This window comes from Lytechinus variegatus, chromosome 15 (assembly GCF_018143015.1).
Source record: "Lytechinus variegatus isolate NC3 chromosome 15, Lvar_3.0, whole genome shotgun sequence".
NCBI classification, from domain to species: Eukaryota; Metazoa; Echinodermata; class Echinoidea; order Temnopleuroida; family Toxopneustidae; genus Lytechinus; species Lytechinus variegatus.
Window position 1 is genome coordinate 13,577,574 of NC_054754.1, and position 53,388 is coordinate 13,630,961.

At 36.2% G+C, this 53,388-nt stretch overlaps 1 protein-coding gene across 1 annotated transcript; it reads left to right on the forward strand.

The window, feature by feature from the left end:
* The first annotated feature begins 650 nt into the window (after window positions 1-650).
* Window positions 651-48,712, forward strand: LOC121429216 (prokineticin receptor 2-like). The gene is made up of 3 exons (XM_041626175.1): window positions 651-1,243; window positions 15,602-16,108; window positions 43,669-48,712. The coding sequence occupies exons 2-3, from the start codon at window positions 15,657-15,659 to the stop codon at window positions 44,483-44,485; spliced, it is 1,269 nt and encodes a 422-aa protein (XP_041482109.1). The 5' UTR covers window positions 651-1,243; window positions 15,602-15,656; the 3' UTR covers window positions 44,486-48,712.
* Window positions 48,713-53,388: the final 4,676 nt, after the last annotated feature.

Consider the following 53,388-nt stretch of genomic DNA (forward strand, 5'->3'; position numbering starts at 1 on the left):
ATTCCATACACACGATAAAAGTGACATTCTGTAGTTGTATGCATTCATCCCAGCTTTCTTATTACCTTCGTTTATTTGGCATGCAAAACGACATTTTATCACGTTCGTCAATATCTCACATAGAATATGTGAATTCTAGTCACTTGATTGGAGAGAACGAAAACATTAAAAAATATAGTTTCATTTAGACAGTTTAAAACATGTATATATACTTGATTTAGAATGGTCATAAAACTTCAAATGGCTATATCAAAACGTGTTTAGGGGCCGCAGAATGGTTTGGAATTTGGGGTGGGGTTGGGGTCGAACATGTACCGTAAAATAATTATTATCAAAATTAATGTAAGTTTTACGGTTTTTTTTACATGGTAATAAAATAATGTGGGGACTGTTGCCCCTATTCCCCGGTTCTACGGACCATGCAACATCTTGTATCTATTCAGAATAACAAGATTCCGATCATAAATTTGATGACGCGAGTTGTGGGATTGTTAATGGTTTACACTTGAGGTCCAATCAGTGTGAAAAAGAAAGATGCGTCAAAGTATTCCCGCATAGAATGAACGACTTGACTGGAGGCTGTAACGATGAATTGTTGGTTTGAAACCCTAAAAGATCAGCCAACTCGACTATCCTAAATTTCTGCGCACCACAAGAGAGTCACTGACCCATCACTGTCTGATGGCGTACCGCTAGAGTATAAGAACCCTCCCCCAATGAGCGCATCTTCCATAATTGGCGTCCGACAAGCGAGTCACACGAAGCGCGGGAAGATAACTCCTACAAGTTGTCCGCATCACGGCACCAACAATCAAGCAAAAAAGTTCACCTGACTCTCGGGACGGTCATCTCCGTGGATTGGTCGAGGTATGATATTTCCCCAATTACATTTCTCCAACCAACACCACTCTTTGTTTGGAGAGAGAGAGAGGAGAGAGACAGAGGAGAGGGATTTTCTTTTCGCGGGTAAGCTTATAGTGAAATATTATGTGGAGTTGAGCCACTGCTAAGATTTTCGATTTGCTTGGGCGGCACACTTGAATAGCTGAAGGGTAATCCTCTGAATGTTGTGCACACGTCTTGGGAACCAGCTTCAGATCTTCAATAAACTGACCATCGTCTGATCACATGTGTGGCACAAGGAATAAGTGAGTAAATTGCAAAAGTCGGAGCGTTCGTCTTCTTACCGAATCCTGGGAGTATTTTGTCGTTAACGGGAAAAGATAATCGTCAACAGCCAAAGGTAATATCAACTAATTTATCCTTCTTTTCATTAAAACTCTTATACCAATTTTGTTTTGATACAAGATTGCGCTCTGATAAATTCCTTGACGGATATAATTGCCTCTAATACTTTGCTTTCAATCGCTTGGAACTGTATCGCTTTTTACTTCCTTTTAGTAATATGAATCATATTATAATGTTTGTGTTTCATTGTGGACGTTTGCTTTTATCTCTGATAAATTCACCCCGTCTAATCCACACCACATAATGTCCCCGTGGCGTTAAACGTGCAATTTAAATAAAGACCAACGCTTTTCTAAGTTCATTACTTAATATGATTTGAGTTACCTCGCCTCTATCAATGTATTGGCAAATATTAAGTTCTTTGCTTCTGAATAAGATGAGAATAAATCAGACTTAAGAAGTCACTGTCTTGAAAGCAGTCATTGTGACTCCGACATACTTTGCATCGTATCTGTTTTATCTCGAGGCTTATTACAATGTCGATACTTGATCAATTTAGCCACCTTCGCTCCTAATTAACGGGACACTTACCCGGTGCTTGGGGCTAAAACTCGCCTTGTCTTCACCGACTAACTGATCTCCCATTGATGGGAAGTCTTGTTTCATTTTTCATCTTACGAGAACAAAAGAGAGAGAGAGAAGATCAAAATATTACTGTATAATGAATCTCATCAAAATCCGAAGACAAGTCGGATCGTATTAGAAAATGTTTGTAAATTAGCTATTTCTTTCAGCTAGAAATAGGTCATCTGAAAAAAAGTATTTTTTGTCGTTTTGATCGAAATTAATAATAGTTAATTTTCAGTTTGCAAAGGATTGCCGATGGCCAAGTAGTTCAATATAATGAATGAGTTAGGACGTGTCTTTCTTGACTTGATATTTTATTTTGGGGGAAACAACGCACAGGGCATTTTCATTTTATATGTTACACGCTTTGTAAATCGAAAACGCATTTGAATTATTGAAACTGCTTTAAAGGGAATGTCTAAATCTGCTTACACAAAGTCATTGCAATGTAGACCGTTCCCCCTTCCCCAAAAATGTAGTGTATCAGGGATTCTAACGTCAACACAGTCCGTTATTTTTCACTCCAGGTCGATTTCATCTAATAAAAAGTTCTAAATATCTTATGATCACCCTCTTCTGTTTATTTGTTTCCCCAAGAGAAAAATAGTAATATAATCAATCACTAGTTTAATAGACACGAAATGCGTTGGTTTTAAAACGCCTATTGATGATTTTGTAATACTTAAAGCTGCAATAATCAAATACATTAAACGGTTGATTGTGATTGATATGTTGGTAACGAAGCAGGTGGTATACTAACACTGCCATATGTCGTCAAAACAGAATTTTAAATATGAATGTATTTCGTGTGTTTGTATGACAGTATGAAAAGATGGAGAATCTTAAAACAAAATTGCCCAAAACTCTATGTTGATAAATGATATATTATTAGTAATATTTTCAGCGTTCCACTTATTCTATATTTTAAAGTATTGCTTTTTTTCAGCTGTCCATAAAATTTCTTTTTGGAAATTGTCGCTAACGTGTGGTATTTTGTCGTAAAAGGAGATCAAGAAAGTGATTAATTGGGGGAAAGGGCATTCAAGTATCGATCGGTAATGAAGAAATAAAAGCTAACCCCTCAAATCCATTTATTTCATTGTTTATATTTCATTGGATAAGGTTAGCGCAATCTCAAATATATTTAACTTTTATATTTGATTATTAATGTTACTATCATTATTTTTTTGGGTGGGGGGGGGGGAACAATAGATATATAGTGGTGATAAAACTTAGTTATAACCCCACCAGAAAATAAACACATTAACAGGTGTTCATTTTCTGAAATTTTATAGATATCTACTTCGGAAGTCAGGTAAAGAAAAAATACATTCGGTAAAGTTTGTTTCTCTGGGATTGCCCTACATAGTAGTGGTAGTATTGACATTCAACACTCAGCATGGCAGTTTGTGGTGTGGTTCACAGTTCATTAACTTTCTATCACCAGTTTATATATATATATTTGGTGAGCTGATGATGTCACATCCCCACTTTCCTTTTTCTTAGGTTATTACGTGAAATCATAATTTATTCATTTTTTTGTAAATGTGTAAATGATATGTCTCCATTATGATGAAATAAGTTGCAGCAAGAAATATCTTATGCACTTAATCACTTGTCAATCCAATTGTTTTAGTTCTTGGTAGAAAAGTTTTGAATCAACCTAATTTCATGTAATTTCATATAACTAAATACAAAAGAACCATTGGGGATATGACAGCATCAGCCCATCTAATGAATATTAATGAAGACATGTTCAGAACTGTTTCACCAAAATTGTGCGAATAGTTGAATTTTAGTAACTTCGTTATTTGTTTATCCGATTTTGCTCTGTGAATTTTACTCTATCTATTGGGATATAGATATCTACAGCCTGGAGCATCCTACAAAGAACTTTATTAATGGTACATTTCATTTTAAAATGTGTACAGACCTTGTTTAAAACCGCCGACAATGCTTCTGACAGCCAGCCGCAAACCAGTATCTTTTTTAGGCAAAGTATATAATGTGCAACCTTATCGCTTATGATAATGGCCACGATGACGACGCTGATTCTTCTTCTGTTACCTTCTAAGCCCGTGAAGGTATACATCTTGGAAGTGGGACATTGCGATGGGAGAGGTTGAAATACGAAAAATCCATTTTACCAAATTAGATCCTCTGGAAAGGAGTCATATTTTTTTGTCCCCCGTTACATAAAATGGAATATAGACACCTTAGGGCTAGTCTACCACGAATCAATCTTAAAAGGAAACACAATCGCTGCCAAATTGCCCTCCTTAAATTACCGATTACCTTAATGAGAAAAACGACGAGTTCTGAACTTACTATATTTCTTTTGTTCAGGAGATGAGGTTTTTATTTCTGGTTAAAATCCAATGAGAATGGTAATATGCTTGGAGGGAAAAGGTTTGAGAATTTCATACCTTCAGAGAATTTCAGTTGTACTTTCTGACGTAGTTTGGCGAGTTACTATACTGCCAAACATTTTTAATGAAACTTTGCTGATATATTTATTTTATGCAAAAGATCATGGTGTTAAAAATGCACCACAGGTGTTAACAGAGGGCTGCGTGCAGCACTTTACACTATCGAAATTGGTGTGTTTGTATTACACCATTTAAAAAAATCTAAATCCTAACGCATTATTTCAGTCGTTACTTTGTTTTTCAAATACCCTACGAAATGATCCTCTTTCAAGTTTTGATATGACATGTGATTAAAGTATTATTTTCATTATTCGGATTGCAAGTGGTAATTTCTAAATAATTCAGATAGCCAATGTAACACTCTTGACACTTTCCACCATTGATAAATGATTGAACACCACATTTGAATTCCATTAAGTTTGCTTTTTGTAACAAAAGCGATCAAGGACAAATGCCTATCACAAACTCGACCCAAAATTGTATTTATGAAAACTTTGATATTAAATTTTATTTAACACGAGTAATGTCAATACCTTCTCATTATCATGTGCATCTTCATTTTATTTTCAAAATGATTTCACACTTTTACTGTACATAATAAAAAACGAAATAAAGTGTTATTTGAAAATCATAGTATATCTTTTTGATAAAGATGATTAATTGGCATAAGTTACACTGGTATGACAATCATCTTGTTACATTCGATCATTTTATTCTACCAGTAATTTGAAGAAATATACATGTAGAATAATATGTATTATGAATATGAAATGCTGCTCCACTTCTTACCCTTACCTAAACTTAAACTATTACGCTCATTATGATAGGTAATTTTCACCCAATATACCTAAGCAAGTTCTAAAAAAACGCTACTTCTTCAGGCTAATTAACAGTGATATTAAACCAAAATTTACAGATGCAAGATGCTACATGAACCCCATCTAAAAATATCTGCATTTTCTCCCCTCCATAGTCGAAAATAGAAAAGATCCGCTCCAGTAATTACTTCTTCTGTTCCACAGGCAATAATGGATAGCAGATAGCTAAAGTAACGGAGTGGCTCGAGGCCACAAAACATGGTTGAAAGTAAAAATGCATTCGAGGCCTCCGTCATCCATCATATTCAAACTTGTTCTTGAACCTTAAAACAAATCGTAATGTAATTTCGCAGAAAAACAAGTGACAAAATGCTCGTGTGGTATTGATGGGTGATGTGAAAATGGGATATACTCACCCAAACACACCCACCCTCGCACACACGCTTCCAACACAGTGGCGTAGCTAGGATTTTTTTTCCGGGGGGGGGTCCTCTCTTTTTCAGGAGGAGGGGGGATTTTTTTTTCTGTGTGTGTATGTGTCACCTATATTTTCCCCGATCAGTCACTTCTTAGCTTTATTCTTATAAAACAACATAAATATGAAATAATCTCATAAGCCCTATATAAAAAGTGCGAGCGCGAAGCGCCAGCGATTTTTTCATCTTTCATGTATTTTTGTCCTGAAAATTAAAAATTCTGGGCAATGTCTGTGATCCTGAACAAGATGTGTATATGTAACTAGATAATTACTGCGAACGCCAAGCTTGAGCAGAAATTTTTAATAAATGTTCTAACATGATCGGAAAGGTACATGTAAAGGACTGTTTACAGCTACCCACGAATACGGTACATATTTCAATAATGGGAGCACGAAACGCGAGCTAAAACCTTTTGACATTCCAACCTGAAAAATGGACATTCTAAGCACTTTTTGTTATCATAAATGGGATAGGTATGTAACTAAGCAATTGATGCAAGCGCGAAGCGTGAGCGGAGGAATGTTGAGATTTTAGACCTAAAAGCGAAACACTCTATTCATATTTTGTAAATCATGAATATGTGGTTAATGGGTATTATTAATGATGCGAGCGTGAAGCGCGAGCAGACAATTATTGATATTCTGATCTGAAACTGGGTAATTTAAGCATAATTATTTTGAATAAAGAACATACAGGCTATCTCAATAAACGTGCATGCGCATGTTTTAGATTTAGACCTAGAATATGGGCATTCTGAATACATTTTTGAAATCATGAAAATCAATAATGCAAGCGAGCTAAAAACATTTGATATCACGATCTGAAAAGGGTCAATTTAAACACTATTTCAAGTACTGTGTAGAAAATTTTTGAAGTGGATGTGGATCACACTTAATGAATGACGCGAGTGCGAAGCGCGAGCTGATATTTTTGGTTATTATTTTTACAAAGGACTGGGACATTATAAGGACATTAAGAGCTGGTCCCGTTGCCAAGTAACGCTTTTACACAAGGGCGGGGATACCAATGCACCAGAAAATTTCAGAATGATCTCGTTAACTTCTTGTGTAAGTACAGTTTTCCATCAATTACTAGCAAATCGTTTAGTTGACTACTTGACTACAAATGATTACATTGACTAAAACGTTTAGAAGGTATTTATTAATGGTATCGATGGTTGCGTGGAACACAAGTCCTACATGAAATAATGTCACATATTAAAGCTAGGAAACGTACTGCAGTCTATGCCACGTTCTTTGATTTAGCTGATGCTTTTGGAAGTGTATCTCACGAGCTAATTTTCCATTCCTTACCTCGATTTCATGTGCCTAATACTCTTTAAGTGTACATTTGTAATCTATGTGGTAGATTGCAAGGTAATGTCAAAGGCAATAAATGGCCATCTGAAACATTTATGTTAAAAAAAGTTGTGTTCCAGGGAGATCCCCTTTCACCTATCATCTTCTTGTCATGTTCTAACCCCCTCATTGAATACCTTGGTCAAATGAAAGATAGCCTGGGATTTCATTTAATTTCATTTATTTTCCATTTCCAACAATCATTTACCATAAGTTTTGTTACATACATCTTGATATAATTATAATCAATAAAACAAGGAAACTTAATATGTATAATAATCAAGATAACCATGTATCAGGTCGGAAACGGAAGGGCTGCTAAAAAGCGAAGCTTGTAGAATGCAGCCTCCGATTACATATTCATATGAACAATATAAACAAAACACAAATACAACATTTGAAATTTGAGCATGAATCCATTTGAATGTATAGTTTAAAAAAAGGAAAAAGGAAATAGAAAATGAAAATATAAAGCGCGATCAATAGTCTCCAGATTTTTGCCCTGGCACTCACAGCGAATATTACGGATCAACAGGAAAACAACAATATAATAAGTCACGGTTCGTAATGCTGAGTATATATGAACAAATATAATGTATGAGTGATGAAAGGTTAAATAAACTAAGGAGTATTTTAAAAATTAATTCAAAACTTAAATCTAAAATAATTTAGGCTTGGGGAATCTTTGATAGTATTATTAAGAGTGCCCAGAGTCGAGGGCATTCGAAAGTAAAGATTGATTTGGCAAGAATTTTCCGGGGTAGAGGTGAATGAAATTCATCGGATTGACGTGTAGGGTATTTATGGATAGCTTTGTTTTTGTTAAATTTAGAATCAAATATTGATGGTAGCATATTGTTCAATTGATACATGAATTGACCAAAGTTATATTGATATGATGTTTTTACTTTTAAAATTTTATTGTCAACAAACAGTTGGTCTGTCTGGGATCTTCAAGACATGTTTAAGTAACACGCAATGTCCTTTTCTGTAAAAGTAATATTCTTTCTAGATATGATGTATGTGTATTTCCCCAGACAATTATCCCGTAGTTTAGAAAGGGTAAAATTGATGATGAATAAAGCATATTTAGGGAGGAAGTTGGGAGAAAAAACTTGACCTTATTAATAAAACAAATATAGGTGAGATTGTACGGCATATAGAATCAATGTGTGTTTTCGAAGATAAATTGTTGTCTCATATGAGACCGAAATATTTTGTTGAAGCAACCTCTTCAATGGATACGGATATGACCTGAATGGAACCAGGATCATAACAACCCCGTACGCTGATGATTTTAATTTAATAACCAATAATAAAGTACAAAATCAAAAGATAATTGATTAGTTACATTCATACACATCGTCGATGGGACTCAAATTAAAACCTGCCAAATGTTGCACTCTGTCAATCTCTGGACGTACCCCGAAAGAAATCAAGTTCTCAATCGGCACAGAAAGTATTCGTTCAATCAGAGAAAAGCCGCATATATGTTGGGGATATCTGTTTCAGTGGCAAACCAGCTGAAGTATATGATTTTGTCCATAAGGAAATTGCTGACAGAATCCAAAGAGTAGACGAATTATCCGTACGTCCTGAGTTTAAAGTTGCCATTTACTCACGATACGTACTCAATTCTATCCGCGTTTTGCTCACAGTTCATACTTTACAAAAGACCCATTTATATAAACTCGACGTGCTAACCAATAAATACTTGAAAAAATGGTTAGGTATCCCTTCTCGATGTGCCAACATTGCTATGGTCCACTTACCATGCTTACCTCAAGGTCTCAATAGCCACCTTTCGCAATCCTCACGGACGCTAATATTAGGGTCCCCTAACACAAAAGTTAACGCTAAATCATACGCTTGATTTTAAGATTGATTGTGCATTGTAGTCAATAGAATCAAACGTAGAAAACTGCTCTACAATCAGTGCTAAGCTTTAATTACAGGGGGTTACAGGCCATACAGATCTGCTTTTTGTGTGCAAAATTATTTCCCGCGACATCCGCATGCATGCACATTACGACCGATGGCTGGAGATATTCGAAATGCAGGACCTATATAGATTATGCCATGGATAAGAAAGTGGTTTTCAAACAAATTGAGTACATGTTGAGTGAGGAAAAAGTTACTGAATTAAGGCGTAGATAAAGATCACTACAGTCCATCGAATCGATATTGCATTTAATGTGGATTATTGATGGCAATTGATTCCATGGGTCAAATCACCTCTCCAGCCGAAACAATTTCACATGTGTTGATCATGTACACAGCATGTATACGTCTTAACACGTACCAGCCGAATTTGTGGGTTTTTTCTTTTGTTTACTCCTACACAAACGATATGCCTCTAGCACACAATGTAATGGGCATTACGTTTTACTTTCCCCAGAAATGAGGGATTAGATTCGAATTCCCGGGGGGACCACTTCCATTGATGAGTGGATACCAGGCACGACCATACAGTTTCGAAAAGCACCCTAATCAGTGGAGGCAAGGCTTTTCCAGATTATGAAAATGCATCTCTTAACAAGTATTTAGCTTGTGAAACCCTTCAAGTAATGAAAAAATATCCTCCTTTTCAGTATTTTAAACATCGTTTTTGACACCCTTATAACGTTACATTGGCCTATGCGTAAGGTACTTGCCCATTCTTTCCCTTTTTATGCGTGGTCAAGCCTGGTATCCACTCTTCAATGGAAGTGGGCCCCCGAGCGGCCTCTAGAGATCTGGGAGGAACCAAATGTGGCTTTTGAAAGTCGTCCTAAATCGGATATATCGCTGTTTCCATAGTAGCAACCAGAATTTTGCACACGAAACGCAGATTGACACACAGTTTGCATTGCAGGACAGAGTTTTACGACCATGACGACGGGCCCAAAAGTCTCTTCCAAAATCAACTACCGTCGCAGATAAGCGTTCAGGTTCTCCAAGGTCGGGAATATCCCTAGACTCCCCGACATTTACCGCCAATCCACTTTTAGCAGATCACGTTTGCAGCCGTACGGCGAGTCGAAAACAGCCGTTTCAACATTTCTTTGTAACATCTACAAATAGGTGGTTTGAATCAAAACTAATAAAACGGCTGTTTTCGACTCGCTGTACGACCGCCGTAGAGCAAATGTGACCAAGGTATTAAAGCGGATTCAGTAGTTAATCAAGCGATTGACTTTGCTATTGAAAGAGAGTCACAATGGCCACGTAAACATCAAATGTCGTACAATGTAACGAAACCCATCGTAGAGTTGAAAATGCTATCAATGTTGAGACTAGTCCATTGCATACTGTGAAGAAAACTGTTAAGAAGATAACAGAGGAAGACACAGTTAGATATTGGTCTGATAGAGTGGAGCCACTCTTGGTCCAGGGAAAATTTGCCTCCTTGTTGTTACTGGAAAATGAAAACCTAACTTAGAAATCTATTAAATCTCCCAAAACGAGTTCTAAGTTTTGTTGTTAATGCATGTATTGACTCTGCCTTCTTATACAAACTTGCATACCTGGGGATAAAGGCCTAAATGATAAATGTATATTCTGCCCTGGGACCACAGGTACCCTCCATCATTTACTCTTAAATTGCCCAGTCTTCCTGGAGAGATATGAGTGGCGTCATAATAACGTTTTGAGATTCATGCACAAAACATTTCTTGAAAATTTGACTAACGGGAATATTTATATTGACTTCAAAGGGCATTCAATCGCCGGGGGCACCATAACTCCCCACATCCTCACAACCACTTTGTGCGCAGATTTAGTAATTTTATGGGAAGAACAGAGAGATAATTATCACCGAATTAACAATCACAATTTGAAACCAACATTGATGATGCACACCAAAGGGAAGTCACAGAGTATGACTCGATCATTATAGGGATATCAAGGAAAAGGAGTACACGGTGTCATTCTACGCTATAGAAGTCGGGACAAGGAGCCTAGTAGAGTGGAATAATAAACACCGCCTAAAAAAATCTCTTCAGAACAACAAGCTCAAGAGTCCGACCAACCGAATTTTTCCATACCCTTTGTAAACTCGCCATACTCTACTCTTTTTCAATATTTCACGCAAGAAAAGAGCGAACCTGGGGGGGGGGGGAGGGACGACACTTGGACCCGTAACCATTCCAAAGCTCCTAAGATAATTTGCTTAGTTATGTTTTTTTTAGCGTATTAAGAGCAAATGTACTTTACTAATATTACTTTCTTAACTTTGTGATGTCAACAGCTAATTAAGTTGATCTGAATACACAAAAACGTAAAATGATCACGTCCGTATACAATATTAATAACATTTTATAATTAAGACGATACCGTATAAAAACTGGATAGGTAACACCTCTCATAATATTATCTGTACATTTCAAATTATCTGCAATAATTGATTAATTCCATTTACACATCCAACTCTAAATCAGAAAATTGATTAAGTGGATTTTTTTTCAACGTGATATTAACAAAAGCTTTAACTGATTATTTTCCTGCATTTATGTTACTCTAAATAATTTTCTACATTGGTATACGTGTTACTTGTTTTGTAATGATAGATCACAGGTTGTCACGATTAGTGAAAATATGTCGTCTCCTGTTAAACTTCCTTTCGGAGTGCCCCAAGGTTCAGTCCTCGGGCCGTTGTTTTTTGCCATCTATTCCAGCCCTCTGGCAAAAATTGCGCATAAACATGGCATAAACATTCATATGTATGCCGATGATACACAGTTGTATGTGTCGTTTGATCCAACTGACCCTGCTATTGAGTTGTCTGCCAGGCTTCGTTTACAAAATATAATAGATGATATGAGGTCATGGATGCTAAACAAGTTGAAATTAAATGAAAGTAAAACAGAGTTGTTGATTATTAGTTCTAAATCACAAAGTCATTTGATTAAGGACCGGACTATACAGGTTTGGGACTCCTTGATTAAAGCCTTGTCATCAGTTCGAAATCTCGGTGTCGTATTTGACAAAAATATGTCTATGGATGTACATGTAAAGAAAATATATCAATCAGTATACTAAAGTGCGTCCCAGAAAAAACGAAACCGAGATTAAGCGATGATTTATCATAAGTTAATCACATATACAATAGACAAATGACCTACCAATGCAAAGCTTAGAATCTCCTCTTTCATTTGATATTACTTAGATTATTCCCCATTCACGCATGAGTGACCAAAAGCAATTTGAATAAAGGATACCAAAAACTCATTTGGCGGGGGGTATCTGAATTTCAAAGAGAAAATCACATGCCTAAAAAGTCAAATTTCTGCTCTTTTATTTAATACCTTAATCACCAAAAATGGTCATTAGTTAAACAAAATTATGTTCCCTCAAAACAAAGTTTTTTCCCATGTTTTCATAAACATGTTTTCACCGGTTTCCCACAGAAGTTATCGCATGGTTAACAAAAGACTTAATGAATGGCTGATCGTCAATAAACGGAGTGTCAAGTGAGTTTGAACGCTAGCCTGCAGAATCTCTTAATTTAGGAAAGTCCTTGACCATAAGTCGGCTGATATGCTTATACACTCATTTGTACTATCTCGATTAGATGTTGGAAATGTTCTTCTTTTTAATATAACCTCACGCAATGTTAATAAACTTCAGTATGCTCAGAATACAGCTGCCAGGGTTTTAACTGGTACGTCAAAATATCAACACATCTCACCAATTCTCCAAAAGTTACATTTGTTGCCACACCGGAAGCGTATGGAATTTAAAATACTTCTTCTCACTTGGAAAGTGTTAAATGCATGGTTTGGCACCAAAATATCTACAAGACCTTGTCACGCCTCATGCACCAGCTCGTAGCCTGGGATCATCACACCACCAACTTCTTAAGACTCCCAAGACACATGTAGCATATCGGGTGCACTAGCTTTCTCTGCCTCAGCACCTTTTCTCTGGAATAATTTGCCATTAAATTTAAGAATTATACAATCACTGGAGACCTTCAAATCGAAACTGAAATCTTATCTTTTCTAACAGTATTAGTTATTGGCACTTTGACACTCATCCAAATTTTCTCATTCTTTCTTTTCTTGTGCGCCTCGGAATAGAATATTTCTGGATAGATGGCGCTATATAAATGCCTATTCTTTTTATTATTATGATTATTATTGTTACTAGCAGCAATTACCCGTGGCAGCACAGGGGGTAGGAGTCATTTTTCTTTATCAAAGTGTGTGGGGGGAGGGGGTGACAATCTTGTATGTACAGCTAGACTGCCTATTCACACTGAAAGCCAAGCAGTCTATTGATGAAATATATTTAGACAACTGATTCATAGCAGACTTCGCTTTCAATATAGATAGGAGGTTCAATTAAGTTAAGCATCTTGGGTTGAACTGGAGGAAGAACTTCAATAATCCTTACAGATTGAAATCCAAATCTAACTATAAAATGGAAAAATGTATTAGAACACGGTGTATTCAGTAAGCAGTCAAGAGGCAATTATTGTGATATAGAAATGTTATGATTACATGTATTGGGTCAGAAATAAATATGTAAGTACATTGCACATGTACCTTACAATATACATTAGACTGTGGTTGTTTGTAATTTTTAAATTAAAGGTTGCTCCAGTCTGTAAAATCATTTTACCAATGCTTGTTTATTACGATCACACTACATTAGTATTTTGTTAATCACACAGAAATAAAGTTTAACATATGAATTGGCGAACATAATACTAAATATAGTTCATTTATATTTGTAAATGAATTTTAGAGACATTAATTTTGTTGAATGTGTGTAGCAAAGAAAGAAAATGCCAGTGTTACCAATGTTCTGAAGAAAATCTGATCAAATTTGCCCTTAAATAAAAGGGTTAATAGCAAATCTATTAAGACATTTTTAATTTTGGGTTTTGGAACTCAGCACTGAGTTGATTATCAGACTCAACCAAACAACTTCATCACATGTTGGAATTTAGATTTACTGCGGCATTAATCATTCAATATAAATATTATGTCTTACGTCAAAATACTAACCATGCACTGAACTGTGTGCAACAGAGCACTGGCACAGCTTGGCCTTGGAGTATTGAGTGGCAGGTAGCTGAATCTGTTAAAATACAGGATTAAATATAAAGGATGTTTTAATGAAAGTGGGCAGAAACATTAGATCTAGACCCCCCAGCATAAAGGCGCCGGAAGTGGGGGGGGGGTGGGCAGTCGCCCCCCAAAGCAAAAAAGTGGGGGGCAAAACATATTTTCGCCCGCCCCCCAAAAAAGTAGTAGTAAAGAAAGTTACGAATTGTAAAAAAAACTTTAAATAATGCGACCAAAATACCACAAACAACCCCCCTCATGACAATCTGTGAACAATTTAACCATGTTTAGAAAAAATCCAGCTCCATTGAGTGGAAAACCAAGGAGAAAAGCTGCTTCAAACAAACGGAAGGACACACAAGATTAGCCAAATTATAGTAAGGATTATTATTTATCCATGCATTGACCTGCCATTTGTTAGGTGGACCTAGTCTCTTCAAGTATATCAGTGTCTTTGAACTTGAATAAAGTCATGATGAAACAACAAACATTCATTCCTTCAAGTCTTTTTTTGTCATTCCGGCATGTTCATACCCATCGTACCCCTAAACTTTCTTTTCGGTTAACCCTCTTTCGTGTTACTTTGATATGTAGTAAATGAACAGTTTTAATCCAGTGTAGGGTCCTTAATTACCTTTTTATCGAAACGCAAAATGATATTATACCTCCTAGCTGGAATCATACGAATTGCACGTAGATGATATATATTATTACTGACTGTTATGATCGTTCGCCCATTACTGGAAGTTGACCTTATCAAGAATAAATCCCTTTATTAACTTTTGTCGATTATGGCGTATATGATTCGCAGTAACCAATAATCAGTGAGCCAAGGAGATGAAAATAAAAGCCTGGTGATTTTCCGGGATTCTTCTTAGCTCGCGCATTGGCCTGTCCAATTTCATAAAGAAAATAAATGAATTAATTAATCAATCATTAAATGAAACTTTGAATGTAGTCAAAGACTGTCTTCAGGATAAAACATAAATATTACTCACACCATGAAAAATGTTATCATGGTTATCAGGGGCACAATTTGAAACCTGAGAGTCTTCACCTTTTTGTCACTATAACCAGTGGCGGATCCAGGGGAACATCCGGTTCAAGAAAAACAATTCTGGACGTTCCTTTTTTTATAATTTCAAGTAATGTCATAGTTTTGGATCAAGTACACACGTTCGCGTACACCACTAACAGAATAAATACAGAGTTCTACTGTGATCGGTTGGTGGATCTGTCTTCTTCTTACTGAACTTTTCCATTGTCTCCGAGATATAATGCACGTTTTACTTTTGTTACGGGGGAGGAGCAATAGTTTTGACTCTTTGACATGTATCCTACGAACTATAACCTTTGAGAGCAAAAATAACATTTTGATGGAGTTTTTTGTTGTGTTAATGATACTGAGTGTTACGCTATTAAAATAATATGATATACGTTAAGGGGAAAACTGTAGATTTACTGCTTAATTACAAGTATAGTGTTTGTATGAGGCTGAAAAGAAATGTATATGGCCTGGCAGAAGACTTACTGTTTGTAAAGATAATCTGAAAGTTTCCCTTATATATGATATTATTTAATCCAGAGTTGATAGAAATAATACTTAATCACGATGGTGAAATAATAATGTCGTTTTCTGTTCTCATTTAGGTGTGAACCAAAGCGAGAAGAACATCGGTCGCGATCAAAGCAAACTGTCATCACGATGTATGACCCTGTCGTCGACAAAACAACGAATATGACCCATATCTACAGCGACTTCAGTAACCCAAGCACGCACGTTCAGGATCACTATGACTATTCGGACGATTCAGCATCTAGCGATGACAGCGAGCTCTTCCCAAGGGTCCACACCGCGGCCAAAGCAGCACTGGGTTTGAGCTACACACTCATGATACCCGTTTGCGGGATCGGGAATTTGCTCCTTTGTTGCGTCATCTACCGCTTCCGACGCATGCGCACGACGACCAACCTCCTCATCGGGAATCTCGCGTTGTCGGATTTCATAGTGGCGGCGGTCGTGGCACCCTTTAACTTCTTCTACTACCTACACCAGACGTGGCCATTCGGCGAGGCAATGTGCGTGACAGTCGGCTACTTGAAAGCTACATCGTTCTATGTATCGATCAATTCACTACTGGCTATCGCTATCGACAGGTAAGAATTTCGTTATACATAAATGTGGCTACACAGGTAGTCTAAAAGTGTAGGAACACCAAAGTGCGATAAACTTAATAGCTACCGTCTGGCCCTTGGCGCAACCTGTGCAAAATAGCCCCACCTCTCGTGACGCTAATTACATGCAATTCGATACCATAAGAAGCCATTCGATAGGACAATCAATCGAATAGTCGAGTTTGTCCGGGAGAGGTAAGTAAACATCTTGTTGGAAGATGGTAACACTGAATGAAAAAGTTTATGGAGCAGTCAGACAAACGACTTCAATTCCACACCAAACGATCCCGAGTAATTATTACTATCGCTATGTTTTTTTTATAATCGGTATCAATGGAGTCGCTGTGATGATAAGGATTGGAGTATGCACTCTAAAAATATTGGTTAAAATGCTCCATAAGGGTAACTATGTGTCCAACCAACATTAGGCATATCTGTTGGGCATTTTTATTTATCCACTGTTGATGAAAATTTTGTCCATCCCAAAGTAATTGCTGCTTATTCTTTTAAACCTTACTGGACAATTATGCTTCCCGCATTGGGTAAAATACTGCCCCAAATTGGTTGGACACATAATTCCCCTCGTGCTGGTTAAAATCGTACCCAATATATATATATTTTTTTCAGTAAATGTTAAATGAAGAAATTGTCTGACGAAGACTGCAGATTGAATTTACGAATATATACAAATAAGTTATATGAATTTGAAGAACACACAATGTACTTCTAATTACCCAGACAATGCTGCAACTCTGCAGTTTAAACTTAGTAAGCCTTAGTATAGAAATTTCACGGAAAAACAATTTCAGCCCAAGTAAAACGGTTGTTCATGAATCAAATAAATTCCAAGGAAAAGTGTTAACTTCACAATCTAAGGACGGAAAGTTATATATATATATTTTTAATACACCATAACACTTCTTCTTGCATGTCTTATGCGGAGCTCAAATTTGTGGCATAGAGTTTCTAAACTAATCACAAGTTTACTCATTCCTTTCTTATAAATGGTTATGATCAGTGGTGTGCAAAGGCGGCGGAAGCGGGGGGGGGGGGAGGGCAGGGGGACCTGTCCCCCTAAATTTGAGTTGGGGGACAATCCCCTTTATGATAACTTTTTTTTTGCTCGTCAAAAAAAAAATTGTGGTCCCCCCTAAATTAATTTTGGGGCTTCCGCCGCCAATTGTGGGGTGATACCTTTTTCGTTTTAGATTTTGTGAAGTATACCGATATAAGCGAGCTAGAAATACAATTGATAATTTTTCGATTGATAGTCATTGTGCAGTGAATTTGCTTTGTGAAATTCGATGAAATACAATTCACAATGCTGAAATACTATACAAATGATTAAATTCTAATAAGATGGGAGGGGCTGATTCGGCCCTCCGTCCACATTTCTTACGATAAATCCGCCGCGCATTTTTTTTTACCGCGTCATCTGCTGACTTTTTACTTTCAAGTCTCCCGCAACTTTCAAGACCAAAATTGCGACCCCCGGGTTTGCAGTTCAGAAATTACGCAACATTTAGTAAGTGCATGCAGACCCAAAATTGCTATAGAACGTGTTTTTGTGTACAAATCCAATGACATTTAGTGTTTTTAGCCAAACTTCATAAATGTATCATTATTTTTCTTTATTGATTATAATCAAATGATTTCAGCTTGATCATGTCCCAGACCATTTCAATTGAAAAAACAATAAAAAAGGGGCTAGTCGAAAAACAAGAAATATATAAGAAATTTAGAAAACAATAAAATTCATAAAAAATGATGTGATTGGAAAAAAACACATTTCGTCAGATTTCTATAAATTTTCTGTAAACCGAATATTAGCATTTTGGGGGCGTTATTTAGTTAGAGTTAACGTTTGATCAGCTCTACGACAAGTTTGCGATAAAAAGTGCAATTTAACATTTACCGACAATGATGGTGGAACGTACAAAACAAGCAACGAGCAAAAAGCAAAACAAAACGAGCAAAATAGGTACATACAGCAGTTGGAGCTGCCATTCGGGACCCGACAGTTTATAAATTTTCCGACAGGCGTCAGTCCAACTGTCCTGTACTTGAATCAATAGACATTTCCCAACAAACATCATCTCAGACTCCGATACAGGTTACCTCAAAATCCGTCCCATTCTAGCATTTTTAGGTACTTTTTCCTTTTTCTGTTTGCCCTTTCTTTCCTTTCTACTTTTTACCCTTTCTTTTTCTTTTGTGTTTCCTTCTTTCTTTCATTCAATTCATTCTTTTTTATTCTTCCATCCCCTTTCCTCCTTCTCTCCCCTTTTCTTCATTTTACCGAAGAGGGTGGCGCAGATTTACCGATGATATTCAAGAGTAGGGGGAGAGGGGTGTCGCACTCCACCTCCCTTTAGCGAGGCCCAGCTCACGGAAATCAGATGAGACGTTCATAAAATGTCTTTTTACTTTCAACATATTAGACAATTTCCGATAAAGGTGTCTTGTCCAGTCTTTAAACTGATGGAGTTAATTCTAATTTAAGGACATCTATTTAAAATTTGGAGTGACATTAATCTGACCTTACGATAATCAATCTAGAAATTAGTGTCCATGCAGAGCTTGACTGAATAAGATGATTGAGGAACTCTACGAGGAAAGTTCACCTTCTCCACTCTCTCGCTTCTATAAAAGTAGAATCAATGAATCTGTGATGGCAACAGGGTAGTAAGCGATAGATGCATGCATCTTGACCCCCTATCAACACCCACGCTCTTCAGCGAAACACTTATATATCTTAACCCTACTGCAGGCGACCCCTGCTCCGTTCGAAATGCAAGCACTGCATCCTTTATTTTCATCCCTATACTCCAAAGTCCTTGTCTGGTGAGTGTGATGTTAAGAACAAAATGGGGGCTACGATGTACCCCTGGGGCACTCAAGGCTATACAACACGTAGTACATGTTGCGGTGATAATGTGATACGCCACCAAACACATTTTCCCTGTCTTCCTCCCACGATATTCATCTCTGTGAACTGATGAGAAAACGAAAAAAAGAGACGAAAGGAATGCCCAGAGGACTTAGTTATTAACACGTACATACCGCGAAAAAGAATATTTTTGGAATATGTTTGACATCAAAATATATGAGGAAATGTAGGTTGACCTTGTGCTCTGGTGAGGATAATGAATTAAAAGTGGATATGACGAGACATCATCAATGGATTTTCTTTTATTAGATGAGGACTCAAACAAATTGGAATAAATATACCAATCACATTTGTCCTGGAATTGACAAGGAATCATGTTGAATATTTTTGTTTCTTCCAACAATCTGTTTCTCCCACCTCCCCAGTACTATTTCTATTTGAGTTTGTACCACTGCTTCAAAATGTAGATTTCTACCAACACTAAATAAATTATGCTGAGTCCTAAAAGTCAAGACACTATTTTAATACTTGTTAACGTTTTAACATGTTTACCTTCTAGCGGACTCATGATCTCATGAGCACAGATGCTCAGGATACCACTTCCAGAAGGCGCAAAAAGTATTTAAATAATGAGAAGTAATTGAAAAAACCATACAAACTTATATAATCGCTCTTGTGTTGCATTGTTGCAAATATTTTTTTTTTAAATTAAAATCAAATGAGAATACATTTATTTATTAGAGAAAACTAATTCAAATGAAGCTGATGATGATCTCGCTACCTATAACCTGTAAATAATAGTGCAGGAATATAAAGTATTAAAAAAAACGGTTGATTTTTTTTCATCATACTGAGAAGTTGTATATCGCACACTGATTTATCGACAAGTGCATGACTATGTTTCTGTATTCGAGCGAAAAAATCTTAATATTTTGACAACGCATTTCGTGGGGGTGCGTGTACTTACGTTGAATGCCCAGAAATATTGGTGGAATACAGACTAATTCTATTTTGGAAAATAAGGAAAGTTAGTAATATTGGTGCACACTCTCCATAACAGGCTTAAACGCACTACTTAGATTTTACACCGGATCAAGTAATAAAGAGAACGGAGACGGCGGAAGAGGGGAAGGGGCAATAAAGTTACACTCTAAAGAATATTCGATAAAAAATGCTCGATGGGGGTAATTATGTGTCCAACCAACATTGGACATTTCTTTGGGGCATTTTTATTTATCCCATGTGATGAAAATTTCGCCCATTCTAAAGTAATTGCTGCTTATTTTTTTTCTGGACAATTCTGCTTAATTCCCGCATTGGGTAAAATACTCCCCGAAATTGGTTGGACACATAATTACACCCGTGCTGGTAAAAATGTTACTCAATATTTTTTCAGTGTATTCTTGGAGAGCGTTTTATCAACATTATTTTGTCCGACAAGTTGTCAGATTTGACAAATTCCTTGAGTATGACCGGCCGAGAAGCACTGTCATTGTAATGTCCGAAAATGGGATAGAGAGGATAAAGGTATTAACCAAACAATTAATCCGAGCGCGAAGCGAGAGCTGAAATTTTTTATTTTTGACCAGAAAACTCGACATTATAAAACCTTTTTTTTTTGCATGAAACTTTTTATTCAAATCTTCTGAAACTGTAAATCAATTGATCTAAAAAAGACATGTTAATGACTGTTTGCAGTGACTCATGAATGGAGTACATTTCCAACCAATTAAATCGAGCTAACGCGAAGTGTGAGTGGAAAAAATACTTTGAGATACTCATACTGAAAACTCAACTGGTTAAGCAAGTCTTTGATAAAGAACGCACTGATTTTTTTTTGCAGATTTAGAACAAAAACAGGACATTCGAAGCTTTTTAACCATGAAGAAGTTGTGCATAGAATTAAGCAATTGATGCGACCGCGAAGCGCGAGCTGAAAATGTTTTAACTTATGATCTGAAATTTCGACATTCTAAACACTCTTTGTAATTACGAGTAATATGCATAAATAATTAAACAATACATGCGAGTGCGAGCTGAAAGTTTTCATCAATCAATCTGAAAAAAGAACCTGTTAATAACCGTTTGCAGGGACTCATGAATAAGAACGACGTTTTTAATAGAGAACATAGTACACAAGCGAGCTGAGAGTAACCATGAAGAGGGTGGGCAGAGAAGTAAATTACTTTTGCGAGCGCGAAGCGCGACCTGAAAATTTGTTGTTTTACAACCTAAAGATGTGACAATTTTGCAATCATGAAGACAATGGGTATCTAATCAAACAAGTAATGCGAGCGCGAAGAGCGAGCTGGGGATTTTTTTAAAATATAGATTTAGACTTAAAAATCGGGCATATTCCGTGCAGTTTTTGTAATCATGAAATGGAATGGAATCAATGAATGATGCATGGCGAAGCACGAGCTGGAAAGCGAAGCGCGAGCTGGAAATGTTGGATACTTTTGTTTTCTTTATGTTATGAATAATATGTAATTGTAATCATGAAATGGAAGGGCATCAATGAATGATGCATGGCGAAGCACGAGCTGGAAAGCGAAGCGCGTGCTTTTTTTAGATAACAATGCAGAGCCCTGTGGAAGACCAGTGATTTTTTTATTGAAAGTTTTAACTGCATTATTGTGTAATTTTACATATTTGTTTGTATATAGCTGAACACGCTACTCTGGATAAAGTTTTGAAATAAATATAAAGATAAAATAAAGAAATATTTTGACTTTTTACACGTTTTTATATTTAAACAAACTCGGATTCCGCATTTGTCATTGGACAGGCTGTCTATTCCAGTCAACCTATTGCGAGCGCGAAGCGCGAGCTGAAATCTTTGATTCACTGACGCGAATATATATATATATATATATATGTATGAAATTCTTCGTCACCCCGACCTTAGACTTGGACATTCTAGCCACTTTTTTGTAATCATGAACAGGATAGGTATATACCTAAAAAAAATTGATGCAAGCGCGAAGCCCGAGCGGGAAAATGAGATTTAGACCTAAAACTTCATGTTTTTAAAATTATAGAAAGGATGGGTAATTGGATAATTTCCTACATATGTAATGCAAGCGCAAAAGTGGTTAATTCAAGCGCGTTTTAAATAAAGAACAAGCTGTTTATATCTCAATAAACCTGCGTGCGCGTGTTTTAGATTTAGACCTAGAAACTGAGCATTCTAAATACCTTTCATTTATTATGAAAATCAATAATGCGAGCGCGAATCTCGAGCTGAAAAAAGGTGATATTCCGATCTGAAGAAGGGTTATTTTAAGCATTATTTCAAGCACTGTGTAGGTGAATTTTGAAGTGGTTACGGTTAGCATTTAATAAACGGTGTGAGCGCGAAGCGCGAGCTAAATTGTTTTTATTACTATTTTTGACCTAGGATTGGGACATTTTAAGGACATTTTGTCATAATGTAAGAAATAATGACTACCTTCCTATTCCTCTTCCTACGCTCGAGATGAACTCGTCGATATTCCATTCTGAAAAAATACATTGTTATTATTAGGAATTCATGGATATGTTTGTATCAGGGTGACCAGACGTCCCGTATTTCCCGGGATTGTCCCGTATTTTGCTCCTTTGTCCCGGCGTCCCGACAAACCCTTCCCGGGACGCCTATTTGTCCCGTATTTCAGAATATTGAAATAAAAAATGTAGTAAATACATTGACAAGTGACGAATTTCAATGAAATAAGCATCAGATGACGAAGCAGGGACAACAATTAAATCGATAACTGTAAACTTTTGCAAGTTCTGCGGTGATTTTCTTGCTAACCCAATACATTGCAACGATCTGGCCTCCTGCCTGTGTGTGACAGGCTATAATAGCTAGGCATGTAGGATCAGAGCAAATTCTCAGTGGTGCAAACAATCTCACATGATAAATAGTTTTTCCACCAAAAAAATAAAATCGGGGGAATATTCTTATAACTGTACTATGGATTCTCAGATTAATTATTTGGAGATGTAATCGGAGGAACAAGTTATTGAGTTTTCTTAACTAGAATCTAGATCTAGTTGTTTCAGCTTTCGTTTCCGGTCATGGTGTGTACGATGCCGCGATGTTTCATCTAATTTTTAAGTTTGACAATAATGTTTCAATTTGAAAATTTTTATTCATTTCTAAAACATTTACTTTTTGAAATTTTTAAAAATACATTAAAAAAAACACCAAATGAAATTATGATTTTTATAAAATGATTGGATTTTTTGTTTACTTGAAGTTTGAACTTTTTCCCTTTTCTTTCTTTTCCACCTTAGCCTTCCTGCATGCCCTTTTTTGATCCATCTAACTTTCTTTCCTAAGCATTTTTCTTTTTTCTCTCTCTCTGTTCATTTTTCTTTCTTTCCTTCTTTCTCTTGCTTTCCTCTTTATCAAATATCCTTATTCTTATTTCCTTCTTTCCTCATAATTACCTTGGCTTCCTTCTCTCTGCCTCTCATGTTTATTTTCGTTCTTTCTCTCCTTCCATTATTTTCTGTTTTCGTTCTCTCCTCCCTTCATCCTTCTCCCTCTCTTTGGTTCTTTCTTTGTTTTTGTCCTTATTTTCCCCCTTATTTTCTTTCTTTCTTTCTTTCTTTCTTTCTTTCTTTCCCTTCCTTCCTGTTTTCTTTTTTCTTTCGAAAAATGAACTAAACATGTTTCTTTCCTTCATTATTTCTTTCCTTTTTCATTTTTTTACCTTTTTTTTCCTCTAATGCTCTCCTTTATTTTGTCTTTCACATATTCATCTTCCCTTAATTCCTTTCTTTCTCTTTCTTTATTCATTTCAAAGAATGACGGAAAACTTATTTTATCTCTTTATTCTTTCTTCCATCCTTCTTTTATACTAACCTTTTGCTATTTTGTTATGTTTTCCTTTATTTTCTTTCCTTCTCATTTCATCTATTTTCTTTTTCTCCTTCATTCTTTCGTTCACATTCCCTTCTAATTCTTAATATTTTTTTTCACAAGTCTAACACTTTGTGTGGGCTTCTTTGTTGATCTTTTGTCAATTGTCCCGTAGTTCATTTTGTGAAATCTGGTCACCCTGGATATGTTTGTATGTTATTTACATATTTAATAAGTCTTATGAGAGCGCGAAATCTATTGATATTAAGACCTGAAAACTGGACATCTTAAGCCCTTTTTAAATTATGAATAGGGATGCATGGGTAAATATATGTTTGAACAATGCGAGCGCAAATCGCGATCCGAAATTTATGATAAGACTGTCATGAAAAGGGAAATGTTAAATAGTTTTTAAAAATCAACTTAGAGGTATACATAACTCACCTGGATCCGCCTATAACAATGCGTTTGCTATTTTCCTCTTTATTGGTAAAAAAGAATGGCTATATATTGAAATTCCTGCGTAAATGTACCGTAACAAAAGTTCCATAATAGATAGACGGAATCATGTCCACCGCGGAGTGCGCGGAAAATCATAATTTTGTGCTGTACTATAGATGTAAAAACGAAAGATTTTTTGTTGGTTAATTCATACTGAATTTGGTTAATTCCACCTGGAATATGCTTCGATAGCATGGCACCCAGGCACAGTCAAGAATACCAAATTGCTTGAAATGGTTCAGAGACTAGCCGCCCGGTTCGTCACAGGAAACTACACACGGGGATCCAGCGTTACAAACATAATGACAACACTTTATTTATTTATTCAATATTTCACCAGGGTAGCTCATTCAACAAAAGTTGATCTTCCATGAGGCCCTGGATAACAACTCATCAACTTATATAAGATTATCCATGGAGAATTTCAACTTGACTTAGATAAATACGCCATAAAAAATTAAGAAGATCCCATGATGAACTGTATGACGTCACTTCAAAGTTCATCACAACTATATACCCAACTGGCTAATTCCTTTTTCCCTGAAGCAATCTCCCAATGGAAGAGTCTCCCAGCCGATACGGTATCCTCCAAAAGCACTGACATACCTAAAGTAAAACTAAACATGCAAAACCTGCAACGAAACGAAACAGAGTAATAATACTCCCACTCTCGTCAGCCCTGAGTTACCCTACCTGGTGGAGAACTTCAGGGAATGGAACTACAAGGTTCAAGGTACTAATAATTTGCCAGTTTCTGTGTAACTTTGTAGTTTACAGACTACAGAGTGGACAAAACGCTATGCTTGCCCCCAAATATTTTCGTTGGTGGGGCGATCTAACAAAATCAGCAAGCGCTTGGCATTAGATGACCATGGTGAAATAATGTATACTCTTAATGGATTCCTAAAAAATAGTCCTTAAGATGTCCGTTTGAGGTCATATAAATACAAAAATTTCAGCTCGCGCTCGCATTTTTGATCATCGAGATACAGATCCATTTAATGACACAGTCCTATAATTATTGTGTCTATACTTGGCAAATGAGCGCGCTTTGCGCGCCCACTAAGTGAATCAAATATTTTGCTGTTGCCCCCTCCCCCCAAAAAATGCCGTGACCGATGGTATGCCACTGCGTACATCCTCTCTGATAACCACCACTCCGATAAATTACTCATTTGAAATTCATTACGTGCATGCTCACCATCAAAGTTCTAGCCATTTTTCCTGTTCCTTATACTTCTCTTGTTGGGGATGTTCTCACTCCTCAAGTTGTTTTTGTCCCTGGAGGGGAAATATATTCCTCTAAATTTTTACATTTGTTCATCATTTTTTTTGTATGGACCCTATTTTTTAATGGCTCTTTAATTTGACCTGGAATGCATTAAAATCTTATATTCTAATCAGACTTTTACTACGATCCATATCAAGGAACAGACTTGCGTCTCTTGTTGCACTATTATAAAGAATCGTGACGACAAATTTAGTCTCAAATTTCACAAGAATTCCATCTCTTCCACTGCGGTCATGTCCTAGCATTGGAATCATGGTTTTAGTATTGGGCTTTGCTCTGATACAAATGTACTTCAAGGACCATCAAGTGGTGACAATTTATTTTAATTGCAGGGCATCTTATCATTATCTCATTCTCCTCTCACGACAGAGTAAGATCTCAAGTTAATCATCAAATCTCTTTATAATGCGTTTGGTCATTTTGGCCAAATCTAATGGGATTTGAGAACAATTTACCACTAAACAACAAGGTTTAGGACTAATGTAATTGATAACCATCAAAATTATTAATTTCAATCCATTGAATAAAAAATAAATGTTTCAGACCGATGGTAGTAATTAAACCAAGAGACAAACCACCCGAAATACAACAATATAGTACGAACGCAATATAACAACGAACAAAATTATTTTAAAACTGACATTAAATGTTGTTGAGAACAACAGCATTAAAGATCTAAATTTGACGTAAGTTTATTGTTGAGTTAATATTAATATAGTTAGATATTACCATTCGAAATTTAAGTATTATTTAAATTAAAACTAGAAATACCCATCAAACATCCAGTGGTGAAATGTTATCTACGACATTTGTTTTCAAGCCTAATACATAGTAACCAGTAGCTCTACATGTGAACATGCTCTCATTCTTGGGTTTCTATCATAAAGCCAACTGATGAACAGAATGAAAAATAGAACACATCCTATGCTTCGAGCAACATGACAAGAAACAACAAAAAATAGAAGAAATCTATTTTGCGATCAATCCAGATTCATCCGCTTTGTAATATAAATCGGTATGATCCCAAAGACAGGGCTAATGTTTCCAATATTCGTCAGGCGGAAATTTGAAATCGAAACTATTCAGTGTTGTTCCAATGCTACTATAAACAAGGAGAGGGGATGATTAATGAAATGGTAAATCTATACCACGGGTTTTCATTCATTGACTGTCCCCATTATCAGTTTTAAAGCTACCAATACATAATAGGAGGAACCTACTCCCTGAAATGGCGCGAGGAAACAGACGAGTTAAAAATCATGCAGGAAGATGAATGTATTCCACTTTGAAAACACATGCTCAAATCGGTGAAGAGGCTGGATAAGTATCTGAACAAAATCAAGTAGAGAATAAGGATTCAGCCGATTGAAACATGATAATTTCATTGTGATGTATACGGCAAAGACAATTCCTCCATGATGCTCCAATACATAGAATGGCAATGTCTTCGTGTTTGTACTAGGAAGTATTGGAGAAGTAAATAAAAGTTAGCTTTGCGATTTTGGGTTACCATCAAATAAAAACAACAGTTGTTGATAATACTACAGTGCATATGGGAGGATAGTTCCCCGGGAGTTGTCTCTACCATTTCCCACAATCTGCTGACAAAGTTGCCAATTTGAAATACATGAACGAGTCTTTAATGGTCTCAATTATTACAAAGTCAATAAAACATAATATAATAAAATAAAAACAACCGTTAATGATAATAAGGTTGATAACAAGGTTACCCACTCGATCCCTCTTGTCTTTAATGATCTCAATAATTAGAAAGCCAATAAAATATGATGAAATGAAATAAAAAAAACAACCGTTTATGATAATGAGGTTGATAACAAGGTTACCGATTTGAGATACATGTGTCTTTCTAATAAATGATCTCAATTATCGTAGAAAGCCAATGCTATCTGTTTCCTTTGTCCGATTTCTCTCAAAATTTCATCATCCTGTATCTCGACCTTTCCTCCTTTTACGAAGAATGCCTAAATACAAATTCAGAGAAAGTGTTATACGGCGAAAGAAGAAGAAGTAAAACAGGATTAATGACTGATGATGACATAGTAACGTTCCCAGGATGAAAACTGGCTCGACCAATCCGACGCCATGGAGGCGTTTTCCCCGGATTTTTTTTTCACATTTTAATAGGATTTACTCTTTTTTCGTCCCACGAGTTCAAGAGGAATTGTAGACAAAACGTTTGTCTGTTTCCTCACTTCAAAAATACAGTGCTTATCGAAAAATAGTTTACACTTAAAAAAAATCCTGTAAAATTATACATTTGTAATATCCTGAAGATTTATCCACATTGTAACATTAGTAAAGATCCATTTAAGCAAATGACGATGTGATTGTCAAAAAATATTTCAGCTTGAGTGAGCACCACTTACTTTTAAAAAGTTAGTAAAAATTATTTGCGCAGAACTTTGAAATAGTTATGCGAATAAAAGTAAATTTTGATCATTAAGAGCACGTGGAATTTAGCTAGTAAAATTGATTTGAAGATATCTTTTACCTTTTTTAACTTGTTACCTTGCCCAAAATACTTCGAAGAGTGCATTGCGCCCCACCCCCACTCCTCCACTCATCGAGGCCATCGTGACGATATTTGCTTTACAATGAGCTGTGATTTTCATGAAATGGCTTAGGCTTGATTTTCATTTTGTTAATCATTGTCAACCTTGGAAAAAGTATGGAGAAACAAGTATTAAATGAAAAGTAAAATGTAAACCCATTTTAAATGATAAAAACTTGTGAAAAAATGCTGAAGATGTCTGATATAAGTTTTTGTTCAGATTCATTTATGTCATTAGATCCAGCTGGCACGAAAATGGTAAAGGTTGTGCTTATTAAGTGTTGAAATATCAATTTGGATGGCAAAAGATTTACAAAATGCTTGACTGTATCCATTTTATTTCAATCGACTAAAAGTGCAAGAGAAATGTAGGAGAAATGGGTAAGTTTGATTTCGCCTTTCCCCCTTGACACAGCGTGAAAACGAGCATAAATGGACAATGCTCACTCAAGTGTAACACTTTGTCAAAACTCTTACATTCATTGGATAGATGAGACCCCAAACCCAAGATTATACGTGAAAAAATTACCCACATGTATTCCCAGGACTTTTTCAAAGTGTAAACTTTTTTGGATGCGCACTGTATATATGGGTATACACCAGAGAGGTGTTGAATCAGCACCAATTCGGCTTAAGGGTTAGGGTAATACCAGATAATTATGCATTTAAACAACACTATCAGAGTTAACTAATATTGGTTTGATTCTTAACTGGTCTTGTTCAACACTTCCCTTGTGTTTTCTGATACTGGGCTGGTGTTAAATCAACACCGGTGTTTTTTTGCTTATATTTCCTTCCGCATTAATGATATTTCAGTTGCAAAGATTTTTTTTAGGATTGGCCAAAAATGAATCCCGAGATAAAGTATAATTTACTATCTCTCTTTACTCGCGGTGAAATAACTATTTCTCAGGACTATAGAAAGACAATTAAGTTTAAAAGTAGATTTACAACGCGTTATCAAAATATAATTTGGGTTTGAGCTGAATTAAGTACGTTGCTCCTCAAAATTTTGGTTCATATTAACACTAGGATAGTTACAACTGTCACAATATTCCGAAAAATACAAGTAGGATGGTCTAGTGAAAGATATCTAATCAGCCCAAAGCCAGACATTCCTCCACCGTAATTTTACCAACTGCGTGGAAATGACAGCTAAGATTAAAAAAAAAGCTAAATGTCTTCTAACAGAGCTGTCTCAGAAAGATCATTATAGTGCCACTTACATGGATCGCATTACCAGTGCAATGAAAGATACAATGACTCTAAGCCAATGAATAGAAAACAAGGAGGGTGAGGTTCGCAGGACATGCATGTTCTAAGAATGCCATCAATATGGTCCTAAAACTGCAATGACATGGCACCAAAATAATATGGTCCTAAAACTGCAATGACATGGCACCAAAATATTATGGAAGAAGGAAAAGAGTCCGTCCCAAGCACACCTGGCGACGGACTTTCCCCAAGGACTTGGAGGCCCGTAACCTGAGTATCAACCCGAGAATCAATCTGTCGGAGGTTGAAGTGGTTGCAAATAACCAAACCAGGGGGCGTTTCATTAAAGGACTTGTCGGACATTTTATCCGACAAGTCCCATTTTATCCGACATTTACCATAGGAACAGTTTCTCTCAGCCAATCAATATCATGGAAAGATGTCAGATCTGACAACTTGTCGGATGAAAATATTGATGAAACGCTCCCCAGAAGTTTGCGATAGCTTGCTGCCCTAAATGTACTCCTAACTGCAGGAGAAACTACCAGGAAAGTGACGGAATAATTTCTTTGTGACGTCACAAAAGCCTTCATCAAGAATAATCTAGATGCGCCGCGTAAAACAAGCATCGACTCGAGTGCACTTTTGAAAGTAAACCATAATTTCTTTCCCTAATCCTTTTTGTTTGCAGAAGAATAAATATAACGAAATTCTTAATGATGCAATCCCGTTGACACGGGTAGAAAGCGGTTTCATTCAAAAGAAGAAGAAGAAGAAAAAAAAACGAACCCAACTCCAATGCTAGTCTCCAGTTAATTGACTGATGAAGTCACCTTTGATGTTTTCTAGATGCATCTAAGCTTAACCTATAATATATTATTATGTTATACCGACTGCCATTCCTATAGGCTGAAGCTTAAGGAAAGAGAGGCTTTTTCATTTCAAAAGTTACTATTTTCTTGGAACTAATTTGTTTTCTCTTTTTGCCATTTCCCTGTGCTGGCACTGACAGCTGAATGATGTTGCGTCAAAATTTATCGTTTGCGCGCGTACTCGCATATTGAATATCTCGACGTATTTTCCGACGACCCCCATTTTCACACACATTGAGCGTGTTTGACGGGGGAAGAGCAGGCGAGGATGAGGCGGCGGACACGGTGGTGAAGTCGTATTTCAGCCGTGCCAGACGGGATTTATTGAAGCGAGCGCGAAGAGGATCATCGAAATGGATGATTATGCTGATTGCTTCAGCGAGATTGAATTGACCGGTATGTGGAGAAATAAGGCGGATCCGTGCTTGACATGAGATAGCGATGTCACTGCAGGATGTCATTTCCACCACACTTCCTTTCTCTTTTCTGTCGACACGACAGATTGAAACAAACTGGAAGTGGGGTAAGGGCTTAGTAAGAGAATGGGATGGCAGGTGGAAAGAGAGAGAGAATCAAAGAGATGGGGGTAAGAGAGAGCATAAGAGAGAAGTTAAAATAAAAACAAAAGAAAAGTAAAAACGAATGAAAGCAGGAAAGCAGGAAAGGAAGAAATAATAAAGAAATAGCAAATAAAATGGGAAGAAACGAAGAAAACAATAACAAGAAGGACAACAAATGCAGGGAATGCGAAATGATGAAGGGTTGAGGAGCAAAACTTAGTCAAAGACCACAAATCGACTGAACATAAATATTAGGCAAGCAAAACTATTGTAGAGGGAGGGAAGGTTGAGCTGAAGATGGGAACGTAGAAAATGCATATAGGCCTATAAAAACGTGGTAAGAGGGAAAGAGAGACTGAGATAGAGAAAAAAAGAAAGGGAAAATGCAGACAGGCACACACAGAGAACAGAGGGGAGTGAGAATGATGGACTCGTCTGAGAGTAGAGATAGATTTGATAGAAAGAGAGAGAAGGGAAGAGAGATAAACAGAGAAGGGATGGAGTGGGAGGGTAAGTGGCGAGGTTGAAAAAGGGAAACAACACAAACCAAAACTCAAACTCAAGTTCAGAAGTTTTTCACTATTTAGGCTTGGGAGGGGGTCCTCGTCAAAATTGATGATGCAATTGGAAGTACGTATATCGGACACATCGATCAAGTTGGGAATCATCAAAATGACAACAAAAACCCAGGAAATTAAACCTGTAATTAAGTTCAGCATTGAAAGGACGCCATAAATCACACGCCCAGAAGTTGTTTATCGCTCTTGTTTGTTCCCGTTCGAATAACACCGTCTGCAAAGAAAACATAAAATCCCTGACATTTTCTCCTCTCTATATCAAACAGATTCATCATGTTGATTCCGCCAGAAATAACCAGTCATTTCACAGAATCAAACTACGTTAGCATCAAGCGAATGACTACCTCTTCACTACCTATAGATATTTGAGACAAAATCATCGCTCATAAATCCGCACTTCAGTCTTTTTTCAATCTTCCAAGGGGGGGGGGGGGGGACAACCGTCCTTTTCAGAGTTGTCAGTGTGTCGCGTATAATTGATACACGACTACTTCAATTTCAAAAGAAATCTTGAAATCCTAAGAAGCCAATGTAAGTAGAAGGAGAATGGATTTTGCATTTGCTGACGGTGTAGGAGAATTTGAAACCGTCCCAGGTATTTGGCTTTTTATAGGAACGTGATACGAACACGCTAGGAGGGTGGAAAGTCGGCCAAGTATTCTTTAAACGCCAAATGCGTGGAGTTGCTTTAGCGCCCGAAGCTATATAATTACGGGAAAATACATTTATCTAACCTATTTGAATGTAGGTATTTATCGCATAGTTGTATATAGGTAACCAATGTTTCTATCATTAAAAAAAATCCTCCAATTGGTTAGCTTTTCATTTCTTCTTTTACCTTTGTTGTTGGTAAAAGTTCGTACTCCAATCCATAGTTCTTTTTTTCACTTTCAACCCTTTTGAAGCTTTGTTGAAAACTATTTTCTCTCACCCCAGTTCAGATCCTTGGATGTCCTCGTATATCCCCATTTTTATTTTTCACGACTATGATCATTTATTATTTTACAAAAATAATTGTTCCATTCGATAAGCTGGCTAAAACGTCCAGGCGAGCCCCTTGCATGTAAAAAAAAGTTGGCATAGATTCCGTTCTGACCATATAAACACATGCTATAAAAACAAATTGTACGTATTGCATATAGCAGAAAGGAAAAGTTCTTAAATCTTTGCGTATTGATATCTTTTAAAGGACAAGTCCATCCCAATAGAAAGTTGATTTGAACAAAAGGAGAAATATCCAACAAGCCTAACATTGACAATTTCATCAAAATCGGATGTAAAATATAAGAAAGTTATGACATTTCAAAGATTTGCTTAATTTCGCAAAACAGCCATGCACACATTTTGGTTGGTATGAAGACCTTACCCACTCACAATTTTTTTATGTGTAAAAAATTTGAAAAATTCTAATTTTCTCCTCATTGTCATGTGAAACATAATTGTATTCCTCCCTGAACATGTAAATTTACCATTATTTTAACAGTTTGTGATTTAGTCAAGTTGGTCCTTGTTTTTAAATCTGTAAAAATTGAAATATTTGTATAATTCAAACAATAAAAAACGAAAGAGAAAGTGAGTGATGGACATCATCGATTCTCTCAATTGTTTATCACCGGGTTGTTTTGCGAAAAATAAGTGAAATTTAAAAATGTCATAGCTGTCTTAGTTTATATCTGATTTTGATGAAATGGTCGGTGTAAATTATGTTTGTTTGATTTTTTCCATCATCTCCAATCAACAGATCAACAATTTTCTGGGGTGGACTAGTCTGTTCTCTTTAATTTCATGATATATCTTCTCTAAACCATACAATGGCTTAGTTCTCTTTTGTTTACTTTTATGATTGTAATGATAAAAGTAAAAATTTGCTGGGATTGCGAGAATTTTTTTTATGCCAAGTCGACTTATAATAGGTTCTATGTAACAATGATTATTTCACCGAAATAGTGATTACTAAAAAAACATAAATGTTGGGATCATCGAGAACTGTACCTTTTCGAAAATTTTAGGTCTTACATTCCCCAAATCGCAAAAGCATTCAAATCTATGGGGGGGGGGGGTGAGTATTCATGAAGTAAGTTTCAGACGTTAGCTTATGTCATTCAAATCATCAATGGAATGAGTTGGAACGATTGATGGTGAATACCCGCATAGAACATCGACCTTTAGCATGTTTAGTTTCACTGTTCATAGATCTGGGTTTTTGTTTAACCTCTATATAATATTAATCCTTAATCAAAATAAAAACTGTAAAAGCTTACATGCTCAACGTAGACTACTTAGGTACTTTTTTTATTGGCTACAATTCTTGTTTAGATGTTTTTCCTGCTAGCATTTGATGAGGCGTGAATGATGTTCTCACCTATCATGGCTAATAACAGTGTCTTAAACTTAGCTTTTTAAATAATCTTTGATCTGATAATGTCAATTTCATTTTACGTGATTCGTTAGTTATATTCTCTTTGTCCGTCAACCGATTTTGCTGTTGCTGTTTTTTTTCAAGCTGGGTTATCCTTTTACATGATACCGTATAGCTTAACGCCCGGAAAAAATGTTTTTCATGTCGATTGTTGACTGTTGCAAAAGAAGAAACCATCCCATTCGGCGACCTCAAGATCCTCGGTCCTGTTAGCTCGTTAAGTGACCCATGGTTTGTCAAATGACAGTATCCTCTCAGCAAAATGAGCGAAACCCAGACGCGGGGAGTTAGGTTCCCCGGAAGCAATCCTTGTTTTTTAACTTTCTTGGAGACCTCAGGCCTGATATTTGATCCACTGAATGCAGTGGTAACGACTTCTCCCTCAAAGCCCCGAAAGTATGTGTATGTGTGTGTGTGTGCGGGGGGGGGGGTATTGTCTGTATATATATATATATATATATATATATATATATATATATATATATATACAGTTTTATATATATATATATATAAAAAGTTTAGAAATCTGAGTTTGGCCATTAGTTTCTCCCAACTCCCAATCATACACAACGCATATTTGATATCATTCAAAAAATTATCTAATTTTCTTTAAAATAATACCTTGCTTGTTATTATCAATGCATCACGGAAAGAGTAGGATTCAAAAGTGTTGGAAGAGGTCTGAATTGAAAAGCTGCAAAACAAGCAGTAAATCATGAAGTGTCAATGAAAAACATAATCCTTTTGTCTGTGTCAATAGCTATTAAAATCTATTCAAATCAAGCCCCTGCTTCTTCATGTTTTGTTGTGGTTTATGTAGTGATGGTTCTGTGAGATACCCATGCATGTTTGTTTGTTTGTTATGTGTTTGCTTGTGCAGAGGTGTGTTTGATTCCATGTTAAACGTTGATGTTAAGGTGCATGAAAACAAAAGAAACCACTGAGAAACTCACTCATCTCCACGGAAAAAAAGAACAGAAACTTTCAATATTGTGTCATTTTGCAACTTTTGAATTTGTACCTTGCCCCACATTTCAAGGGAATGCACCTCCATGTGAACCATAGTCATATCATGTAGGATATTATTTTACAGAAAATCAAATGATCTATTCAGTGGTATCAATCACTTATTAATATCCACAAAACCGAGGAAGGATTATCGACATATGTATATACATACACATATAAAATAGAAATAGTCTGCTTCGGCATATGGGATAAACTAATTACAATTTGTTTAGAAAATGTCGTAGAAATAAAATCGTAGATTTAAAAATAAGGAGCATAGCTCTCAAAAATGAAAAGTAAAGTCACACTCTTCGTCAGTGCCAATGCTGTGACACAAAAGAGAATTCAAAATCCGTTTCTGAAACAGCCGTGAAAAACACGTCTGTTCATATGCATATATACATATATATATATGTATATATATATATATATATATATATATATATATATATATATATATATATATATATATATATATATATGTGTGTGTGTGTGGGTGTATGGTAGGGGTGTGTGTGTAAAATGTATTACTGTGGTCATGTGAGGGTGTGCGTGGATTAACGTGACGGGATAAGACGTTCGCTGTCGGTGTTTAAAGGTCTTTTGTGTGTGTTTTGAATAATGAGGTAAATGCATATTCTTTGTAAAATTAAAAAAAAACGTCGGTGTGTGTTTCCACATCTACTGTAGATATACTAGGCTGACATCGTATTGTAAGGTTGTAACGCCAACAACCTGTAACTCTCATTACATTGGCAACAAACAGATACGTCTCGAGAATTATATGAGATGATTATGTGTGGTTGTTAGGGCGTAAGGGTGTGGGTTGAGGGCGAAGGTGTGTACGCGCATGAATACCATGTTCATAGAGCTAATAATAGCTCTATGCCATGTTTATCATACACTTCGATTCATGATGGCGCCTCCAATAGCTCGCAAAACGGGGCTTGCGCCTCTGAGCGCCAAGAAATGTATGTTGCACTTTTTTTGCAGGCTTAACATGTAAAGTGGGATTGGATAAACCGAAACCACGACTCATTAAGAGAAAGCAATTCATTGTATACAAAGATGAGAACGAGAGTGGCGAATTTGAAGTAAAGAAGTTAAAATACCAGCATTTATGGAAACTGAAAGATTGGATTGATGTTCTTTGGCAGCACCCTTGACATTAATATTGCTTTAGATTTTCAGGTTTCCCACACTCAAGTCAAGTATTAAAGTAGACCTTTCACTCAGATTCCAGATCGTATCACTATAAAATTCAGTTTTATTTGAGGTAGGAAAAAGAGCAAGTCATCAACGGTTATTGATTTTTGAAGAAATATCACAAATTTGAGAATCTCCGAGGTTAAATTGTTATTCCTCTATTCCACTTTCTTAATTCTAATTATTGCTTATTCCAATCCGAAGGACATACCCGAGGAAGAAAAATCAGATTGTGTATTAAACTTAGCAAATACACAATTACAAATTGAAATAGAAATTAGAGGAGGGGAAACTCGTACTCTACATGAGAAAACAACTAAATTTATAGGAACCATTTATAGTTTGATAGTGAGCAAGTTATTCATGGATGGGCGTATGTCATATATGCACGTCAGTAAACTTAATACGCACGATTTCTTTTATTTGTGCTCTTCTGCAATGCATGATCACGTCACACACAAAACTTTACGAACTCTTACATGAACTATGCAGTAGTTTAAAGCAATAGATTTTATATTAGTAGAGTAATGATCTAATGAAGATATGAACATAGCGGTATCATTGTTCATTACAATTTTAAGAAGCTTAGAAATTGGCTTGACGAGGAATAGGAAAAGGTAGATAAAATCGGTTCGGCTTGGAGTCAGTTTCGTCGGTTTGACTATTGGATAAAGAAACATTTAGATATCCGATCTATCGCCACTGTGATTAATAACATAGTGATATCCATCGCGACGAAAGGGACTTAAAGTAGCTTTAAAACGAAGCAGTTACTCTCCGACTGCTGAACTTTATCTAAAAAGATTTTTATAAGAACAACTTGAAGGTTAGAATTTGCAAGTTTGTAATAATATTTTTTTAATGTGGTAAAGATGAATTTTACCCTTAACGTTGATTGGAGGAAATGAATCAAAATAATGATTAAGAAAATCCCTGAAATCAGATGTAGAAATAGTAAAGTTATGAAATTTTAGTTAAACTTTTTTTCACCGATTATCATGCATTGATCAATTTATATATTTTTTCTGTAATATCTAATCAGTTATAACATATTTCTAGTAACTACACACTCTAAAAGCACTGAGTAGAATTTTACCCAATATTGGGTAGAAAGGGAACATGCATGTTTGCTTGGTATTTTTGTAACCCCACATTAGGCTATTTAACGCAACGCTGCGTAAAATCTACAAAATATTTTTATGTATTTGTTTATAGCAGTCTTACGGCTGAATTGTGTACAATTTACAAAAAAAAAATGATACATACAATACACATACAATACAATTTTACCCAACCACCATGCATGTTCCCATTTTACCCAATATTGGGGAAACCTTTTTTATGGTTATATAGCACGTTCATCTGTAACATCCTGGTGTGATTTGAACTGTACTATCGGTGTTAAGTTTAAAGACTCTGTTAGGTCTGCTTTGCACAAAGTCACAATCATTGTCTTCTATCCCCCACTGCGGCTGTCAAATATCATTAACAATCGTATGGAATTTGAAGGTCTTCTTGTATCATTATACGGTGCGTCCGCCGAAAAACTATACACTTTTGAAGGCTGCCAAATAAAAAAATATCACTTTGGGCGAAAGACTTATATATATATTGAAAGCCAATAAAGTCAACTCTTAAATGACACCGAAAACTGAAAAAGTTGGAAAATCTTTTCATATTTGAGTGAACGCTGCCCACTTAAACCAGGGGTATGAAAGTGAGGTTGGGCAGGAATTAGCCTTCCAGTTTCTTTCGTTTTTTAATTTGCAAAGTTGAGGGTGTGGTGATGAGTTAATGATCAATTGTGATAAGTTTGTTGTTTGAGTAAATTTCACGAGTTAATGAATTCAGATTTAATGCATGGGTGATCATGAATTGCAATTTTTAGTGCAGCATGTTGACTTTATCATTTGAATTTCACCAATGTGATCATGAGAATCAAGAGAATAGGGGTAAGAAAGGACTTAATTAGGTGAAGTAGGTTGATGGGATAAAGGTCAACAGAACAATTAGCCACCCCTCCCTCACTTCTCTCCTCCTCAGAGACTAAGCTTGGCTAGGCTGCATGGGCAGAATTAATCTTCCTGTTTTTTGAAAGGTTATCCTTTGGATCTTGCCGAGCAAAGGGTGTTATACAAATTCAAATTCAAATTCAATTCGTTTTTATTAAACAATACTCATCAAAAAGTTCGAAGACTAACAATGTGAGTTTACATTTTAAAAATACATAACAGAGAAATAAAGAAATACATGCCATGCAGTGACCATTAAAGAAGAAACAAATGTATATTATGTTTAAAATACAATAAAAGTATAAAAAGAAATAGAATGAGCAGATGCATATAATAAGACAGATTTGATATATATATACAGTGCGTATCAAAAACATTTACACTTTGAAAAAATCCTGTAAAATTATGCATTTGTAATATCCCGAAGATTTTCCTACATTTTAACATTGGTACAGGTCCATTAAAGCAAATAACGATATAACTGTCAAAAAATATTATTCCGCTTGAGTGAGCACCACTTACTTTTGAAAAGTTAGTGAAAATTATTTGCGCAGAACATTGAAATAGTTATGCGAATAAAGTAATAATAATAATAGCCATTTTTTATAAAGCGCTTTTCCCAGAATGGCCCAAAGCGCGTTACAGCATATTATTACCCCGGTCATTGGATTCATTTCAATCCCGCACGAAAAGTGCACAATTTCCACTCCCTGGGGAGCATTCCTTGCATTCATCGCAGCCTCATTATGGCGCTGGCAAAATCAAACATACAATATCTTTCGCATCCTACCGGGTACCCATTTAGCACCTGGGTCGAGAGTGGCAAAGTGTGGATTAACGCCTTGCCAAAGGACGCTAGACCGCGGTGGGATTCGAACACACGACCCTCTGTTTACAAGGCGAGAGTCAGAACCACTACACCACGGCTCTTCTAAGTCTAAAGTAGACTGTAATCATGAAGAACACATGGAATTTAGCTATTAAAATTGATTTGAAGATATTTTCTACTTTGTTAGACTTGTTTCCTTGCCCAAAACACTTCGAAGAGTGCATTTTGCCCTACCCCACTCCCTCACACACCGAGCCCATCGTGACGATATTTGCTTTACACTGAGGTGTGATTTACATGGAATGGCTTAAGCTTGATTTTCATTACATTTATCATTGCTAAAATTTAGAAAAGTTTGGAGAAACAAGTATTAAATGAAAAATGAAATGTAAACCCACTTTCAATGATAAAAACTTAGTGAAAAAATGCTGGAGATGTCTGATATAAACTTTTCTTCAGATTCAGTTATGTCCTCAGATCCAGCTGGCACAAAAAGAGTAAAGGTTGTGCTTACTAAGTGTTGAAATTTCAAATTTGGGCGGCAAAATTGTTACAAAATGCTTGAATGTATCCGTTTTATTTCAATTGACTAAAAGTGCAAGGGAAATGTATGATAAATGTTTCGACAAAAACATTCTGACAAAACTTTTACTTTCATTGGATAGATGAGACCCAAAACCAAGATTATACGTGCAAAAAATACCCACATGTTGTATATTTTTATTATTATTATTATTATTTATTTGACCAATATAAAAAAGTACATGCACATTACATTAGAAAATTTACAGTACATTAACATGCAAAGAAATGCGGGAACGGCATGTGGGTCAGGGGGCACAAAAGCGAAATTCATCACTGTTGCCCGAAGGCATGAGTCCCCACATCGAATTCCCAAGGGTTTTTCAAAGTGTAAACTTTTTTTTGATACGCACTGTATAACAAAGACTTGGACAAGTCATATGTACCCCCCCTCCACCTCCATTTCTCCGGCTCCCTCTTTCTCTGTCTCACTTCCTGGATGGTAGCCTATTCAACTCTTAACTGCCAAGTGACCGGTGGCTGATTGTCAGTTCATTTTTTTTCACTGAATGATTACCAAGAAATTAGCATATGATTTATGAAATAGTTAATTTAAAAAAAAACTGAATGTTTGATTGATCACATTGCACATTGATTGAGCTGATTTATTGGTAAATTTTTGATTAAATGATTGATAGGTAAACGTTGATGCCCCAACTCAGAATTTATTAAATCTCCTGACTCCCGTGAACATATTGCTGAGATCCACATGATATATAGTTAAAACGCTGCCCCCAAAGTGCCATTTTTGTTCACTCTTGCATTAAAGTTCAAGTTAATAATTTATGAAATTTGCTTAAACAGCCCAAACTTGTCCTGATCGATCATTGATTTATCACAATGCCCGTAACTTTGCAAATCCCAATGGATTTGCCTTTCAAAAACTGACAGAAATTGGAAGGCTTATTTTCATACCCTTTGTTAAAGTTGGTAGTGCTCAAGCATTAATATTTTTCCAACTGTTTTGTGTCATTTGAAAGTGGACCTAATTGGCTTCCACATATGAAGGTGTTTTTCCCCAAAGTGATGTATTTTGTTATTTTGCAGCTATTCCAATAGTGTACATTTTTTGTTGGACGCACTGTAGATCGTAACTCAGTTGGTAGAGCTTTAGACTCCTAATGGGAACGTCTGGGATGCTAGAGTCAAGGCACATCACTTTTAAGTTCTTCGTAGAGCATTCCAACTGATTGTCCTCTGGTAGGGCCCATAAACGTGGTCATAATATACATGGTCATAATATACATACACACACGCATACACCCCCTCAGAGACAGACGCACACACACATTAGTAATTGTCAAATTGTGCAAACCTACACCCGAATAGGCGTTCTACGTGATACATTTTTTGGCACCGGTTTTAAATGAAGAATCAAGTGACTATGAACTAGATCAAGCTGAAAAATATAATAGACCTACTTTTAAACATTGAAATGGTTAAACAAGTAACCACCATCTCAGGCGCAAGGTCTACGTGCACGTCATGGTGTGTGTTATACAACCTTTCGGGTAATTACTGGAAACGATATCTACCCTCATTTCTAGTTCTCTACTCTCAGATCAGTCCCCACATAACGTTCATTATATCTGCGATTTATACGTACATCCCAAAGCGACCCCTGGAGTCATTCACATTCTTTCCACGTTTTGATATAATTCCACCCTAAATTCTCTACGGATAATTGCTCCCATGAGAAGGGGTTGATGTTACATTGCTCGTGATGCTCCGAGGCTAAGAGTCCTCGTGTGTTTCCCATTATTAATTCTGGCGCAAATTATTACACATGCCTAATTAGGGGATATCGTACTCCCTCTCACGTCCAATGCGTTCTGGTTTCCAGCTTGAGGTAAACTCAGGAAACTGGGTAATTGACGAAAGAGTGAGATTTACAATCATGGATCTGTTTCAGGTGCTGTTAATGAAATGTAAAAAGAAAATTCAATGAATACTGATTTTTTGGGAGGAAATACCGATGGCAAAACAGCGATAACGAGATTATTTGGTTTTAATTAAATTTTCGGATAAGGGAAAGCACATGATGTGCATCGTTAGATGCTCGGTCAAATACCACCTACATTTTTTTGTCCAAAATCTCTGTTTTTGGTTGTTTTCATTTCTACCTTTGCAGGATATTTAATCTCCCCTAAACCAATTTTTCAGTATTTAATCTGTGCCGGAGTTTAATTACTGCTCACTTAGTTATAAAGGTATAGTGAGCCAGTTGACTTGTTGATAGAGCGCCGACATCATGTACTGGAGGTCATGGTTTCATTTCCGGCTGATGTAATAAAGCTATCTGCACATCCTGTACATGCTGTAAGATGGAAATGTTAAGCAGTTTCCGGGGTTTTTTACTGATATTTTAATCATCATATCATTTCATTTTTTTCAATCATCAGCCTTACTATCATTATCACTATGTGTCATCGTTTTCACTATATCATAATTGTTGCCATGTTAAAGCAACGTAAGACAAAGATATTTAAAGAAAGGAAGGTCAAAATAAAGATAATTCACCTCAGTAGTTCAAAACTAGTTAAGAGCCTGAGCTGCTTAAGACAACCGTTCTTTAGATTCTATAGATTTAAGAAACTGTATTCTTGTTTCCATCGCGAATTTTTAATGTGTAATTCATGTTTCAATTTTAGTCTCGTGCGACTAGAAGATAATGATCACCATACAAGCTTGACCTACAACTTCAAGTAAGTCCCATAATCATAAAGGCCTCTAAAATTTCGGCGGACTCTGTTGTATAGCCTATATATAGGACCTACATGACATAAATCGTCACCCAAAGGTATCCATTGAAGCCCTCGAGCTAAGTAAGACATTCTACAATGACTCCGATACTTTACTAATCAATATACACCAAACATATCACCCTATCACTATCAGTCATTATTTGTTACCATTTTTTATGAGGGACAATAGGACATTGAATAATGGTTTGAATGAAATTCTTCCATTAAGACTTTTCCCCTTCTAATAATCATGTTGTAATGGATATCATTATACCCCTATCATCATTGGAACAGTGTGAAATAGAACTGTGTATTTAGTTGTCTGTCTTTGCATTAACACACTGGCGTACTTTTGGCAAAAAGGAAGCAAGTTACAAAAGTATCATTTGTTGTAGATGAGCAATGTGTGTTCGTTATTTACATAGGCGTCAGGCAATATAACAGCATATTTTCTTCAGTATCCTTCCAGAGAAGGATCATTTCTTCTCGAAATTTCGGCTGAACGTGCAACATACAAAGTGTGTTTTTGAAACAACAATAACTCAAATTTGACAGATGTGTCACTTACTTCCATTTGCCAAAGCTGGGCAGTTACAGATAAGGGGGTGAGCTTGGGGCCATAGACCGCCAGAAGTTTCATTACCAAGAAAAGAAGAAAGGGGGAAATGAAGATCGTATATATAATCTTTTACACTCTTAACATATGTTCCAAAATCAACGAATCTCTGAAGTAAATTAAAAAAATAATAATATTAAGCAAATATCTAGCGGTATGTGTGGTTGGACATAATGTATATTTACCAATACATTGCTTATTTTTTACCATTTTCCAGAAGAGCTTAAAAGAGAACGGGCAAATATGTGATCTGCAGCAATGTGGCATTTATACACTTTCGACTTGAAAATTTCATTTTACAGCACCCCATGAAAAAATAGGCGGAAACTTGGTAAAGATGTTATTATTTATTTGGTGGATGAAACATTATTTCTTTTAAAACAACATCTTCGTTCCACCTTGTTTTATTACTTTATTGCAATTTATGTCATGCATTTCACCCTGAGCACGAAGGGTGAGTTAGACCGATTTTATTTTTTGAAGGTTTATTTTTGAAGGTATATAAATTAAATGCATTTTGTCTTCTTCGGACTACGTTCAGTGCCTCCCTACAAGCTCTTATACACGTGCTTGTATACAAATTCATTGAATTTTCTGTTTGAACTTTCTTACGATATTTACATGCAGAACATTGAATATACATGTATATCGTATGAAGATCAATGTTGCCTAATGATATACACTTCAATCGTTTAGGCAATGTGTTGTCCTGTCTGGAGACGTAAAGAAGATGATGTTTATTATTAAGTATGTCATCAATATTATTGATCTTTGTCTCTGAATTTCTCATTTCAGATATATCATCATAATGCATCCTCTAAAGCCGAGAATGACGACCTACACGGCATGTTTTGTCCTTTGTTTTATCTGGATCCTGTCTCTTACAATCGTCATTCCCACAGCCCTTTATTCTGGAACCCACAATTACTATTTCAACATCGGCGGCGACAACATCCACATCACGCAGTGCAGCGAGCGCTGGCCAAACAGCAAGGCGATGAAAGCCTACACCCTTGTCCTAGTCTTTGGTGAGTTCCTTCTGCCGCTTACAATCATGTCGGTATCGTACTTCCTGATCGCTCGGAAGCTCTGGTTCCGTCACGTTCCCGGTGGGCATGCCACTGAGCAACAAGAAATGGCTGCTGAATCATCCAAACGGCGTACCATCCGCCTTCTGATCATCGTTGTGGCGCTTTTCGCGTTTTGCTGGGCACCTTATCACATGTTCGCCATCTTGCGTGATATCGTCTTCCCCAGCTACCAGGATTCACACATGAGCCTGTTCCTCACCGTCTTTTACTTGGTAGAGGCCTTGGCCATGAGTAACAGTATGTTCAACACCCTTATCTATGTGGTATTCAACGCTAACGTCCGCAAGTACGTCCTGCAGATCCCCGATTCGTGTCGACGCCTCAAACCAAGCGACAAAGCGACGGTACGTTATTGGCATCCGCTGGCGACACGTACAAGTTCCCACTGCATGCGAAGTTCGGTGAGGTCGAGTCAACTCCGCACCAACACTACTACTATTTCCACTCGGCTCACCATTAACCTGAACCGACCTTGTTCATCAGGTCCTCAGAGTGCTGCAGTGCATGATCTTAAATGCTGATGGTGTTCCGACCGACGTCAGCATGTTCGTCAGGTCATCAGAGTGATACTGTCGAATGTTGATAGATTTAAGTCTGGTCAGCATTGGCTAAAAGAATTGCTCCAGAGGAATGGGTGAATTTGATGTCAAGTCTCACTCTCTGCCAGTCATCCGTGACTCACCCACACTTTCACATCGGCGATAAAGAGTAGCACATGTTAAGAATCACATGTAGGAGATCGAGAATATATCTGACACCAAACACTGATACCTGATACCGCGTCGTTTACCAGCGAAAATCGGAAAAATACCACGTTGCAAGTTCAGGAAATTACAAAAAAATTAATCAGTACATAACAAAATAGTGTTCTGATACAAAAAGATATCCACATTTAAACACATGGACATTACACTTGTGTTCGAATGAAGTAATGTCCTGATGTCGTCATGAAAAATGCCTCCATTCGCAAATATGGAATTGTGTTACCCAATCCGATTATTATTCTGATTACAATGTATTTTGATGTTCTTTGCAATCATCCAATAACGCTAAGGACCTAAATATCGATTTATAGGAAATTGATCGTTGGTTAAAGAACATAAAGACGAATAAAAATAGAACTCAATGTGCTCAATGATAATCAAAGGAATGATTTGAATATGAAGAATTAAAAAGGAGAAAAAAATAAATGATTCATCGGTATATTTCATTATAGCTAAATGTATAACAGTAATTCGATTATGAGAAGTAATGTTTATTTGATTGGCAAAGCCTTTAGAGAGAATTTGAATGTGATAGGGTGCACCTTGCAGATGGCTTAGCATATTAATGATATTGTTCAATATTCAAAGTATGTTCTTGGAACTATACCTTCACATTTAAGACGCCATTGTTATCACATCCACCAATATCATCTCAGCTGAATTTTCTTTGTTTTGTTAAAACGTTTTTTTTCTATTTACAACAGTGCTGTGCATCGTGTTATCGAAAGTATGTTCCTTTAACATGTGGCTTATTGTGCGATTAATTTGTTGTGTAGGACACCCGAAAATTAATGTCTACTGAAAGTAACAAGAACCGTGCAATTAATATCTTGAATGCACTTGTACATTTTGTCTGGTACATTTCTTCACAGGACATTTATATACAATCTCACTGTAAAAATAGTGCTCGTATACATATTAACAATATGTAATGAAATATGTGCTCTTGACTGTTATGTACATTGGACACTATCAACATCTTTACGTCATCCATGCTTTTGATGTCATTGTCTTGTGACACAACACTTTCATTTGTTTTTGCGTATTCAAACCGTTTTAGGGAATCACAAGAAGATTTAGGGGGTGGGGTTGATAATTAGTATGAAAATACCCATGTAGCATTTAGTTCTCCTAATCACAGAATCCCTGAAGGACGAGTGCTTTCTCCGTCTTCCTGCACGCGGGGAATGAGAGTAACTGGATACTCTTACCCCCGGCGACATGGCCACTCCGAAAGGGTTCAAGCTCTATCCGGGTTTTACTCGGTCCAAGATTTGCCACCTCAGGCACTCCTCTGATACATTACCAGCGCACAGATTAAAAAATAATCACCGTCTTAGCCTAACCCATCATTTGTACATTGTTGGTTGGGGATAAACAGTAATATATCCAGCATAGCTGGGGATATTTGTTTTTGATGGAACAGTGCCTTCAAGGCAGATCTTCAAGCCTTTGGCTTCTTTGCTTGGCAATACCGTAATGGCTGCAGTCGTATCATTTAGTCCTTATCTCCTAAAGGTATGTACAAGCTCGCTCGTCGATACTCGAACTAGGTCCTTTCATTTTCCGCTCATTGATTCAATTCTTATGTTTGTTGGTATTGATCATTTCCTCGGTGTCTCTTTTCAGATCATAAAGTTACCGCTTGATAATGAATTTCAATGCACAGCGGCTCTTCGCACACCATACACCTGTATTTATTCACCGAACACACCACACGGTGTCAAAAAAAAGAATAGTAACGTGCGTAGCATGGTAAGGACGTTCTCGTCCAATGGAAAAGTATCGATCAATTATGACATTAGTCATTCATAAGGATTCAATTCCCCCTCAACATGCTCGAAGATATTGGATAGTACTATGCCTATGCAAATGAGACGTTTCTAACCTCAGCAAGATATTGTAAGCCAGATTTTAAACAGTTTAAAGTTCAATCCTTGAGAGTATAAGACGTCGTGATATAGCCATTCTATCTTGTATTTTTTTGTTTAATCTTGTAATGTTTTATATTCATCTTGTAATTCAATTTTCATTTCTATGACGGAGGTGATTAAAATGTATTTCCATCTTGGGACATCTATAGCAGCCATGGTTCCCAAGATTACTCGAAGCTGTGGAATAGGTAACTGTATTACTAGCTTACCCGCAGGCTAATCAGAAAAGGCGCTGTTCAGAGTTTGTGGTGGATGGCGGGAAATTTAGCCTGCTGGCAGAATTTAACGGATCGCACGACTTGCCGGAGCAGTCTGTGAAATAACAGAAGACCATTTGATGGTGTCTGCAATCATAAAAGTGGCATGGAACAGAGTTGGTTTTTAAAGATTTCGATTTTAAAATTTTTATACGACGAGGGGAGCGTTTCATGAGGAACTTGTTGGTTTTTTTTATCCGGCAAGGTCTGTTTTATCCGACAGTTACCAGAGTAACAAAAGGACACCTGTATGCCTCTCAGTAAATTAAAATCAAGAAAAATTGTCAAATCGGACAACCGCATGTCTGTTAAACAATGCAAAGCATTCAAATATAACAAAACAAACAGAATATACAATGTATTATGACTAAAACATAATCCAAATTATTTGTAAAGCCATCAACATAAAGGAAAATACAGAAACATACTCAAATAAAAGTAACTTAATTGGAAATAAGTCATATCAACATAAAAGAAAAAAAACAATGTTAATTTTTTATACGAGAAAGAAAGAAGTGAAGGGTTTTATCAATTTTGTTGATTTTATGCGGGCTAAAAGATTTAGTGTCCATTTTTCTCAACTAGAAAGTGTTTATTGTAAAAGAAATAATTACACTCCCAGAAGATATCAAATGAAAACTTCATCATTTCATCGGGAGCTTCATATGTCTGTTATTCGCAAAGTCGAGCGTAAATTTACGTATAGGTTCACGAAACGACACCCAGCTGAGATATGCGATATTGGTATGCTATGCTAGAATTTGGGGGAAGGATATTATTAATATTGCATGGCGCCAATATTGTCTTTCTGCAGAATGGGATTAAGCCTAAATTGCTCCGAAATATTGGATTTTTTATTTTGTATGTGTGCAATATTTTTTTCACATAAGTATAGTTTCATTTCAAATTTTGATCGAATACAAACACGCCTTATCTATGTAATCTGTAATTTTGATTTCGTTTGAAGATATAAAAAATATAATAACTCCGCTGGTTGTGTAGTGACTGATTATGATCGTATTTTATTCATGATTCTAACAAAGATTCTTTGATCATGGATATCACACATTTTGACATTATTTTGTGAATAGTCAGTGGTATGGATTACAAGATTTATTTTTTCTACCAGTGACCGTTAAAAGATGATGGTCTAAATTATTATCCCGACCAGAATGACTAAAAGTATATTGGTTACCATGCCAACCTTATTGCCCTCACACTTTTATGGTTTCAATGCTAAAGATACTCATAATTATGTGCAATATGTTGTGTTAAACGCTGACATTATTATTTTTCAACTCGTATCACGAGGACAATAAGCTCTTTGTCATGTATAATACGCACGACACTTATTCTATACTGTTTTGTATATGTTGCTGACACTACTATTACTACTAATACTACTACTACTACTACTACTACTACTACTACTACTACTTGCACCTCTCCAACAACATCAACAACAACAATAACAACAGAAACAGCTTTAATGACTACTTCCACGATTAGAAGTAACAGTACAAGTACCTCTGGCGGCAGTGGATCCTGTGTAAATGACCCTTGGATGAACCAAAGCCTTCTTTTTTCTGTAATTTCTTTGTCACTATGGAGTACGTCAACGACAAAATAGAAAGAAATACTAATTCTACAAATATATTCGAATCTTTCTCGCCGTCACCAATGGTAATTATTACTGGCACACTTCCATTACAGCCACTGGCACCAACATAAATACTACTACTACTACTACTACTACTACTACTACTACTACTACTACTACTACTACTACTACTACTACTACTGCTACTACTGCTACTACTACTACTACTACTACTGTTACTACTCCTCCTCCTCCCTTTCTTCTTCTTCTTCTTCTTCTACTGCTACTACTACTGCTGCTGCTACTACTACTACTACTACTGCTACTACTATTGCTGCTGATACTACTACTGCTTCTACATGTACTACTCCTACTATTCTGCCTACTTACTACTACTACTACTACTACTACTACTACTACTACTACTACTACTACTTCTTCTACTACTACCATACTACTTCTACTACTACTACGACTACTACTACGACTACTACTACTACTACTACAACTATACTACTACTACTACGACTATTACTACTACTACTACTAATTATACTACTACTACGACTTCTACTACTAATACGACTACTTCTTTTTCTACTACTACTACTACTCTACTACTACTACTATACTAATACTATGCTATTACTATACTACTACTACTACTACTACTACTACTACTACACTATAATACTACTATACTACTCCTACTACTCCTACTTCTACTACTACTACTACTACTACTGCTACTACTACTACTTCTACTATTACAACACCTACTCCTACTCCCACTCCTACTGATGTTATACATGTACTACTTATATAGGTATTACTGATTATGTGCCTGATGCTGCTACACAACTTCTATTACCGGAATTATCATATTTTATCTCCCAAAAGACACCAACTGCTACTATTTTCCATTCCCCTCCTTTTATTCCTAAATGTTTTGCATATTAAATTTTTTGTAAATTAGGTCACACTCACAGGTAAACATGATATGTAAACATAGACATGTTTAGTACTCCTATTGCATACTTATATTTTTTCACCACAATTTTTATGTCTAGTCTGTTATGACAATTAATGTGGATGGCCTGAACATTCTTTTCGGGTTAATGAAAATATGTAATAGTTATGATATCTAAAAAATTGCTCTTTGGTGACTTCGTTGCTTATCTCAAATAAAAACGAAAGAAAATGCGTGGTTATTTGTGTGAAATATAGATTTGATATATTTGATGAATTTTATGATATATTATCACCAGATAAGGAAGCTTGTATATTTCGTATTTATAAATTCATCAAAACTTCACAAACAAAATTATCTATAATCTTTGCCATAGTAACTATGTTACTGTAATTTTTGTCCCCAATGTTGTCCTCCGTGTGTTTCTTTAAATTGGTTGTTGTAATTAGGATATGATTTTTTCCTTTTTTCTAATTTGTAATGTAAATGCAATTATTTTAATAAAACATTTTGTCACTCAGTAAATGGAAATTTACACTGGAATTTCGAAGAGAGGTAAAAAAATCTTTCAAGGGGAGATATATTGGTGTGATATCCTTACATTGTTTTAATTTCTCTAAAACCTTGATGGTAATATCTTTTTATAAGATTATTTTACCGGATTATCATTTTCATTAGCCAGATATTACTCAAATATTTTATCACGTAAGAATAACTAATTTTGCCACATTATTCGCTTTTGGAATTGGAAATTGACTTGTCTCCACTCGTTGTAAATTTATTACAAAGCCATTACTCAAATGGTTGTCGTTTATACTAGATAAGTTACTATCCCAGAATGATACATGCGCTTGGTATCATGTTCAGATAATTATTCTAACTTTTATCTTGTCAATATCTGATATTGTATTGACAGTACTTGTTTTTTTTTCTTTGTATTGACATTGTAATTTGACCCATTCAGCCCTGCTGCTGGTCAATATACAGTGCGTATCAACAAAAAGTTTACACTTAGAAAAACATTCTGTAAAATCATACATTTGTAATATCCTGAAGATTTACCCACATTTTAACATTGGTACAGATCCATTTAAGCAAATGACGATATAACTGTCGACAAATATTTCCGCTTGAGTGAGCACCACTTACTTTTGAAAAGTTAGTGAAAAATGATTTGCGCAGAACTTTGAAATAGTTTCGCGAATAAAAGTAGACCTTAATCATGAAGAACACGTGGAATTTAGATAGTAAAATTGATTTTGAAGATATATTGTACCTATATTATCTTGTTTCTTTTGCCCAAAACACTTCGAACAGTGCATTGCGCCCCACCACACTCATCCACATAGGCCATCGCGACGATATTTGCTTTACACTGAGCTGTGATTTACATGAAATGGCTTAGGCTTGATTTTCATTTTGTTAATCACATGTCATGCTTGAAAAAAGTGTGGAGAAACAAGTATTAAATGAAAAATGAAATGTTAACCCACTTTAAATGATAAAAACTTAGTGAAAATGCTGGAGATGTCTGATATAAACTTCTGTTCAGATTTAGTTATGTCCTCAGATCCAGCTGGCACAAAAAGGGTAAGGGTTGTGCTTACTTAGTGTTGAAATTTCGATTTGGGTGGCAAAATTGTTACAAATGCTTGAATGAATCCGTTTTATGTCAATTGACTAAAAGTGCAAAGGAAATGTATGAGAAATGTTTTGCAGGGTAAGTTTGATTTCGCCCTTTCCCCTTGACACAGCGTGAAAACGAGCATTTCTGCGCAAACAGATTTCTGCGAGATTTACAAAAATGGACAGTGCTAACTCAAGTGTAACATTCTATCAAAACTTTTACTTTCATAAGATAGATGAGACCCAAACCCAAGATTATCTGTGAAAAAATTACCCACATAATGTATTTTTTAATACCCATGGCTTTTTCAAAGTGTAAACTTTTTTTTGATACGCAATGTATATGCAGATACATAAATAAAAAAATATGTCTATCCTGGAAAATTACACCATTCAAAAGCAAATAAATGATATTCTAGAATGAACAGCTGTTCACTATAAAAATATTCAAGTGGTTAACGTGTAAAAGATACATACAATAACATATTGATTAACCAATTACTTTGAGAGTGTACAAATTAACAGTTATGATTAAGGAAATAGCATATACAGTATATATATATTTTATATTTGTGTGTGAACATGTACATTTGTCTATAAAATCATTATACAGATGTAGGTTCCTCTTCACAGACATGTTTTGTCTCTTTCTATATCTGTGTATTTCAGGGTTTTTTTCAATTGAGCAATTTGTAATTGTATTTCTGAGAGCGGGGGGGGGGGGGGTTGATACAGAGAGAGTAGAGTTGTAATGAGATTCGTCAATAATAGAAGAGAAAAGAAGAGAGAGATAGGGAGAACGTGGTCCATCCTCTCCCACATACCCACACACACACACCCTTTCCATACACACGCACCTATTCCGCACGCACTGACACCCAACGCACGCAATTATGATCAGGTGCCAGTAATAATGAGAGGAGAACACTTGGAAACAGGGAATGAGGGTGGTCGTTTGACGGCTTCTTGAAGTGTGTCCTCTTCAGAATGGTGTTATTGATTCTCAAACAAGAATAGAAAGTTTTGATGAATCCAATTCGTCAGATCTGTCATTGGCGCTGGCAAGCAGTCCTCTTGATGGTGTACCGTATGTCAGGTTCAACCTCTCAACGTCTCGGTCACCAAAACGTGACATGTTCTATTAGTCTTTTCCCGACGATATTTGTATATGACACTCAGATGATAACACTTTCTTTCTCTCTCAAATACACGCGCACACCTCCACCCACTCTTTTGACAATCGAAAACTCGTTCATTTATCGTAAAAAATGGGAACTTGTGTGCGCGGTTTCATACTCTGAAAACATTTGAATTTAATCCACTAACATGACTAACCTGATCATTTACTGACATAACGTCAGCACAGACCGCCGATCGGGACTGCTTCCTACATAACGTGAGCACAGACCGCCAATAGGGGACGCTTCCTACTTCCTAGGCACACACAACTTCCTTAAGTTTAATTGGCCGAGCGGGATCTTTAACAATTAGGCACCTACTGTAAGAATCGGATCGAAATGAGATGGGAAATGTATTGGCATGGTAATCTGGACAGGGGACATCCCCGGTTGAAATGTAAGAAAATGTTTGCATACACTTCATTACATACACAAACCCACACACACACCCCCACTCACACAATGCACACAGACATCATACACCAACATGAACCTACACATGTTTTATGCATGTACAGTTGCAGATTCTTGTTGCAGTCATGTTAGTCAGATTCTTGGGGGCAAGTGGGCCTCCCCGGCCTTCCCCTCCCACCGAACCCCCTTTTTTTTTGCTTCATATTTTTCAAAGGAAAAATTGCCCCGTCTGGCCATCCCTACCCGTGTGTGTGATATAGACAGAGTTAGTGAGAGAATATTCTTTGATCTAATAATTTATGTAGTGTTTACAGTGCAGAAAAACAGGATAGTGCACTGCAAAAACTCCGGTGTTGATTTGACACCAGCCCGGAATCTATGTATCTATAACCGATGATAACATTTCTCATTTAATTAATGATTTAGACAATACAGACTGGTCGACCATTTTTGACTCCACAGAGGTTGATGTAGCTTACGACATTTTTATTACCAAATTAACATCTTGTCTAGACACCAATGTCCCTCTTATCACCCACCGAAAGTCAAATTATAAAAAAATCCCAATACATCCGTGGATCACTAAATCTATTTTACGATCTATTAATCGTAAAAATAATCTTTATTATAAATATATTTCTAAACCTAACGAAAACTCTCGTTCTAAGTACACTTGTTATA

Excerpts from the sequence above, each read along its gene's own strand:
- LOC121429216 (XM_041626175.1), top strand. The coding sequence starts at position 15,657 with ATGTATGACCCTGTCGTCGACAAAACAACGAATATGACCCATATCTAC. Across the intron at positions 16,109-43,668 it reads CTGGCTATCGCTATCGACAG|ATATATCATCATAATGCATC; the intron begins GTAAGAATTTCG and ends TTCTCATTTCAG.